At 36.7% G+C, this 69875-nt stretch overlaps 1 protein-coding gene across 9 annotated transcripts; it reads right to left on the reverse strand.

The window, feature by feature from the left end:
- Positions 1-20049: 20049 nt before the first annotated feature.
- Positions 20050-60216, reverse strand: YTHDF3 (YTH N6-methyladenosine RNA binding protein F3). Of its 9 annotated transcripts, XM_072734653.1 has the most exons (7): positions 59487-59538; positions 59264-59288; positions 57787-57854; positions 55751-55896; positions 53294-53379; positions 43113-44711; positions 20050-23159 (listed from the first exon to the last, which is right to left on the reverse strand). In XM_072734653.1, the coding sequence occupies exons 4-7, from the start codon at positions 55806-55808 to the stop codon at positions 23136-23138; spliced, it is 1767 nt and encodes a 588-aa protein (XP_072590754.1). In that variant the 5' UTR covers positions 55809-55896; positions 57787-57854; positions 59264-59288; positions 59487-59538; the 3' UTR covers positions 20050-23135. The 9 variants fall into 9 exon arrangements, with proteins under 9 accessions (XP_072590754.1, XP_072590750.1, XP_025867740.1 ...); XM_072734649.1 differs by lacking the exons at positions 57787-57854; positions 59487-59538 and adding an exon at positions 59920-60142; XM_026011955.2 differs by lacking the exons at positions 57787-57854; positions 59487-59538 and adding an exon at positions 59818-60102.
- Between the last annotated feature and the right edge of the window lie 9659 nt (positions 60217-69875).

The following is a 69875-nucleotide window of genomic DNA, read 5'->3' on the forward strand; positions in this document are numbered from 1 at the left end:
TAATAAATCAGTTTCTAGAGATAAATCTAGGGTTAGAGAGGTAAACACTGAAAAAGCTAAAAACAAAAGAAATTAAAGTGGTTAATTCAGGGGTGCTTGCTTCTCCCTCTGCCTCCCTGCCCCGTTTATGTTCTTTCTTTCTCTCTCTCTCAAATAAATAAATAATAATAAAAAGAAACCCTCAAAAATAAAAGTGGTTAATTCAGGAAGTAGAAATGGAGAGACAGAGAATATAGGAAACTTTTACTTTTCATTTGTCACTCTCCTGAATAGCTTGAGGTGATTTTTTCCAATGTGTAGGAATTACTTGTATAACTTGTATTACTTGTATTTTGTCCTAAAGAAGGGTAAAAAATGACCAAAACATAAAGATAAGAAATACATGATCACTGTAGACCTTTCATAAGCTAATATAACATCAGTTTTGGGGTTTTTTGTTTTTTATTTTTTGGGATTTTTAAAAAAGATTTTATTTACTTATTCACAAGACACAGAAGAGAGAGGCAGAGACACAGGCAGAGGGAGAAGCAGGCTCCATGCAGGGAGCTTGATGGGGGACTCAATCCCAGGACTCCAGGATCACGCCCTAGGCCGAAGGCTGGTGCTAAACCGCTGAGCCACCCAGGGATCCCCCTGAGGTTTGTTTGTTTGTTTTTCAAAGATTTTATTTATTTCAGAGAGAGAGAGAGAGAGAGAGAAAGAAAGCATGAGCAGAGGGAGGGGCAAAGGGAGAAGCAGACTCCCCACTGAGCAGGAAGCCCGATGCGGGGCATGGGGGGGGGCGTCTATCCCAGGACCCCGAGACCATGACCTGAGCCGAAGACAGATGCTTATCCAACTGAGCCGCCCAGGCACCCCTATAATGTTGTTTTAAGTCAGGTTTACTGTGGTATACTTTATATAAAATTCATCTTTTTTGTATAAAATTTGTTGATTTTGACAAATATATAGTCATATAACTATCACCACAATCGAGGTATAGAATATTTTGATCAATCTCAACAATGGACCCTTCCCCAGCCCCAGATCCTAGGAATCAATCATCTTATTTCTGCTCTTAAAGTTTTGCCTTTTTCAGAATGTCATGTGAAATGAAATCTTCAGTATGCAGCCTTTTGGTATTTGGTTTTTTTCATTTAGATTAATGCTTTTGAGATTTATCCAGGATATTGCATATATCATAGGTTGTTCTTTTTATTGCTGAACATCTCATTACATAGCTGTGTAACAATTTATCTATTCTAGCTGATGGGCAGGTGGGTTGATTTTTGACAAAGGTTAAGAAAGTTGCTATAAATACTTGCATATAGGTCTTTTGGTGGATACATGTTTTCATTTCTCTCGGGTGGATATATATATGAGATTGCAGAGACATATGCTAAATTTGTGGTTACCTTTATAATAAACTTCCAAATTGTTTTCTATACTGATTTTGGCATTTTTGTATTCCCACCAAAAATGTATGAGAGTTCCAGTGGTATTATATCCTCATGGATACTTGGTATTGTCAATCTTTTTAAATTCAGCCATGCTGCTAAGTATAGAGTAAAATCATATGATTTTAACTTTTCACTTCCCATGACTAATGATGTTAAGCATATTTTCATGTGCTTCCTTGGCAGCTTTTCTTTAGTACAGTGTCAGTTCCCCTCCCCCTCCCATCTTCCCCCCACCCCCCCAAATTGTGCTTAGGCACTCTAAAATTTTGAAAAAAGAAAAGTTTTATAACTTTCAACACACAAATCTTTCACGTATTTTATTAGATAGATTTTTCCTTAAGCATTTGATGATTTTGGATGCTTTGACTGGAATATAAAAATACAATTGATTTTGTACTTGTATTGAAATTTTATCCTATAAACCTGTTAATACTCTTACTAGTTCTGGTACTTTTTCTATAAGTTCTTTAGAATATTCTACATAGATATTTACTTCATCTGCAAATAAATAGAATTTTGCTTTTTCTTTTTCAGTCTAGAAGGTTTCTAGATCTTTTTTTTTTTTCTTTTTTAACAATCACATCGGTTAAGAGTCAAGCAATGAGGAACAAGGAATGAGAGCAGTAGTCTCACCTTGCTCCCAATTTTAGTGGGAAAGCTTTTAGTCTTCCCCCAGTATCTGTATTATATAAAGGTTTATCCTAGATGCCTTTTCAGGAAGTTGACAAAGTTCTTAGTTTGGTAAGAGTTTTTAATAATCAGTAGGTGTTGGATTTTGTCAAGTGTTTTTTATGTATGTTTTGAGAGTATAATATGATTTTCCTCTATTACTGAATGTCATCAAATCTCACATTTCTTGGATAAACCTCACTAGTTCACAACCTATAATATCTATTTATTTATGTATATTATGAGCTCATAAATAAATAAAGAAATATTACCTCCTCCACAATTTGGTGAAAGGAGCTTGACTAAGTAAGACTGGTGTGGGGCATGTGTGTGTGTGTGTGTGTGTGTGTGTGTGTGTGTCTGTTTTATTGTAAATTTTGACAAAATTAACCAGGAAATCATAAGGCATAGTTTCACTGTGTGTGAATGCTTTGAATTATTAATCTAACTTACTTCATAAGTATAGGTCCCTTCATGCTTTCTATTCCTTCTTAATTCATTTTTCATAATTTTTGTCTTTCAAATAAGCCATCCATTCCATTCACATTGTCAAATTCATAAGCCTAAAGATGTTAACAATATTTCTTTCTTACCTACTGAATATTTCTAAGATCTGTTGTGATACCTGCTCTTTTTTTTCTGGCTCTGGTTATTTGGGCATTCTCTCTTTATTTCTTGATTAATCCAGCTATATGTTTATTAATTTTATTTAAGAACAACCAGTTCTTGGATTCTTTGATTTTCTCAACTGTTGTTACCTATTTCACTAATTTTTACTCTTCCTGTTATTATTTCCTTCCTTCTTTTTACCTAATACTGTCCCTTTTCCTAGTTTCCTAAGGTGGAGGTTCAGATAATGGACTTTAAAGCTATCTACTTTTTAAATATAAACATTTAAAACTATAAATTTTCCTCTAAAGCACTCTTCTAGCTGCATTCCATAAATGTTAGTAGATTTTATTTTTTTGTAGCATCAGTTCAAAGTGTTTTCTAGCTTTCTTTTTGACATCATCTTTGACCTATGGCTCATTAGAAGAGTAATACTTTCTAAATATTTGGGGATTTTTCCAGATGTTTTTTGTTCCCTATATGATTTAAATCCCTTCAAATTTGTTGAGATATTTTTATGGTCCAGTATGTGAACTATATTGGTTTCATGTGCATTTGAAAACAAAATGTATATTATACTGTTATTGAGTGTAGGGTTTTATAAATATAAATTAGATCAAGTTGGTTGATAGTGTTGTTCATATCTTCATATACTTACTGAGTTTTTTTATCTCCTTGTTCTTTCAGTTACTGAGACAAGAATATTGAAACTCCAACAATAATTATGCATTTGCTTATTTTTCTAGTTCTGTCAGTTATTGCTTTGTGTATTTTCAGGTCTCCATGAGCCAACATTTATTTTTATCATCTAAAAATATCTGTCTTGGGAACACCTGGGTGGCTCAGTTGGTAAGCATTCAACTTTGATCTCAGCTGCGGGCTTGATCTCAGAGTTGCAAGTTCAAGCTCTGCATAATATAGGCTCCACACTGGGCATGGATCTTACATTGAAAAAAAAAAAGTAAATAAATAAAATACTTTTAAAAAATATCTCTTTATCTCTGGTACGATTTCTTTCTTGAGTCTACTTTGTCTGATTTTAATATAGGCACTTGATTTTAATATAGGCACTTGAGATTTCTTACAATTAGCTTTTTCATGGTATATTTTCCCCATCCTTTTCATTTAATCTGTCTTGAAATATAGTGTTAAACTAGCTCTAGAATTAAGATTACTCTTGATGTGCCCTAATAAAGCTTAATAACAAACCTCCAAGAAATCAAGCTAACCCCAAAGTAACATATCCAACCTGTTAAAACAAAATTCAAAAAAAATTTTTAAAGAAGACAATATAATCCAGGAACTTAACCACTCGAGATTGCAATGTCAGTCAAAAATCATACCAGATATGCCAAGTAGCAGGAAAATGTGACCTATAACTGAATACAAGTCAGTCAGTAAAAACAGTTCCCCAAGATGGCAGTGATAATGAAATGAGCATGTAAGGACATGATGCTGCCTGCCTAGGCTGTGCAGGCCTGATCAGCCACATCATTTAACTGGGTCTTATCTCTGTACAGACTCTTCCCAAGAATGTTCATATGAGATACATAAATGTCTTATCTGGCTTCAGCTATGGCTTTCCAGCCCACAGCCTCATAGAGATATGTCTTTAATATACCCAGTCAGACATCACTCAGGTGCCCAATCAGATAGTTATGTTGTTAGTCATGGCTCAAGAGTCAATAAAAATAAAACATGGCCCTTTGGAGTATCGTCAATAGCAACAGAGGGTGCTTTCAATTTAGGTCATTGTGCTCACCTGCCCTTATTACAATCAGTCTTCCAAAGTTGTCTTCGGTTTAGCCAGCTGCTGTCACCCAGTAGACACAATTAGCTTTACATTTGGCTCAGCCCTCAGAAAGCCAGCTGCTCTTTTCCAGAGGCTCCAATCAGCCTCTGTTAACAGTACCAGGTACCTCTACTGCAAGAACATCCTGGGGCTCGTGGGCCCCAAGGGTAGGACTGCTGAAAAAACCTGTTGCACTGCCTCTATTTCTGCTTGCTGCTCTCCATCCAGCTAAATTTGGCATCTTTCATGTTGTCTTAGATATTGGGCTCAACAAAATGCCTAAGTGAGACAACATTCTCTCCCACCCAAAAACATCAAATAAGGAACTGGGCTCCCATTTTGGTAGTGGGGGCCAGACGGTAGATAACTTTTTCTTTACTGTCTCAGGGATCACACTTTGAGCCTCATAACACATTGCTCCCAAGAATTTGGTTGTTTTTTTGTATTTTATCAGAATTAACAATCCACTTCTGTACTATCATATAAGTTAGTATGTACTCTAAAGTCACTGCCACCTGTTCTCTATGGAGTCTGTGGTATGTAAACTCTAAGATGGCCTCCAACAAACCTCACCTCCTGGCATTCACAGCCTTCTATGATCCTGCTTTTGAGTAACTTGCTTCTAAATCAATAGAATACCTCAGGATTGAGGGGATGTCAATTTGTAATTAAATTAAATAACCTTATGTGATGTCCATCTTTCTAGCAGACTCCTTTGTTGGCTTCAAGAAGCAAGCTGCTCTTTGGAGAAGCCCACATGACAAGAGCTAAGGTGGCTTCCAGCAAACAACCAGCAAGGAATTGAGGCCCTCTGTCCAATAACCCTTGAGGAACTAAATTCAGCCAACAACTCTGTGAATCTGGAAGCAGACACTTCCCCAGTAGATGCTCTAGATGAGAGCCTAGTTTGGGTCAACACCTTGATTGTAGCCTCATCACAGATTCTGAGGCAGAGGATCCAGGTAAGCGTTGCCAGATTATCAATACAAAGAAACTAAATACTTAATGTCTGTTATTTTAAGCTATTAAATTTGTAGCAATTTGTTACCTAGAAATAGGTCATTAATATAGGGCTTGTCCTCATGACATCATCAATGCAGTGTAACTAAGCCTTTTGAATGGAGAGAGATTTACTTCATGTTTCAGCCCATCCATTGGTGGCAAATAACAGGAGAATTCACATACTCCTGTTGCAGTACCATAAATGTGTATTGAGGCCCCAGCCACATAGAGGCAATGTTCAAGGTGAAATTCCAGGTGCCACCAGATTTTTATATACAATACCTGGAACAGTCAGGGCTGTAATAACTGAATTCAGTGGCAATAATCCACTAGAAGTATCCAGCTTCCACTGGCCTTTTCAATGGACACACTGTACTGTTGTAAAAAAATTGCATCCTCAGTACCCCTGCTGCCTTTTAAGTCCTTATTCATGGCTTTGAATGCTTTGCTTCTATAATATAATTCCATATTGCTTTTGCTGCATAACATGGAACTAGAAGCCAGCCAGTGCCTTCTTCCCACTGCCATCTCCAGACAAACAACTCCTTTCAACTGGGAAAACCCTCTTGTTATTTATAAGCTTTTACAGTACAAGCATATAAAACATCAATACAGACTATGCATTCATCAATGAGAGCAACACTACCAGTGCTTAACAGAGGTTTCAACAGCCCCATCCAGATGACTACAGTTACTTCTCTCCCATGTTTCACTCCTTCAAACCTAATCAATTGAATATGTGGCTCCCACCTCTCAAAAGAATCTGATAAAAGGTTAGCTTCCACCATGGCATCCCCTGCCAGGGCCAAAATGTGCAGAAGGTGATGGTACAGCTCATAAACCTCATCTTCAGATATTTGCAAAATAAATCTTGGATTCAAGTGTGGCTTTATGAGCAGGTGAACACACAGATAGAGGGCTGTATCATTGGTTTTGATGAGTATGTGAACTTTGTATTAGATGATGCCAAAGAGATTCATTCTAAAACTAAGTCAAGAAAACAGCTGGGCTGGATCATGCTAAAGGGAGATAATATTACCCTGCTCCAAATTGTCTCCAACTAGAAGTGATCAATGAAGTGAGAAGTTCTTGAGAAGACTTGACTAAAAACAAGACTAGCTTGTTTTTTTAGATGCCCGTTTTGGGGAATGTAGTTCTAAAACAATTGTTCATATCGCTTTGATTACTTTATGTCATTACCAGATGACAATAAATGCTGTGGGATTATTTTCACCAAAAAAAAAGAAGAAAAGAAGAAGACGAAGAAGACGAAGAAGACGAAGAAGATGAAGACGAAGACGAAGAAGAAGAAGAAGAAGAAGAAGAAGAAGAAGAAGAAGAAGAAGAAGAAGAACCTGATAAGATAGTCCTGTGAACAATGGTATCCAAAAAAGTCATAAAAATTTGTTTCCCCAACCCTTCCAACCTTTGCCATTGTACCCTCAATGGAGTGTAAGATCTTTAGTTCTTGCTGGGGTCAGAGAGTTTCTTCTTCTAGGCACAGTTCCTTTCTGGTCCCACTCTTAATCTGTCTTTTTCTCCTAGGCTGTCAAATCTGGACATAAGAATGGAAGGTAAGAAAGCTTCCCTCTAGTAGCTGGAGGTCAATCACTACAGAGGAATCTGGTTTTAAAGAGGCACTTTCTGTTTCACTTAGGTGGACAACTGCGTCTTGGATTCCACCTCCCCCAGTTGATATATAAGCCAAATTTCCCCAGCACTCACTCCATCCATCTCTTCTTTGGGAAATCCTTTTTAATCTATATCCAAGTGGCCTTATTGCTGGGTTCCTTTTGAAGGGTATTGTTTTTATTTCCATTCTTGGTTTTGTTTCAGATTGCAGAGACACTTATTTTGGAAGGGGATGGGAAAGTATCTATCCTGGGCAATCATCACAGTCTCCTGCACAGGGACTCCAGGTACCATAAACAAAATTCATAAAGTTCCCCAAATTGAAGGTCAGATTTTAAGAACTCATCAATCATTCTCTGGGTATGGGACTCATTGTTGGGCTTGCCAATTTTTCCATTGTTCTAACCAGTTTGAAAAGCTAGCTACACTCTCCTTCTTTGAATAGCTTTATTAGCCTTGAAAAAGTCTCCATGAGTTGGCCATATTGTAATCACTGAAACAGAAATCCCATGACTTTCTATGGAGCATGATTCCATCCCAAGTGAATAACTTGCATAACGGCTTCAGGCATTGTGTGACCTGTGAAACAGCCTAGCCCAGTCACCCTCTAACAACAGAACCTTTGCTGTGTTCTCATCAAATAGACTTACCTGCTGAGTCTCTAAGAGTCCCTGCTGGAAAACGTTTCCTTTAGATTCTGCTAAAAAATTCAATAATTTCTTCTCTAGTTCATCTCTATCTATTGATACTTTTTCATATTTAGCTGAAAGAAAACCATTGATACCTTTTACTCTGCCTGGCAATCCCAGGCACTTTTAACTGTGTTAAAAGTATGACCCTGCTATTTACCAGCTGTATGATATTGAGACAAGATGAATTTCTCTAGTTTGAATTTCCTCACCCCGGTAATAGGGGTATCAAGCACAAAGCTCTAGCCACAAGTTCATTAGATATATTTGCTATTTTCCGTACTATCAATTTTCTGCCAAGCCTCTGGTCATCAGTAACATGGTTCTTCTTTTCTCTGACCTCCAATGACAATTTCCACTCCATCCTTCCAGGCCTCTTATAGTCTCCTTGAGTCCTTTCCAGCTTCTACCCCAAGGCCAAAGCCAAACTCACATGTTACAAGGTTTTGTGATAGAGCTCTCACGAGGTTATAATTAGGAGGGGGATGAGACTGAATCATTTCGAGGCTCCCCTCAGACATGGGCATGGATCCATCTTTCTCTCTACATAGTGTCATGTGGTCTCTCCAGTAGGGCAGCCAGATTTTTTTATATGGGCCATCAGGGCTCACAAAAATGAAAAACCAGAAGGTTCTAGACCTCCTCCAGGCTTACACCCACTTAGGCAAGTGTCATTTAACACTGCCTCTTGTTGGTTAGGTAGTCACAGAGCAGGGAAGATCCTTAGGGAACATAAAGCCTATCTCCCAATCAGGGGTATGATAAAGGAATTGTGACCAATTTTTGTGACATTCATGACTTTTTTAGGCTTGTTGGAGACATATTTTAAGCAGTGTTTCCTCCCAGGTATACATATAACTTGGCATACTGACTTGTTGGTAAAGGTTTTAGCTGTGGTGATCTAGGAGAATCATCTGACCTCCTTGCTCAGCTCTGGGCTCTTGCTAGAACAATGCATTTCATTAAGAACAGATTTTGCTACAGCTATTTTATGCAGACACATTTTCACTGACTCATTTCCTGGGATAACAATCTTAGCTATCAAGAAGAATAGACCTTTAATTTGTTCTTGGTGGTAGGGGGGAGGTTTAAAACAGAGATTAAAAACAGAAGATAAAACAACACATCTCTGGTTGCTGATATAAAAAACAAAGTGTCAAAAGAAACAGAAAGCTAAAACCAAGAACACTTCCAGCTTTTGTTGTTGGAAGGAGACAGGCAGCACTGAATTTTTATAGGGTCTATTTCTGACATGTATTTCGCTCACCTGGATGTATCACCTTATCACATGAATGCAGCACCAACTTACAGAAGCATCTTCTAAACAAGTGAACTCTGCCAGTAGCATTCAGATTTTTATGGAACAATCAAGTTGATCAGTGGTTCTTGCCATATCTGAATGTTTTTCAAGAAGCAGAAGAAAATGTTTGATTATACCTCATTAAACAAAATGACATAAATTTCGGTGCTTGGGAATATTATCAGACTTGGGCAAAAATCATGGATTAATTAATTCATTCAAAATTTTGTGTTGACAAGACTCTGCAATGGGACATATACTGCTTATGAATTTGGAATAAAACATAATAAAAAGCAGTATAGGAGAAGTGCCTCTAAAAAGATGAGCTCATAAGAGGGGGTGACACTATTAAAATTATAAAACCACCCCCTATCTCTGATGCAGACCGGTGATGGAGCAGCAGAACTCTGCTCTGTTATGGTCAGATAAAACTCACACCAACAATAGTTTAGAGACTACCTATGCAATTGGTCTAAGAATGCCATATCTTCGTCGTGAATTTTTTTTTTTCATCGTGAATTTTCTGCAACTGTGCTTTTCCTAATATAGTGTATTGGTGTCACCATTAGTCTCACCTTTTAGGGAAGTCATTAGAGGACAATGGGAAACATGACATCCATTGGTATTACAATCAAGACTGTTCATCCAAAGTGCTAGCTGAGAGCACAGCTTGAAGTGACTGAGACATAATGCAGGTACAATTTGATACTGAAGTCTAGAGAATGATGTCACGCCACAGAAAAACCTGGTGTAGAAAGCATTACTGCATTTATCCAGCAAAGTGTCAGGGCTTTAAGAATAGAGAAAACAATTTCCATCCTCGAGAAAATACTTGTTACCTCTTGTAGAGCATCTCCATCTACCTGTCATCATGCTATGAGCCATTGCGTAAGTTCAGTCTAGCCCAATAACAATCTTGCAATAAAGGCATCAACGTTCCCAATCTTTTGGTGAAGAAACTCAGGCTAAAGGAGGTTAAATATCTTATCTAATATCACATGTTTTTGCCCCAGGTATGCCTGACATCAAAGCCTCTACTCGTTCTACTATATGAAGCAGTCTCAAGTAGAGAAGAGGACTAACTAGTCAGTGGCCACAACAGGACACACATCTAAATCAGACCAAGGACTTATGAATGGTTTCAGGGAAACACTGATGCTGGGATCCAATCTTGGAACACCATAGATTTACTCATTTAAATTTAGTCTGTTAATTATAAGTATAAGCTCTTGGTAGGTGGTTCAAATTAAAGAAAGACATAAGACAAAGGGCAAGATCTCTCCCTTTTCCTCCCTCATATCCAGCAAGTCTAGCACCATAGTTCAGAATTAGCCATTGTTTTGAATGTCACGAATATATTTCTGGAAGCTTTATAAAATCCTTTTAAAAATTGCCTTACATTTAAATTATATATTAAAATCCAATGTAAATCTTCAATTGTGTGTTAGATTTTAAAACTAATGGTACAGATCATTCGAATCACATGTGACATTGAGTTTTTAATTTAAGAAAATACACCAACATCTCTCTGCATAAGCATTCATGGCTGTAGAGTGTTTCACTGTAAGGAATTCCACAGTTTGTTTTTTAGACAAACAGATTTGTTCCCACTTCCTAATTATTTGCTATCACAAATAGTACTACAAGGAGTATCCCCATATACCCACATATTTTATGGACTTCTGCACAGAGGGAGAAATTCAGAAAAGAAGAATTCAAAGTAGTATAGAAAGCATGAAGACGATGGGCTTGGAGTGGGGGGTACTCTGAGGCTGAGGATCCACATAGGAGGACCTGGAAAGCAGGTGGTTTAGGGAAGACAAAAGCATCAAGAGCAGAAGTAGATCATAAACATGGATGTGACCTAAAAAAGATTGTGGAGATAGCCTGAAACAAAACTTTTGCATGTCCATCTCTTCACCCCCACCCACCACATACCACACACATGCAACCACAAATGCATACGGCCGCTCTAGTCCGGGTGTAACTAACCCTCATTCTAATGAGGGTTTTTCATAAAACGCTGTGAATTTTAACCCTTCCACGTCTCAATGCCACCATATAACTGAAGCAAAGCAGAGCAATAGGGCTCATACGAAGCAATCCCTGGAAGACTTCTGAAACCCAAGAGGTCCCAGGAAGCCAGACAAGAACACAGTGTGGGACAATGGCCCGTTAAGCAGCTGACCCTCATGTCCCAGATTCACACGAAGAGAGCAGACTCATTTCTAAAATTATCTCTGTAAAATCATCATTATTTTTCTTATACCAACTACCTTTAGGGAATCCTGGGAATGATAAGGGAATTGAAGGCAGAGCACAAATAGAAAAAAGCTTCATTTTTTGCAATCCCCCCAACTGCATTACATCCTCCAATATGATAAGAGTTTTCCTGCATATTGATACTGAGATGAGAAAGCCTGAGTCAAAATATTATAGTTTAAAGAAAAACAAAACAAAAAAAAATCTCAACCAGGGAAATGGAAAAATGCAATCAAACCTCAATAGCTCCCTCTGCTGTCATCTTGGGTAATTTTTTACATGTTTTTGTTTTATCTTTATTTTGTAATTTTTCACTTTGCAACCACATTAGATTGGGTAGCAAAAGAGTCAGTTGATAAAATCCTTACCAATTTGTCTACAATAGAAAGCATCCCTCCTGAACCATGAATAATGATTGTTTTATGATCAAACCTTTTCTATATGGTAGAAGTGTCAGTGTCATTTAAAGAAGTGATTACACTTCTGAAGTGAAAAGTGATGTATATGCTTCAATCACACGGGAACATTAATCTCTAAAAATAAGACCAATTTTTAAAATTAAAATTTTTAAAAATAAAACGTCTTGGTAGCTCAGTAAGTTAAGTGCTTTCAGCTCAGGTCATGATCTCAGCATCGTGGGTGGAGCCCCGTGTCAGGCTCTCTGTTCAGAGGAGAGTCTGCTTCTCCCTCTCCCTCTCCCTCTGTGTGCACTCTCTCTCACAAATAAACAAAATATTTTTTAAAAATAATAAATAAAATGTTTAGTTTCACTTGTGTAGGCAATTTTTGGTCACGTGGAAGCCGATAAGCCCATGGCTTTGAAGACAATCTACAGTTAGAAGCAAAGAAGGAAAACAAACACTAGCCAAATTAGGAAAAGAACAAGATTTTCCACGTGAGGACAGTCGTCACTGCCACTGCTGGAGGGACAAGAGGGAGAGAGGAAGAAAAGCCTGACATACTGAGGGCTTCAAGAAGCCAAGCAGTGTGCCTCTTCATTTTCCTTCTCTGACAAATCTGTGTGAGACTATTTCTTATACTACAGGTAAGAAAACGGACAGGTGCATTTCATTGTTTGGTCTGTCAACAACTAAGTGAAAGGTTTGGGTCCAGATGTAGAAGTGTTTGGCTTTGAAGTGGAAACAAGAAATTCTGGGCTTGAAGTCCTAGTTCTCTCCCTCCCTGGGATCTTGGAAAAAGAGCATCCCAGCAAGTTCCTCCATCTGTAAACTGAGTCAACTCCCAGGGTCCCTCCCAGCAGTCTAAATGTCCTCAGGATAAATCACACTGGAGTCCCCATACCTTATCTGACCCCAGAGAAAACCCAATTTAAATTAGAATCAAAGGCAATTTTGAAAAAAAGGAAGGAGTTTTCGAAAGTAAAGAGAATACTCAAGGCAAATGGGGATGTTATTAGGCAGCAAACTTGCTCCCCCACTAAGGAAAATGAGTGTCACAGGGCTTCCTTTCAAGCAGTAATTAGCAGCACCAACTTTCTCCCTGTTCATAGACTGACATCTGGTTCCCAAGCAAATGAAGGTCACCACTGCAAGCAGTGATGGCAATGGTGGCCTTCCTCAATCTAAGAATTGGCCTGGAGGGAGTGAATGACTCACGCAGCCAGCAGCTACTGAGCACTTTCTGTGCCGGCCAGGGTTTACAAATGAAGGAGACAAAGTCCTTTAGCCTCGTGATTGTCACACTCGACAGGACAAAGACTACACAACAAACAATTTTAGATAAGTTCTATGAAGAAAATAGAAGGGAAGAGACTAGAGTGATAGACTAACTACTTCAGATACAGTGATCAGGGACTTACTCTCTGGAAGTTATTTTAGCAGAGAGCAAATATCCGATAGGGGCAGGGGACAGAAACCCTGGAGGTAGGAATGAACCTTGGGTTTGTGGGGGAGCAAAAAAGCCACTGTGGCTGGACAGTGACAAAGCAGGGGGGAACCCAGGCTGCCTAACAACAGGAATGAAAACAGGGCTGAGGAAAGTGGAGATGGGAATCACTGATTCTTAGGCGATTTCTCCTGCTCTGGTGGCCACCACTTTTGCGTGAAGTGTGGTCAGTTAAGTCAGTGACACCCAAAGAAGAGCAGAGGCCAACGGCAGTGAGACACTGCTCAGTGAACGGGAGGGCAGACAAATAAGGAAGACCTTGGACAGAACCACTTCCCTTCAGGTTCAAGCCTCCTCCTAAAAACTCCTGACATGTCTGTATCAAAACTAACATTGTGGCATAGATCAAAGCTAATTTTTAGTTAAAGCATTCCCGTTCTTCTGTTTATAGGCCATAAAATATCAGATAAGGTGAGGAAGTTAAAGAAAAAAGTTCAGCTATGACCAAAAGCTATGAATCAATAGATTCCTTGTAAAGACTATGCTGGGGGTTTCTGTTTTGGTTTTGGGTTTGTTTTTGTTTGTTTGTTTGTTTGTTTGTTTTTAACTTTATGTTCATAGATCAAGGAGGAAAAAGACGGGTGTGCGCCTGCAGGAAGGTAAGGGGGCCCAGGAATGTGTATGGTGGGGAGTTGCCAAGACAGAACTCGTCAAGAAGTGATTTGACCCATCTTGTGAAGGATACCCACTCACAAAGTGGAGTATGAACACTCCAGTCCATCAACAGAGTGTCCCAGAGGACAGGTGTCCCAAAGGGGTCTGCATGTCAAATGCATATTCATAATCATACTAAGGCTTTTCCTCTCTCAATCTCTCCAGTTTTCTGGAGGATTACATGAGAAGTGATATTGCAAAGATTGAACAGAAGATGAAAATCCAGCTGCTTTAAAATGTTGCAGTTCTAACTTCCAGGATGGTGAATATCAATAGATTATACCTACGTGAACAAACCTCTTTGAGTTCCTCAATAATTTGTGTGTAATGGGGCCCTGAGACTAAAATGTTTTTTTTTTTTTTTTTTGGTTTGTTTTTTTGTTTATTTATGAGAAACACAGAGAGGGAGAGAGAGAGAGAGAGGCAGAGACACAGGCAGAGGGAGAAGCAGGTTCCACACAGGGAGCTGGACGTGGGACTCGATCCCAGGTCTCCAGGATCAGGCCCTGGACTAAAGGCAGCGCTAAACCGCTGAGCCACATGGGCTGCCCCAACTAAAATGTTTTGAGTACTGCTGCCCCACCTGTTGATAAACTTGACATTATTATAGATTATGAATATTGTGTATTACAAATAGGACGTTTATTGGCGGTAGCTTTATTATTAACAAATTAGGAGAGTCCATTAAGTACTCGGAAGTAGATTCAGGTATCAAAATCATTCAAAAACCACTCTAAGGTAGTAAACAATCTGTGTGTCTACAGTGGGCCTGTGCAAAGCTTCCAAATGGTGTGAAAAACAGATACCCAATAATGAAACATCTGAGGTTTTCCTCCAGAATTTTTAAGACCTCACTGTGAATGTAAGAGTTTCCTCACCCAGCTATAAACACAAACTAAAGGAGAGAAGATGGGTACCTACATGTGAATAAAATTTGGTACTGATTTGTTTTTTAAAATTTTAACCTGAGGAAAAAAAAAATTTGAACCTGAGAACCCTGTTCAAAGGGTCTTCTGTAAAACCATTTTAATCTGGTTGAAAGCAATTACTAATGCAAATAAGTAGTTTATTCCTTCATTTATATACTATAGGAAAGCATTCCATTGGTTTTTTGGTTTTAATGCATGACCTTTCAAATATTGCCTGGACAGAAGTAAAGATTAACAAACAAAACCAAAATGAAAAAAGCCTATCTGGAAAGCCTGGGCTCTGTAATTCCAAAATAACTTTAATGGGTGACTTCCTCCTCTTTTTTTTTTTTTTTTCCTTTTTAAAAGCGAGTAATGAGGGGAAAACCATCAGTTTATATAAACTCTTAGAAATAAAACATGTGCCTTTCTTTCCAAAAGAGAAATGGTTTACTCAAGGCAATTCCCCAAGACTTGACAAAGTTTCACTGGCTGTATGTGTGGACACCAGTTATTGTTACTGATGTTCTTCTCTCCAACATTCCATACAGAAAACATTTCTTACACTTTAGATATTTGAAATAAATATGTAAGTGCTAGCACATTATATTTTCTAAGTGGTATGAATACTTCTTTCTCTTTATTACATTTATTTGCAAATATATCATAACAGCTTATCATCATACATGTACACATGCAGCCACATGCAGAAACTGGTTAACCTGTTTAATGCAGACGGAGAAAAGCTTTTGAACTTTAAGAATAATAATTTAGGTCAAAATCTTTAAAATGAACAGTGTTAAATAATGATATTGATGTTAATTAAGGAATAGATTCATAAGAAGAGATACAAACAAACTTTAAACATTATAATTTAAAACAGACGTATACTTTAGTTCACCAATTATTTGATATACGTCCAAGACCTTTTCTATGAATAGGAATCTGGTGATTCAAGTTTCCTGATGTCTTTCTTCTATGAATCATGCTTCACCTCTAATGCATCGCCCAAGATTTCCCACTGGAGTGAGAACTCAAAGTACACTTGTACACTATGTGCAAACTTCCACATTTTTCTGACTTTTCTGACAAGTGTTTACAGTTTTCTGATCTATACCTAATTAGACAACTCACCTCTATCAGGTATTGCCAAAGCCGTCAAATCAGTTTTCATAGAAACAACTCTTTCAGTCACATTTTATCAGTTTACATATTTATAAAAGAATCAAGTACAACTGGAATCAACGAGTTTAGAAAGCAGCAAAGATGACTCTTGGGAAGCATACACACAAGGACAAACTACAGAAGCCACGAGATGCGCGTACCAATGTGCTCCAAGCACCGGGCGCTTCACGGAGGAATGCAAAAGTCAGTTCATACAGCAAGCCCAAGCAGAAATAACACACGTAATATATTACTTGGAGATCATAGCTTCAATATTAGCATGCAATGATATTACGTTGAAGTTTTATTTGTAGACTTTTTACCTCAAGATATAATCTTTCTTTCAAATACATCCTAGAAGAGTTAAAACTGCCGTCTTGTTTCCTGGATGTCAAATACCTCTTGCTTCTAAATTGCACAATATCACTGATGAAATATGGAGGTAACACATCCACATGAGTGTTTTCATTCTGAATTACTATTCATAATAAAGCTCTTACTACTTACTAATGATAACGTTAATTTGTATACTGGCACCCACAAGATGGATGTGCCCCACTGGCCAGGCGGTCAGGAAACTGAACCCAAGTCAGCCTGCACTCATACCTGAAACACGTGTCAAGGAAACCTAACACACCAATCACAGTCCTCCAACTCAGCCTTAGCTAGTTCATCTTACCCATTGGAAAAAAGGACCTGCTAACCAGTCATGACCTGTTTCCCCATTGCCTCTTGTAGCACTCTTGCCCAAAATCCCTCAGGAAGCAAGCTCCACTGCTTGCAAGGTGCTGTACTCCCCCCCCCCCACACTCTGCTCCTCAATCCATGGATTTTCCCTTGAATAAAGGACATCAAAATCATTAATAAATTGTTTTAGCTTTGTCATTGGATTCTAATGTACTTAAATGGTATCAATATTAAGGAGAGTTTGTAACAAAGTAAAAAATTGCTTCTTAGGATCTAATTTTCATCTTTGGCTTCAATTTTCTTCTATGGTTTATAGGTTTTATGTTATTCCCCCATATTTGCTTTCCTTTTGGTCTAATTCACCATATTTGCTTTCCTTTTGGTCTAATTCACCTTTGGTTCTGCCATCTGCTCCACTCTACCAGATAAACTAGTTCAATGTTGTTACATTTTACTTATTTAGAAAGAGCATGGCTGATAGTTAAAACTCTGGACACCAAAAGCTGGCAAAACAAAGATAAATGATAATTTAAGCTTTATTCAGGAAGTGACAGTTCTCTAGGAACTCAATGATAGATTATGAATTAATCAGCTTTCTACAACCTCTAAACTGCATGTAAATAGTGAAGATTACCCTGAGAAATCTTCAATGGCAATCAAATAAATTCTAAATTCCCCTAAATCTCTAAATTTTAAATAAAAGAGGATAGAACAGTTAACATCCCTGCCACAGGTCCAGGGATTGGGTTAAATACTTTCTGAATGTTACCTCATTTAATCTTCCTGAAAAAGGATCTCTTTTCATTCCTTTATTTTTAACTTTGAATTGATGAAATCTAGGCTTGGATCTAGTTAGCGGACCCAGAATTCAAGGACAGGTCTGTAGGCCTCCAAAGTCCATGCTCTTTGCCAAAATATTATGCAGTAGCCTCAGTATTTCAAAAGATTCCAAACTATTTAAATCATTTTTTTTTAAAGGAAAGAACCACTGTAACCTGTTTTTAGCTCCTAACTCAGGGCTTTCAACCCAGCCAAATTTCAATTTGTTCAGATTTGAACATCTGTTCTTACCTATGCATATAAGATCAGATATTTTGCCATCATCTAAATCTCCTTTATTAATACATCTTCTCCAATCTGTTTGTTAAAATTCTCACTCTATACACATATGTAGAACTCGGAGAGTTGGTATGAGTCTCTGTTAGAATTCCTCCAATGCACAACTGTTCTGTTGAAAAAAGGAGAAAGGGGAAAAAGTTCTGAAAAGATACAAGCAAAAAGGAAAATATTGTCACAGCCTGCCGGGATGAGGCTAAGTAATAATAAGACATATTCTTATATTTCTCTTCAAAAATACAAGGATAAGGGGAGCACAACTGCCCATTCAAGTGTGGGCTGTGATTCTTTAGCACAGTACAGCAAGGAGGAAAAGAGTGGCTTTGCAATGGAGAAACCCAAGACTACCTGAGCCAGGTGACCAAGGTCAACATCAACAAGTGTATGCTGGGGCTATGCATATTTGATATGATATAATGGAAATTGTAATTTCCCTATTAGGTGCTCCTTCCCAAAACTCATAATCTCAGTCTAATCCTAAGAAAATCACAAGATAAAATTCCAGAGAAACATTCTACAAAATATCTCACCAGTACTTCATACTGTCAAGATCATCAAAAACAAGTCTGAAAAACCACCACAGCCAAGAGGACATGGCAATTAAAAAGTCATGTGCTATATGCTTGATAGCATCCTGGACTAGAAAATGGACATTACTCAAAAGTGTGATAATAATGTATCATCAAAACTGGTCTATTGATTGTAACAAATGTACCATACTAATGTAAGATTTTAATAGGAAAAGCTGGGTGCAAGGTATATGAGAGCTCTGTACCATCATCCCAATTTTTTGTGAAACTATTCTAGTGTATTAAAAAATCTATAAGGATAATGTAAAATGGCAGTATAATGAAAAAACAAAACTCTTGGATTTCTTTGGAACACATTCTCGTCTCTTTTTAACAATACTACGGCAAAGATGGGGGATTCCATACCGCTGAACTTTAAGATTCACAGAAGGGAAGCAGTGGTCATATTTCTATCAAACATCATGAATAAAATCTAATTTGGGGTGCTCATTACTTATATTCTGAAAATAAACAAAGGATGACTATCAAAAAATTATATTGGTTTCCAAACATTTTCAAAAGATCTAACACTCACCATTGCTAGAATTAAGTTATAGCCTACAAAGTTACTTAAATCATCAGTTATAAAACTTCAGAATTGCAAAGAACCTTGGATGCATTCTACACCAATCTCTTGGTAAGTGCACTAAAACAGAAAATTTGCTCAATCTACCACTTAGAAGTAACTCAAAGTCTGGTCTTTTAACTTTCAATTCAAAGAAGTTCCCCTATTCGATAATTCCATTCTGATTACATATAGGTCAGATAGAGCCAATAATGTTCTTAAATGACATTCAAGTATCTACATCCCTGTGTTCTATGTAAGGGGTATTCTTTTGACGAGCAAGGGGGTGGCAGGGATGAGGAAGCCATCAGTGTTATGAATTTCACACTTCTATCTTCCTTGCATCCTAAGTTTTACAAAAAGCTTTTCATTTACATTTAGTCCAATGTTCTACATGTAACTCAAATTACAGAACAAATTCTGAACTTAGTGCAGTATTTATAAACAAATATAAATATGCTGATGAGATGCAAACCCTCCCTTTAGGAAATGACCAGTAAAAAGGAGGTTTCTGATGCTGCCAGTGTGGGACACCTGGGGTGATTCTGTAAAACCGTGCCCTAACCACATGCCAACAATGCCGTATGCATCTGGAAAGTTTTGACAGCACAAAACTAAACTCTGATTTCCCATCAGAACAAGTACCTTAGATAAAGAGCCCAGCCAAGAATCAATGCACCAACCAGATTCATCACGATCTACATAAGCTCTATCTATCCCAAAGGATAAAATACAGACTGTTAGAAAAGCATTCCTTGGTACCAAGATCGGAGGATTAGGGTTATTAGACAGCTGGTACCACCACTTCCTCCTATTACATGAAAACAAATAGGCCTCTTTCTCTTTTGCTCTAAGTTTAGTATTAAGAGCATGTAATTCAATAAGCTCACTGGGGTGGGTAAAGATTAGGATAAACTCTCTTTAATTCCCCCCACTTAATTTAAATGGCCAACTAAAACAAGAAATACAATCTATTTGTATTCGAGAGAAACGTCAATCAGGAAATCCGTAATAGGACAGACAGAAATGTTAGGTTTTCTGGCAGGCAATACATATTTTTGAAGATAAAATGGAAAAAACACAGATATGAGTGAACAATTTTTATTGAAACCCTCAAAGATTAAAGAGGACCAAATGGTGAGTTTGGGTACCATAACAGAAAATCTCACCTAACTGTACCATCATTCACAGGAATGAACAAACCCAAACACGACAAAATTCAAATTCTCATGTAATTGCTACAAGTGAATGTAAATGAACTAATCATTTTATCATAACCTTTCTTTAATCATACGAAAAAGAAGGGAATTTACATGGCATAACAAAAGATATGCAAAACTTAATGAAAACACAATTCTCTTAAATTTTTCAAACTTATTTTTATAGGATGCAGAATGCACTTGAAATGATTAAATGACGTAAGCTGACTCTTTTTTATTGCAAACTGTTTTAACATCAGCTTAACCCCCATGCATGGTATTCAAAAAGAACACAGCTTTTGAATTAGAAAGATCACTCGAGTTAAAATGAGGAATTAAGTATTGAAATTAGGAAAAGGCTGGGGTTTCTTCTGAAAGAAATCTTCAAGTACCAATATGTATAGAGAAAGAATACTAATTTTGGTTACATTTTCCCCCTTACTGTTAAATATACAAACTATAATACCTTTCAAAATAAAATACCCACATAAGATAACTTTAATAAGAAACATTCAAACCAGATCTTGGAAAAATATTAAGCAAGAAATTTACTGGGCCAGTAATGTCTTAATTTGTGATTATTCCAACATGTGATGATATGTCTCCTGCTGCAGAGCCCAGGTTCTCTCCCTTTTGGTCCCAAAGTTAAGAAATATTTAGTTAGTTGTGCTATTGAGACAATCTGCAATAATTTCACTTAGAGAAAAAACTTTTTGCCATACATTTACAGACCAAAGAGGAAGAGAAGGTAGGTGCTCTGAAGAAAAATTAAACGAGAAAAAAATTACCAATTTTGAAAAGATAAAGGTTTTTGTGTTTTTTTCTTCCCAAAGGAATGCTGCACCCATTTCACTTAATAGAAATCCAGGTTAAAGGCACTGGGATGTACTCCTCACCATGAATAGACTACTAAATTACATCTAACATTGGAGTCTGCTACTGCAATCAGACTGCTTGCTGAGTGAGTGACACTTCTTACATAGAAACCTAATGTAAATTAAACAAGTTTGAATCCACTTATAGTGTAACTAGTTTTATAAAAATATTCAGAGTTGCTAATAAAGCACCAAGAAAAAGAGAACCTCAGAGAGAGGACTCAGACCCTTCCTACAAGGTCACCCCTTTACAGTTTTGTCTAATAGGACCTCCAGAGTGACAAGAGTCATCTTTGACATGTCCTACCTATATAATCTCAGGGATATAGAACATTGCGATGGTGACTATATACCCAAATGCCAATTTTCATTATAAATAGTTAAGAGACATGTTACAAGATTTCATGGCTTACTCGTAAAAAGGTAAAATAGGTGCAATTTTCCTTTAAGAAAATCTTTATTCTGTAATATACCATCAACATTTTGATGTTCCCTTCAGTAAACACTGATATAACTACACTGGGACTACCAAAGAACTGTGAAGTAGCTACGATTATCGACAAATACTGTACCTTTTTTTCCACTTGAATACAGTATTTGTACATTTAAGAAAACATTGTACAAAAAAAATTATATAAATGAAAGCCTCAAAGAAATATCTGTCACTAAATTTTTGAATTGAAGTGACCAAAGACCATAGTAAATGAAAACATTTCTAAACATGATGTAAACATAAATGGAGTAATGCAAAACATCAAGGTATTCACATCTACTATATTGCTATTTTCACCCTTAATGTATCTTTCTACATAGTCTTCTCCTTTTGGAACAGTAATATAAGGGGCAGTACATTATCTTCATAACCTTATGCCATCAAATCAGTTAATACAGATGCTTGACACATTTAATTATACAAAATCAATTTGTTTCAAGTTACAAAATTAATGTTGATATGTAATTAATGAAAAAAATAAGATGTTAAAAAGATAACTATAAGAATACCCAGATATATGCTGTATTCCCATTTATATAGATCTGATCAATAAAACATCAACACATTCACTTAGATACTGATTTAATCCATGGATCAAGGCCATATTTTCAAAGTATTTTAAGGATGCCAGGACACTGCAAAAGCTGGAGAAAAGAGTTGAGGAACAGTATATGCTTGCTAAACAAGAACTATGTTTATTTAGCTAGTGAATACCTAGAGTAATAAATTTTTACTTCATGATAGCAATCAGGCTCGCAAACACCCAGAAATAGGAATTAAGGGTTTTAAATGTAGTTATAAAGGTCATAAAAAGTCTGATTAGACTGAGGTACATTTACTCAAAATTTTGAGATTCATTAAGTGGTAGCAAACAAAATAATTCCTCAGACAAATGCACATTTTTCAGTATACATATTATTGGGGGAAGGAGGGGAGAAGAATGTGCATTAATTGGTGAAATCCACCAAGCTGCATATCAATATTCTGTTACACCAAACAGTTTGAAGACAAGGGAAATGTTCTAATATAATTTCAGATTATGTTTCATTTGGCTAAAATAGAGCTTAAGGTTGCTTTGCCATATTAAAAGTTTACTACAATAATTTTTCACATAAACATTTAGACTTGAACTCCAGGACTAAATATGGCATGATTATTTTGCTTTTAATCTGTCAAATAGCTAAAAATTGACAATTTAAAAACTACAACAAAGAAAAAGTTGAAGCAGTGTGACTCTTACATCATTGAACCACTTCTAATGGTTAACTGTTAGTATTTAACAAATTCAAAGAGTTAATGAATCCTTGCATTCATTCAGTCTTCTGTGCCTTAGCTAGGATGCATAATTACAAAAGACAGCAGATACTGGTAAAAGCTTCAGGACAGAAAGTGCTTGACGAAGTTACAGTTCTCAAGTGTGTTTGGTGAGAGTATAAGGGCAGATGCGCTGATGAAAACCATTACAAGAAGAGTCAATTCTGTGTTAGAGTTCAAAGATGTCACCTTAAGCAGAAAAAAAGCTTTAATAACGTCTTCTTTGACTTATTAGGCATTTCCAGAGTCTACATCATTAGTGTTGTAATTCTAACAGGACATCTTCATATGGTTATTGTTTGTTTCTATTTCTCTCCTGAAAGAAAAACACAAAGAATTTTTAATAAAATATCATCGTTATTTGAAAATTTAAATTTGTACTATAATGCAAACCGTCTTCATAAAAAGTTCTTCAAATACTAATTTGAGTAATTAAAAAAGATTTACTACTACCTGTAAACACCATAGAGGGATGATTACACAAAACATTTTAAAATAAAGAAATCCAAACACAAAGACCTGTTTCAGGAGAGTATGGCCCTCTCCAAAGCTCTACCTTCCCATGAGATTTTGTTTTAAGGTGAGAATATGAATGTCTCTTTAGTCCTTTCAATCAGTTTTTAATGATGAGGTATCAAATAGACGAAAAGGCCTCTGTAAGCAATTTGAAAACTACTGGCTAGGTAGGGTTAGGAGGAAAGGAAAAGAGTTGTACTAAATTGCATTAAAGTTGCATTACATTAAGATTCTAGTGTTAATTACAAAATACTTTGAATCACAAACTTCTATACCATATTCTCACATTCATATTATAACTTTTTCAATCCCTTGAACCAAAGTTAACCTGAGTGTTGTTTTCACCATGTTTATTAACCAAATATTCATCTATATTATTTCTGTCTGTGAAAAAATGATGAGCAGCATTGGGCATGCCTATCAAAGAAATACATCATGTGAGTTAGTTTGCAACATCTTATTTTAATTTGTAACTCAGTTCTCAAACTTTAGCAAGCATCAGAATCACAGGGAAAGCTTAACAGACCACCCGGCCCCAAAGGTTTCATGAAGCTGAACCTGTAAGTCTGTATTGCCAACAAGTTCACAGGTGATCCACACACTGCTAGCCCAGAGAATATACTTTGAAAACCATCTGTGTTTAAACAAATTATGAGGCTCTTTTTGTTTACACCACGCCTACTTTATTTTTCCATGAGTAATGCATGTTCTATAATAAATATGAATATACATTGTAAATGGTCAAATTAGTTTCCCATCCTGTGACAGCAGACAACTGTATTTTAAATTCCAAAGAGAACTTTTTAAGTTCTTTGTTGCTAAATTCCTGTCTTTTTTATTTTAATTTACTCCTAGAACTTGGAGAACAGTATTTTATACAGAAAGCTAATAAAACAAATGCTCTGCTACAAGATAGCTACAAATAAATAATACATATACACATCAGTGGGATACTCTAAAATTAAATAAAACAAAATGAAAGCAGACACAAAGCTAGCTAATTAATCACATTTCAAAAAGATAAACAAAAACAAAATTCAACAACATAAGAAAAACAAAAAACAAAAAGAGAATTTGGTATCAGGAAGCTGTACTCTAATTTCAAAAAGGCCCTAAAGCTTTTAAAAAAAACAGCCTAAACATAAAATTCAGTTCTAAACTGAAAGAAATAGTTCTAAACAAATAAACAATAGAGTTTAAACAAATAAACAATAGAGTTTAAACAAATAAAAATTCTGAAGCCTGATTTAATTAGCCAGATATAAAAAACTAGAGAAATTCATTAACTCCATGAAGAGCCCCAAAAGTACAAAAGAAAAAAAAAAAGGCTCTATTTAAGTTAAACAAAGAGAAATTTAACACAAGGGGAGATGATCAGCTGAATCAATGAGAATCATGTGTTATTTTAACAGAAGTTAGAGATGCTATTTCCGTTTGAATGGTGATCAACTATGCACTTTAACTGAATCAAATTCAAAATATATAAATTACACATGTATTATAATAAATCTATGTATGTAATGCATAACTTCTAACTCAGTGGATAGAAAAAGAGGAAAATAAAAAACATCAATCCAATAGAACAGATGGTGGGGGGATAGCTTGAATGATTTAGATTTAATTAGAAAATACAAAATAAAGACAGGAGAAATACACATTTATATCAAGCATCAAAAAATATATGTTCATCAATGAAAACATAACCGTTCAGATGCTTCAAAAATCCAGTTACACATGATTTGTAAGAAGACAACCTAAAACATAAGGACACAAAGTTAAAAGTAATGAAAAGACACAGGACAACACAAACCAAATAAAAGCTGATACAACTATATTAACACCAGACAAAAATGATGGCAAAAACCATTGTTGGGAGATAAAATGGTCACTACATACTAAGTAACAGACATTTTAAAAATAAGCTGTGACAATATTAAACTAAAAAAACTCTACATTATATTAGAAGTTGTCAGAATTTTATAAAGAAAATTTGACAGGCTTCTCATTATAGCAAAAGAATTTAACACATTTCTCTAATTGGTAAAGCAGATTATTAATAAAAATACAGACTAAATATATACATAATACAGAAAGCCGAGGCAATTATAGCATATACGCTGAATCACCACAAAAGTGGTGACTATACACCACAGCAGAAAGCAAATCTCAATAAATACCAAAGAGTCCATGTCATGCAACATCACATTTTCTGACATCAGTTTTTGAAGCAAAACATAAACAAAACGCTTTACTCTTATTTGGAAATTCTAAAAACACACTTCTAAAAGTCTTCCAAAAAATCATAATGGAAATTCAAAAATTTTACATCAGTACAATAATGAAAATGCTTAGTCTAAGCCCCATCGAACACTCAGAAATTCACATATGCAGAACTTAAAAAAAAGTTAATGAGTTCATTATCCAACTCAGTATGTTAGGAAATAAGTAATAAGTCCCCAAAAGTAGGAGGAATGAAATATGATAGCAGCAGAAAATAATGAAACAGAAAACAAGAATGAAGAGAACCAAAGAGAATAAAAATTGGTGTTTGGGCGGAAAAGCCAGTGTTTGGAGGAAAAAAAGCCTAACAATGAAAAAATCTCTGGGAAGACTGATTTAAAAATAAAATGCATTTAATATCATGAAGACTAAAAAATAATACTATTCATGTCAATATGCAAAAAAAACTTAAAACTTCCTAAAAATATAATTTACCTACATACAATTTACCAAACCAAACTCCAGAATAGAAAACCTGAAGAGATCTGTAATAACTAAAGAACATTAAACAACAATTAAAAATCTACCCCCTCCACAAAAATCCACCAGGCTCACTCACATGTTTGTTTATGTATGTATCTATGTATGCATGTATGTAATCTCTATACCCAATATGGGATTCAAACTCAAGACCCCAAGACCAAAAACCACATGCTCTTCCAATTAAGCCAGCCAAGAGCCCCCAGGCTCACATGGTTTTAGATGTATATTTAATTAACTGCCCTACAAATGATCACTCTAAACCTAACACCAACTATTCCAAAGACTAGAAAACAGGATAATATTTTCTGAGTATTTTGAGGTTAGCAATACTTTGATATTAACACTGTCAAGAATGAAAAAAATAACAGTCCAATCTCACATGTCATAAAAGGATCTCTTAGGGGCTGTTTCGCTGGTAACTAAGTGTAGAGGAGCAAAGGTGAGAATGGGAAGGCCAGTAAGGGCTAGCACAGTAATAATTCAGTATAATAATAATAATAGCCCTTAAATGGAGATAACAAATCCAGAGCTAGTGAAGAGCTTGGATTCGGGATACATTTTGAAAGCAGAACCAACAATACATACTTACGGATATATTAACTAATTAGATATAGAGTAAGAAAGAGAAGGTTCAAGACCGAGTCCCATAACTGGAAGGGCAGTGGTACTATGTACATAGAGAAGGTTCAGGGTAGGCAAAGAAACAGGGGAATTACATTAGATTTGAGATGCTTATTAGACAGCTGTGAGAAGATGTCAAATAGGCAATTGGATATAGACAGGAGTTTGGAGATAGAAGGAAAGACCCAGTGTGGGTATACAAATTTGGAAGTCCTCAGCATGGTAAATGTCCATGAACAAAACTCAGGTCTTCCTAAAAATGGTCAATACCTTGGCTTTAAGACAACTTATGTTAACCAGATCTAGAACTGCACCTGACACTATTAATCTTAAATAAATATTTAAATATAATGAGACATCTCTGGGCATGCTGTCAACTACAGACCACCAGAAATATGAGACTAAGCAATATGGAGCTATCCTAACTTTTTGTGCTATCTAAAAGGAGATACTCATTACACAGCTGACATCATAAATTACATGTACTGGTGTGTTGTTGGGAAGTTAACACAGGGAGAAAGGAAACTTGAATTATACAAACGGAGCCATGGTCCAGTAACCTGAAGGACTTAGTGATAGGTCAGAAGAAGGCACTTTAAACATATATACTAAAATATATATATATATATATTCTCTAGGGTACAAACTTTCCAAGTGGACTCAGAATTTTATAATAATTGGCAATTCAAATAGTGTACAGTGGGACCCCTCCTTCTCTCATTTTCCATTAACAGAGCTAGGCCTCAACCTGGCAGATTCAGAGATTTGAGGGCTTTTGAGTCTCTGGTATAGGGCTTCTTTCCCACTTTGAACTGAGCAGACACTGGAGACCAACAAACAATCCTAAGGCCCACACCCAGAACCTGGCCTATGGAGATGCGCTCCAGGAGGTAGTTTCTTGCCAACCCATGTCTTTTTGACAGAGTATAATGGATGAGCTAAGAGTTCTCTACCTAGAAAACAAAATTTTCTTCAGTGTCCTCAGAGGCGCCAACAGCTTGCCCTTAACATTACAAGTAAATTACTTACTTCCTTTTAATCACTGGTTGGTTTATTACTATTAGCAATATTTCAATAACCAGACCTGAGACCAAATAAGCCACAAGGGAAAAAGCAACTATGTATCTAAGAAGCCACACCATCCAAAAAGAAAATGAGAATAAGCACTAGGAATATAAGCACAATAAAACAGAAATGCTGAAGGAGATAATGAGTACCTAGCAGGGAGGAGGGGAGGGAGAGGGGGGAGGGGGGAGAGAGAAAGAGAGAGAGAGAGAAAAGGCAGGCAGTCACTTGGGACCCAAATGCAACAAACATCTTTTGTCTAGTTTAAAAATTTGACCTTTGAATTGAAAATTTCAGAACATGAATTAAAGGGGAAAATGGTCATTGTCTCACCTAAGGAGTAGAGTATTAAGTCCAAGAATTATCTCAAATTACAAAGCAGAAAAAAAGAGCTGGAAATCACAAATTAAAAAATAAGAGAACTGTAGGATAGATCTAAGACAAAAAGAATATTCTAGAAGTAGGAAAAAGAACAAATATAAGAGCTAAATATATTAACAAAAAAATTTCACAAATTCTTTAATATTCTTTCCTGCATAAGGTGGGGCTTGTTTTTCCTCATCTGAAGTGTGGGGCTGGACATACTGACTTGCTTCTAAGACAGTATGCAAAGAGAGAAAAGGGATATTTACATTAGAAAAACAGACACAACCTTAACGAAGTAATCAAAATTAATATCACAAGTAGTAAGTCACATATAATCAGATGAGGACACACCTCATCTTACGCAGTATTCTTCCCATAACACAATCTAATCATGAGAAAGCATTAGGCAAACTGACAATGAAAGACACCTTGTAAAATATCTGACCAACAGTCTTCAAAAATATTAAAGCCACGAGAGACAGAGAACTGTCAGAGCTTAAAGACTAGTAAGACATAAAAAGAAAATCTAAAACCTGTTTTCCAGATCTTGAACAGAAAAGGGCATTTGTGAGAAAAGAGGGAAAATCTGGAAAAATGTCTGAGGTTAACAGTACTGTACCAATGTTAATTTCTTAGTTTGGATAGACATACTATGATTATGTAACACAGCAATAATTAGGAAAAACTAGCTATACAGAGACATCCTGTATTATCTTTGCAACATTATTTAAATCTAAAAATGACTTCAAAATAAAGTTTAAAAAATAATAAAAAGCTATAAAAATACAACTTCCAAATATATTAAATAACATATTGCCACAGAAATACGAAATACATAGATGTTGTACAGGGTATTGTTGATTTAATGGCTGCCCAGCTTCTCTTTTTATTGTTTATAAGTGTTAAATTCTCCAAAGTTAAAACCAGTAAGTTATTTTTTTAAAAAAAGGGGAGATACACATTTCAAAAAAAGACAAAATTATAGATGAAGAATGACTACAGCTAAAATATATAATAGATTTAATTCTTCAGGAAAATTAATCACTTACCAGGAATAAAATCTACTCAGATTGGCTTACCCAACTGAAAAATTTCACACTAGAGAGTAGAACAAGGACAGTAACAGATGGATAAAACCCCCAGCTGTTCAAAAGCCTGTACATTTGTTCAGATCCATTAAAGTGCTTTAATACTGAGATAAGCTTCCGACCCTCACTGTCCCAAAAACATGACCAGTCATTTTGCATTAAGAAAGCAAAAAGATTTGCTTCAACGTGGATGGAACTGGAGGGTATTATGCTGAGTGAAATAAGTCAATCGGAGAAGGACAGTGTATGTTCTCATTCATTTGGGGAATATAAATAATAGTGAAAGGGAATATAAAGGAAGGGAAAAGAAATGTTGGGAAATATCAGGAAGGGAGACAGAACATAAAGACTCCTAACTCGGGGAAACGAACTAGGGGTGGTGGAAGGGGAGGAGGGCGGGTGTTGGAGGGGAATGGGTGACGGGCACTGAGGCGGACACTTGACAGGATGAGCACTGGGTGTTTTTCTGTATGTTGGTAAATTGAACACCAATAAAAATTAATTAAAAAAAAAAAAAGAAAGCAAAAAGAAAAACTATTTTACAGTGCAGATTTGGTGTTTCTTTTATATTCAAAATTTTTAAAAAATCATCAAGGGAAAGGACGATGATTATTTGGGAAATGAACTGTTCAATTTTTTTAAACTTACATTTCCATGTAAGTGAGACTTAACATTATTGTTCCTCTGCATGATCACACACACACACACACAAAAACAAAAACAAAAAACAAACTGGTTCAAAAGATTCCAGTCCCCAAGTTTGCATTTATAAAGTATTTCAGGCCTGAAAAAAAGTAGATGCAGTCTGATAATTTATAAATAATTCATCTGTACCAATCAAAGATCAAGTAATCTCAAAGTGTACTATTATACTTAGAACAGAATTAAGTTCAAAGAGTGAAAAATGGTGGAGAATAGTCATAATATATGTTAGTTTAGGCCCAAATAAGAGTAAGAACATGATTTTAAGAAGTCTTAGAATTTAGGATTAATTCATGTTTTGAGCTGTGATTTAATTTCAGCAAAATAACATCACTCATCACACTATAAACTTTTTTGTTTATGTGTACCCTTATTTTGGTTTTAGAGTTTCCACTTAATTTCACATCGAAGTCACACTATATTAAAAATAAAATCTTGCACAAAAATGAAACATAAAGATCAAAAAGAAAATGGTCTCAATTTTTAACAGACAATGCGACTATTAAGCAGAAAATCCTATCTGAACTACTAGAACAGATAAATTTACGAAAGTCACGGGATACAAGATATTTCTATAAGCTAGCAACAAACTGAAAAAACTTAAATTACATTTACAATAGCATTAAAGAATATAAAATACTAAAAAAGATAAAATAAAAAATACATATATTACATACTTAGAATTCAAGAGACATAAAGATCCCCAATAATGAAAAACATCTAACTTCACCAAGAGAAATTAAATGTCTGTCCAAGTAGATTGAGGTACACAAAGGAAAGGCTACGTATGTTTAGTGGCTCAATGGTAACCTTTAATATTTATCTGTTGACTGAATAAAGGAATCACACAGTTAAGTAACATATAGAATCTAAATTTATGGTAATATAGGTTGACCAGAATACAAGATACATGCTAGTTTTCTCACATAAAAAGGCTGATCTGAGGATCCAGGAACAGAGGCTCTTAAAGCCACACAAAGGAATCCATATGCAATTCTATTTTGGATCAATTTTGGTCTATTTACAGTAAAATGAAAATAATAAAATTACTACATTCAGACTTTTTTTTTTAAAAGATTTTATTTATTTATTCATGAGAGACACAGAGAAAGAGACAGAGACACAGGCAGAGGGAGAAGCAGGATCCCTGCAGGAAGTCTGACACAGGACTCGATTCCAGGTCTCCAGGATCACGCCCTGGGCTGAAGGCCATGCTAAACCACTGAGACCACTGAGACCACTGAGCCACGCGGGCTGCCCACAGACTTTCATTCACAAGTGGAATTGCTCACTAGTAGCTTTTTTACATCTTAGTTCTTTTATCATATATTCTATATTTTCTCATTTCCTTATTTCAAATGCAAAAACACACCAGCACTCAACGTATAATGTGTAAGAGTTGAAATATCTGTCAATAAGTTCACAAAGTTTTCTGCCAAGAAACAGTAAAATCAGTTACGCTCAGAAATTAGAGTACAATGTAAGTAAATTTCTAAATTAAGAAACAGCACATCAAAATTTTAAAATAAATTACTAAGTAAACAGGAAAGATAATTCAACAATTAAAGTTACTTCCTGAGGGGCAGCTCGAGTGGCTCAGTTTAGCACCGCCTTCAGCCCAGGACATGACCTGGAAGACCTGGGATTGAGTCCGGGATCGTGTCCCACATCCGGCTGCCTGCAGAAGCCTGCTTCTCCCTCTGCCTATGTCTCTGCCTCTCTTTCTCTCTGTGTCTCATGAATAAATAAATAAAATCTTTAAAAAAAAAAAAAAAAAAGAAAGAAAGAAAAAAAGTTACTTCCTGAAACGTAAAAAAGATTTCATATTAACACAAATACGTATGTTCCTGTAGTAATCGTTTATTTGCTGCTTAGGAAAAATAAGTAACTGAAATACCATTAAATTTAATGATGACTGTTCATACCATAACAGGTATGGATAAAGTATCTCTGAAAGTTCTGTAATTAATCCAGTAAACTATAGACAGTTCATTTATTAAACTTGTAAAATTCCTTATCATCATTGGAACAAAATACAGCCATTGTTTACTATGGGGCAACAATATTAAATTTAAATATAAATATTTAAATATTAAAAATATTAAATTTTTTTTCTGAGGAAAAAATAAAAACATATCAGTATTATAAAACATTAAAGCACCTCTTTTCCCACCTCTGGCTTACAAAGAATATTTACCAAGTTCAAAATAATCTTACTACAATTAAAACTGTATCATCTTTTCTTTAAATGGTTTCATCTGGGGATCCCTGGATGGCTCAGCGGTTTAGCGCCTGCCTTCAGCCCAGGGCATGACCCTGGAGACCTGGGATCGAGTCCCACATCAGGCTCCCTGCATGGAGCCTGCTTCTCCCTCTGCCTGTGTCTCTGCCAATAAAATCTTTAAAAAAATAAAAATAAAAAATAAATGGTTTCATCTTAAATATTTAAAATATCACTCAATGTTTTTTATCAGAAAACTTGTCACTTAAATACGCAATATAAAAGTTTATAGAATCAGCACACCTGGCTGGCTTAGTCAGTAGAACATGCAACTCTTACTCTGAGGGTCATGAATTCAAGTCCCATGGTGGGTGTGGAGCCTACTTAAAAAAGAGCTATACAGAGGCACCCCTCAAAATCTATCTTCCAAATAAATATTCTTCAAACTTTACAGTGAAGATCAAAGGAAAAGCAAGATTTTACATACTGAATTTGCTTCTGTTAATCATAATCAACTCACTCAGTAAAAAGTCTATCCATAAAAAAATTTACTGAAAGGTAGTAGTCAAGCACAGACTTTGACTCATTCCTGATTCTAAGAACTAATTATAACTTGATTAATGGGAACGCATAAAACCAAATGCTCTACTTGAAAAAAAGAAATATAGGAAGAACTGTTAGGGAAATGCTTACTGTTATCACAGGTATAGTTATTGTTAAAGTGACTTCTTGTATATTAACAAAAACCTGGTTACTCAGAGACAGACTTATCATCTCACCTCAGAATCAAAATTATTCCAATTAGAAAAATACTGTATGAGGCACTGAAATTTACTTTCAAAATACCTCTAATAATATAAAATAGTATATGACTAAAATGCATAGAAGATTATAGAAATTAAAGCTGTTTAATGCAGGCTTTATTATAATTATGCCTTAATTCTACATAAAATGCAGGTTTTCATCTCTTTCTGAGAGAATAGGTAAATCCCATATTTCAGAAATTCATTTCAATGTTATAGGCAATTAAAAACTCTTATTTTTATGGGGAAATAAAAGTTATTAAACAAAAAATTTCACTTGAGATTATATTCCCTGATCACTAAAGACTTACAAGAATGAAAGAAACAGTAGGATCTAAATGACTCACATTCAAATACAACAAAAGTAAAATTTCAATGAAAGGATTACCTAAATAGTCAAAAGTAAATTTTGCTGTGTAGGTTACTTGAATTTATCTGTACACATATACTCAGAACATTAGTTCTTTTCTTTCCTTTATTTTCCAATTAAACTAGCTTTATCATTAGTAGTAGTATATACAGGGACACCTGGGTGGCTCAGGGTTTGAGCACCTGCCTTTGGCCCAGGGTGTGATCCTGGAGGCCTGGGATGGAGTCCCATATCAGGCTCCCTGCATGGGACCTGCTTCTCTCTCTGCCTATGTCTCCGCCTCTCTGTGTGTCTCTCATGAATAAATAAAATCTTTAAAAAAAAAAAAAGTAGTATATACAAATAGCAGGTTGAAGTACAAAGTAAGCTCTAATATCTACCACTAGCCCTTTCTAAGTTCCTCCTAATGGGTTGCCACAATAATGGTAAGTAGCAAACTAATATATAAATTCCTTGTTTTTTCAATGGAGACACTATCGATACCCATTGTATGAGTAACTTATCACAGTGGATGGGTATGTTATATTCTCCTTCTCTTCTCTCTCCTAAGGCTAGAAGCCACACTATTTCTAGTTTTAGTGACTGACTTTATAACTTTAAATAATATGCTAAGATATATCAACTCCTTGATATATAATTTTTAGCAATTAATTAATTATGTTACCTTATGTTACTTCATAATTATGAGAAAAATACATTTGTTTATCCTTCCTCAAATCTTTCCTTCCCAGTCCATCTCATAACATTTTAACTATTCATTAAATCTCTTACATACTACTGTCCATTTCTACAGATGAAAAAACCAAAAGGCAGCATTATGTAACTTGAATGATCAAGTACATATATCCTAATTTTGGTACAGCAATAAAATAAATATTTTAAACCAATAAATATTCAATGGCATTCAAACTTTCCAAAAGAAAGAGATTCATCAAAGCATTTACTCATTTAACAAATATTTAATCTCCTACTATGTGCCAATCATTTAAGCGCTAGAGATTCAGCACAGAACAAAGCAAGCCCTGCTCTCACAGAGCTCACGTTCCAATGAGAACGTGATCAGCCAAAAATTTTATTTTCTTTTAGCTTCCTTCAATTCTCCAAGGTCAGTGTTTCTGGTCAGCCTTTCCTATGGCTTCAAAGACCATAGTGCCAATTTAGAAGACTAAGTGGAGATGCTTTTAGTCCTGAGATATACCACGTAAAATGAAGACCTATCTGATGCAGAGTCCCTGTTAAAAGATATTTGTTCCAGTATAACCAGTTACCAGGTGTTACCCTTTTTCATTCTCCTGAAAAACTTCTTCAGGTTACTTTCTTCATGAAGGATATGCAGCTACTCTTGCACACCTGAAATCTTTATTTTGCATTCCCCCTTCAATAATAATATAATGTGACACTTACCTTTAAGAATATAATTCTATATACCCTACTCCCCTCCACTCTGAAATAAGATTTTCCATGTGAGTATCCAGAATTGTAGATGGAAAAATTCTGAGGATAACCTGATTATCCTTTGTCTGTAGTAGGTAATTTGTCTTTTGCTCAGGAAACTTAAGATTTTCTCTTTATCCTGCCTTCAGTTCAATTTGAAATAATCCTACTAGTCACTCGGCTTGAGCCTATTCCTTCTGAAAACATGTATCTTTTGGCCCTAGCCAGTTTTCTCTAATCATTCTTCCCTTTGATTTTTTTCCTATACTCTTCCCTCTTTCCATTGCTTCCTTCAAAACCTTTTATATATATTTTTCATCTCTATCACTTTACATTTGGAAATTTCTTTGACTTGATATTCCAGATAAACCAGATTTAAAACATCAACATTTGATTATCTGCTTGTTCAATGATTTTTTTTTTATATTCTGGCACTCATGTTTCGCATTTCCAAGAACATTTTCTTGTGTTCTTTTGTTTTTACATACGAATCTTCCCTAACAACAAATTAAATTTTGTTTTATATTTTAAATTATCTTCTCCCTAAATTCTTCTAGTGAGTATGTCTTGGCTCTTGTCATTAAGTTTGATTTAATCAAATATATCAAAAGTATGTGTTCAAATCTAAGAATGACCAACTAGGCAAATACTATGATTTTTTAAAAGAGTTTATTTATTTATTAGAGACAGAGAGAGACAGAGAGGCAGAGACATAGAGGGAGAAGCAGGCATGGGAACCCAAGGTAGGACTCAATCCCGGGATCATGCCCTGAACTAAAGGCAAATGCTCAACCGCTGAGCCACCCAGGCATCCCAGCAAATACTATGAACTATGATTACTAGCATGGATGTGTCTTCCAGTTTTAAATCTCACCAATATCTCTTAATCTAAAAGAGACAGCATGACTCTCTAGATATTATATAACCCGATAGGATGTCTAGCACTTTTCCATCCATTGGGTGTTTTCCTAGCAAGGTAACCTGGGGACTTCCTCCATTGTCAAAATAACCAGAAGAAGGAAAAAAAAAAAAAAAAAAAGTCAAAGACCCAGTGATGAGAAGCTGGAATTAGCTTCTTGGCATCCTTGTCTTCTATCACAAACAGGCCTAAGAATTTAAAGAAAATCATGAACAAAAAAAAAAAGAAAGAAAATCATGAACACACTAAGAGAAATGAAAGTTACAGTAACCAGAGACTCAACTATAAAATTTAAAACTAAAAACTCCATGAAAAAACCATAGGAAAAAAAATCTTCCCAAACCAGAGAAAGGCAAGGATTTGCAGTCAGATCAGTATAAGCCTTCTAAAATTGTTCTTACTATTTAAAAACGTTAAAAAAAAAAAAATTAAACAAATAGTAAAGAAAAGAACTATGATATATGGAACTTCCTCTCAATTGTTCAAAAAAACATACACCGAACAGGAAAGAATGTTAATAAGGTAAATTTGTATAAAAGGCATATAAATGTTTCACATATTTCTTATTCTTCCAAATAAATTAATAATTATTTCCAAATAAAAACATGAAGGAAGTAAAGATTCATGTATATTGTTGCATGCTGAATCATTCCACTATATTACTAAGGCACCAATGTATCTTGGCTATTTTCCTTGCTGATGAACATTTACATTACCCCCAGTCTTTCTAACATTATCTTCGTTCTTGTGTATCTTCTGGGGCATTTGGGAAGTTTCTCTTAGGTATATATCCAGAAAAACTAATGAATTATAAGGCATATGAAATGTATGGCTTTATAAAAGAATGCAAAACTACTTCCTACTCCTATCTGCAATTGCAGAAGAGATTTTGCTGATCTACAGTTGCTCCAATACCTGATACCATCAACTTTCTTAATTTTGCCAAATGAATGGATATAAAATATTTTCTCATTATAGTCCTGATTTGCATTTCCCTAATTATTGTGACTATCTTTTTAAATGTTTATTAGCCATATTTATTTCCTCTCCCATGAAAGGACTATCCATCTTTTGCCCATCTTTCAATTGGGCTCATCTTTCTCTTAAACTGATTTACAGTAGTTCTTTATATATTCTTGATACTAATTTTTGGTCAGTTATATCCAACATTCTCCCAGTGCCTAACATGTCTTTCTACTTTCTTTAAAGCATCTTTTGATGAACAGATTTTTTTTTTTTTTTAAATAGACTCCATGTCCAACGTAGGGCTTGAATTCACAACCCAAGAGTTGAATGCTCTACTGACTGAGCCAACCAGGTGCCCCTTGATGAACAGATTTTAATCTGGTCAAATTTTATCAATCTTTTCTTTTATAATTAGTGCCACTGTATGTCTTAAGAAACTCTACCCAAAAACTGAAAAGTATGCACCTAAGAAAATGTGACCTCCACATATCAGAAGGTTTGAAGAATTTCAGCAAAATATAAGACAGATGGAGTCAAGTTAGAAGAGAACACTGAACAATTACTTGCAAATCCTTTTACTTAAAAAAGAAAAAAGGAATAATAAGTTAAAAAAAAATCTACCAAAACACCACTAGTTTGTTCTTTTTTGATGGAACCAAGGAGAACCTATGACAGACAGACATCCTTCATCATGGGACGCCAAGAATATTTAAAAGCAGTTATGCTGGAAAGCTAAAGTGCAATCACAAGCTTATCTAAGAGAAAATCTACACATAAAAGTCTACACATTCCTCCTGGACAGGGGATAACAGCACCAGGAAGAAAACAGGGCAAGTATACATAAGACTTCAAATGCTAAACAGTTAACAAACAGGGAAAACTGTTTCTTGACTTGGTGGTCTCAAACTCAAAGCAAAGTTAAATTATACATCTGCTAGCACTATGCATTGTATTGATTCTCCCTTCTTATTTACTCCTCACAGGCTGATAAAATCACTCGACTGGTGAAGTCAACAATCAACATGATTCTCTTCCGCCCACATGTATAGCAGGAAGAGAATGTGCAACTAACACTAAGCATTAAAAGGAAGAAAGAAAAAAAATGACAACCCTGTTTTGGAGCAAATACCTGACCTGGATGATCCTCTTCCTGGTTCAGTGATGATAGAAAAAAAAAAAAAAAAGTCAAAACAAGTCGTAAAATACTATTTCACAACAAAGAATACTAATAAAACTATAATGAATCAAAGCCGCTGTATAATGAATGAAACCATCAACACAACTAAAAGGCAGCCTACTGAATGGGAAAAGATACTTACAAATACCAATGACATATCATCCAAATAAGGGGTTAAAGATCTGAATGGATGTTTTCCCAAAGACAGACAGACAGATGGTCAACAGACACAAGAAAAGATGCTAAACATCACTAATCATTAGGGAAATGCAAACACAATGAAATCTCACTTCACACTTCTCAGAATGGCTAGTATCAAAATGACAAGAAATACCAAGTATTGGTGAGGATGTGGAGAAAAGAGAACTATCTCATGCAGAGTTTGTGGGAATGTAAATTGGTACAGCCACTGTGGAAAACAGAATGAATGTGCTTCAAAAAATTAAAAACATAAATATCATACAATCCAGTAATTCTACTTCTGGGTATATTTATCCAAGGAAAACAAAACACTATTTCAAAAAAAAAAAAAAAGATATATATCCCTATGTTTATTATTGCAATATTTTTAACAGCCAAGATGTGCAAGCAACCCAAGTGTCCATTAATATATAAATGACTAAAAATAGATGTGGCATATGTATACACACACACACACACCATAGAACATTACTCAGCCATAAAAAAGAAACCCGAAATCTTGCCAAATGTTACAACATGATGAACCTAGAAGGTACTATGCTAAGTGAAGTAAGTCAGAGAAAGACAAATACCATATGATTTCACTCACTTATACGTGGAATCTAAAACACAACAAAACAGAAACAGACTCATAAATACAAGGAGTAGGAGAGTGGGGGGGATGGGTGAACCAATGAAGAGAATTAAGAGGTACAAATTTCCAGTTATAAAATAAATATATTACTGAGTACAAAACAGGAAATAGTCAATAATACTGTAATAACTTTGTATGGTGACAGTAACTACACTTATTGTGAATACTTTGTAATGATATGTATCAAATCACTAAGTTGTACACCTGAAACACTGTATGTCAACGATAATTTAAAAAAAAAAAAAAAAAAAAACTATTTTGAGTCTAAATCACGGCTGCCAGAAGTTAGACATGGAGGAAGAATGTAAATACAAAGGGACAGTAAAGACAGTTTGCCGGGGGTTGATGAAACTACTCTGTATCCTGATAGTGGTAGTGGTTACACATATCTACAAATATGTTAAGATTCATTAATTGTCCACCCAAAAAAAGTGAATTATACTGCATGATTTAAAAAAAAAAAAAAAAAAACTTTTTAAAAAGATGTGTACATGAATTTGTAGGAGCTTCATTTTATTTACATTCTCCAAAAACTGGAAACAACCCAGAAGTTCTTCAAAGGATGGACGGGTAAACAAACTGTGGTAAATCCACACAGTGGAATGATGCTTAGTAATTAAAAGGAACAAAGAATTAATATATAAAACAACACTGATACACTGCAAAGATACATACTAAGTGAAAGAAGCCAGTCTTAAAAGATTACACACTGTGTAATTTTGTTTATGTGACAGTATGGAAAATACCTTACAGAGACAGAGAACAGATTAATCAAAGGGGGAAGAAAGCACTTAACTACAAAAAGCACCAAAAGGGAATTTACAGTTTTACTGTATGTAAATTTTTTTAAAAAAAGAAACAAGTTAAAAAGCATATGAGAGGAAGGAGGAAGAAGTTTCTAAAAAAATTATATGAAGCAGAAATAAGCTTTAAACCATCAGCTTTGTGCTCAAATTTCAAAATGGACTCTGAATCAAGTAAAAAAAAAAAAAAACAATCAACATGTAGGCAGGAGCTAGATGTAACAATGTAAACAAACTAATACTATCACTGAACAATTCACAACTTCATAAATCACAAAATCAACACAAAGTAAACCAAATTAATGACATGGAAATTAAAATTTGAAAGTCTCCAAATTCAGAGAAAAATGATGAACCAATGGCACTCAGAGACAAAGTTCCAACACATTTTTTGAATAACCAGAAAAAAGAAAATATAAGTAAAAACTTGGCTTATAGACAAAGATTAAGGAAAGTTACAATAGAGGTCCATATTAAATTCTACATACATGTTCATAGTCCAAGAATAATCTTTTGTGTACACAAACAGAAATAGCTATCTCCAAAGAAAGAAAATTTAGGCTGGCCTCAGACTTCTCCATAATATAAAGCTATAAATAATGTAATATAAATATAAAACTATAAATCTAAGCCTGAATAAAAAGTTTGTGACCTAAGAATTTTATATCCAGGTAAACTGTTGTTCACATATCATGGCCAAAGACATTTACTTAATCTAGAAGGACTTAATAAATATATTTATGTTATCCATAAACAAAACATACACACCAAATTATTCTTCCTAAAAAAATTGTTATATAAGATTTTTTAAAAATTCTTAAACATCATCAAAAAACGGGCAGTAGGGCAGCCCGAGTGGCTCAGCGGTTTAGCGCTGCCTTCAGTTCAGGGTGTGATCCTGGAGACCCGGGATCAAGTCCACATCAGGCTTCCTGCATGGAGCCTGCTTCTCCCTCTGCTTGTGTCTCTGCCTCTCTCTGTGTCTCATGAATAAAAAAAATTTTTTTAAATCTTTAAAAAAAAGGGGGGGGGGGATGCAGTAAACCATGAAATGATTTATATATAATTAATGTATAATTTCAAAGTTTAAAAATTATTAATTTGGGATCCCTAGGTGGCGCAGCGGTTTGGCGCCTGCCTTTGGCCCAGGGCGAGATCCTGGAGACCCGGGATCGAATCCCACATCAGGCTCCCGGCGCATGGAGCCTGCTTCTCCCTCTGCCTGTGTCTCTGCCTCTCTCTTTCTCTCTGTATGACTATCATAAATAAATAAAATTTAAAAAAAAAAAATTTAAAAAAAAATAAATAAATTTAAAAAAAATAAAAAAATAAAAAAAATAAAAATTATTAATTTTAAATCACTGTTGTATATGTAATTGCAAAACAATATTTAACTGTCAAATAATTCCTGAGTCAATTATGTAATAAAAAATAATAAAACTGGGACCAAATTTTTAGACTGGGTAGGGAAGAAATGTAGAAGACATCTAAGGGTGACCTCTCCTTAGTGGTGGGAGAGAAAAGAAAGTTGAGAAATAATTCCTTGCCAGGCATCTTTTTCCCTGAGCAATCTCATCCCACTTTTGTAGAATCAACTATTTAAGAAGAGAAAGCTCCCAAATCCAACTCCTACATCTAACTGCTTAATCAGAGATTTCAGTCTGTATTTCTCAAAGGCACTTTAGAATCAGCACATCCTAAAAGGAAAACCTGCACCCTACTTTTCATAGCCCAAATCCAATTCTCCTGATCCACCATTTATAATGGCAGCTACAATATGACCATTTACTCAACTGCTGAGCTCAAAAATTCAGAAGCCACTTTTGATCCTTTTTCCCTCATTCTCCCACATTTAACTGGAATCACTAGCACCAGAATCACCTAAGGTGCTCTCATTAAAAATGTACACCACCAGATCCCTTATCAAATACAGTTGATCCTTGAACAACATGTGTGTGAACTGTGTGGGTCCACCTGTATGCGATTTTTTTCTGCTAAATACAGTATGATAAATGTATCATACTGTTCTCTTCCTGATGATTCTCTTAATACCACTTTTTCTCTACCTTATTTTATTGTAAAACTAAAGTATACAATTCATGTAACATACAGAATGTGTTAATCAATTATTTGTGGTATCAGCAAGACTTCCTGTACACAGTATGCTCTAAGTGGTTACGTTTTGGGTAAGTAAAGTTATACACAAATTTCCAACTGCGTGGGCAAGTCTGGCATGCTCAACGTGCACATTCTTCAAGGGCCACCTATATATCAGATTTTCCTGCAGTGGTCTCAAGAACCTGCATTTCCAAGAAGCACCCCACTAACTTAAGTGCCCTACGGTCGGCAAAACTACTGCTCTGGAATCATTCTTTCAATTCACCAGTGAGGAATGTTCCCTTGTCTGCAAAGACCAAGAAGCTCCAAGATATGTAAGATTACACAAAGAAACAAATTATTGATATTTTTCTAAACTTCCTACTTTATCTTTTTTTTCTTTTTTAAGATTTTATTTATTCATGAGACACAGAGAGAGAGAGAGAGAGAGAGAGAGGCAGAGACACAGGCAGAGGAAGAAACCGGCTCCGTGCAGGGAGCTCGACGCGGGACTCGATCCCGGATCTCCAGGATCAGGCCCTGGACTGAAGGCAGTGCTAAACTGCTGAGCCACCCAGGCTGCCCTTCCTACTTTATCTTAATTTCTACATAAGAGCTTTCCATAGTAACCAATAATAATTTATTTAAAAAGCTTCTAACTCTATCCCTGCTGCATTTGAAAAGAAATTTAAATGTACTGTCAATGGAAAAATCTCCTAGTTAGGTCTACTCCGTCCATTCTCTCTTTTCATCCTAAAAATAGGACCCCAATTTTTTTCTGTGCTTGGAACAGAAAACCTTCCCCAGCCTGGCTTGCTCTGTATGCCCTATGATCAAATTCTGGTCTATATGGTGCAAGCAAAAACAGTGCATAAGCTCAGGAAAGTCTTCCTTAAGAGTCCCACAGAGGGTCAACGACAGAATAAGAAATCAAATTCTGCAGTCAAAATCTAAAAGCTCATGCCTTCACAACTCTAAGCTGCCTTCCTAAGGTCAAATTCCTACTGTATTTTGTACAAGTGCTTCAAGTGTACAAATTATAAAAATGGTTTAGGAAGGAGTTTCAAGGGAAAAGTCTACTTTACTTCTCATAAATACAAATATTCAAACACTTAAAAGCTGTTTGTTTCACACTCCTAACACATTTTCACATAAAACTAATGTTTAAAATTAGTGATTAGAATCCCTCACCAGTTCGTGAGTCTGCTTAGTTATAAATGCAGAACTCTGATGACCACCACTCAATGACCTTTATCACCCGAGTATGAAGAACAGGCAAAGTCAGATGAGAATGACCCTTGGGAAGAGAAAATGATGGCCACGTGCCATCAGAGGCCCTAAAGGGAGGTTACAGGGTTCTGTTTCTTAAGCTAAGTTTCCCTCAGAGGAAAGCTCCTAAACCCAGAATGTAGCATTAAAAGGCATTAAAGAATACCCATCCAAAAAAAAAAAAAAAAGAATACCCATCCATACATACCACCCCAATAAAAAGACCCTGCGGAAAAAAATTACTGTACTCTTACCCTACGCATGGCTTCCTCCTCTTCTTGACGCTTTTCATAATGTGCAAAGTCATCAAAGATTGAGGTGGTATGCTTGAAAGTAGCAATTATTTTAAGCACTTGCTTAGCTTTTTCTAGGGGTACCTCTTGAGTGTCCCTTGAATTGGTAACTGGTTTGTTGTCATTATTTTCTAAGCGAATATGCCGTAATTGGTTATTGGGAACATCTTTGACAAAGATCCATTTAACTTCAAATTTGCCCTTCCACTTATCCTGAGACCAGACACCAGCATATGCATTATAGTCCACAACAGACTTCATTTCAGCCACTCCACAAAAATGTCCACTGCCATTCACACTGAAGAGTAAATAGAGTGGGCCTTTCCCATTCAGGGAACGGTAAGCTGCATCCAAACGCTTATTACCATGCTCAGTACTACACCAGATAGAGTACTTAATTGAACGGTGTATGTCATCCTCAGAATAGCTTTTAATTATAAACACACGTCCATTCTTCAGGTTCCAGTCAAAGTCTTTGGGATTATAATTGTTTATGGCCTTTAGCTTTTCCAGCACTGGATGCACTTCCACATTAGAAGGTGAAGCACTGACAGGAACAACACCTAAACCAAAGTTTTCACCGCCCACTCCATTGTTCTGGTTGAATCCAGCTCCCCTATTCCGAGGGGCTACCCAGCGATTCTGCAGCTGCTGCTGTTGAGGCTGCACTTGGTGAGGCTGGGCCTGTGGCTGAGGTCCTTGTTGCTGCTGTGGTTGCGGTGGCTGAGGCTGCTGTTGAGGCAGTTGGCTTTGCACCAATGGTGGTGGTTGAATTAATGGCTGAGGCTGCTGGATTATAGTTTGAGGAGGCAGAACTGGTTGGGTTGGTGGAGCCTTTACCACTGACCCCTTTTCATCCCAAGTTCCAATATTCATGTTGTGTTTTATAGGAGGTGGTGGCACAGCAGAACCCCCAATTCCCACATTGCCCTTGGGTTTAAGTTTCGGTTGAGGTTTGGCAGGCTTTCTGGCAATGGCAGCCCAGGAGGTTGGTTTAGGCGCTGCACTACTAACTGGGGGCACACTATTAGTTGCAATGCTAGTCATACCACTGCTGCTCAAGGCTGTTCCTACAGTTTTTGTCACTGCAGCTGTCAGGTCACCACCAATTTTCAGTCCGGTCATGCCTTGCTCAATACTGCTAATGCCGGGCACCTTACTCAAAGTATCATTGCCAAATCCAGCCTGTCCATCTGTAATAGCTCTCCCAAGAGAACTAGGTGGATAGCCATAACTGCTACTATAAGCAGAACTTTGTGTTGATTGTCCCTGAGATCCACTTGTCCCCCATGTAGAGAAATCAGCATTACCAGGAAAAAAGTTAAATCCATGTTGACCAAGAAATGGAGGGGTATTTCCTAATGCCCCAGGTTGACTAAACACACCATCTGGTATATAATGATGTTCTCCATTACTCATTTGTCCATAGGTTGTCAGATATGGCATAGGTTGGTCTCCAGCCGTGGACCATGCTGCTTCCCCAAGAGAATATGGAAATCCAATGGATGGAGCATAGTAACTAGGCATGTATGGATCTGACATTGGTGGATAGCTGTTACTCTGGAAAACAAAAGATCATAATCAGGAGCGAAATATCCTCTGAAGAGTAAGGGTGAAAAAGACTGAAAGATTAAAATAGTTTTAAATAAATAAAAAATAGATGCATCTGTCCACATAAAATTAAAATTTCAAATCCAATTGTATCAAGATAAAATTTTGCTGGTATTTCTGTTTTAAAATATTTGTTGTAAAACTGTTTTTTTAGAGGGGGTGAGGAGAGGAGATGGGTAGGATGGGATTATTTTTAAGAGTCAGATCCTCCAGCACAATTTAAAAATACCATCATTTGTACAAAAGTCTGAATTATAAACTTTGCAGACACAAATTGATCTTTTACAGCCAACTTTATTTTAAGCAGCTGATGTATCCAAAAATTTATGCAAAGATTAAACAAATCTGGAAGCTATGCCAATACAGGAATTATAGTATACCTATCTATATAATAGAATCCAATTCAGCAATTACATTTTATATTTTTATTAAGACAAAATAAAAGAAATGCTCACACTCTGAGAAGAAAATCATGATTCAAGATTATACCCAGGGCATGATCTGCTTCTTGTTTTGCCTTGCTCGTTTTGATAAACAATCAAAATCAAATCCTTACTATGATTTCTTAATGGTGGGACAACCAGTACCTTTTTTCTTTGTACTCTAATTTCCAAATTTTCCCCAATTAACTTATCACCTTCTCGCTCAGAATTTTAATTTAGAAAGAGTTCCTGTAATTTTTTTCCCAGAATTACTACAATTAAATCATTTGTTTTGGGATAGTAATTAATCATTCATTTAGTAATTTGCCAAAAATGAAAGCACCAAATTCTATTAATGAAAAAAAAAAAGAAAAAAACCTCAACTTTGTTATTAGCCAATGTAAAAAACAAATTATTTTAAGCATTTATTTTGAAATGGGTTCCTTAGGCCCAATACATATATGAAATAGATTTTCTCACTCTGGTTTAGCTCTGATTTTTAAAGCACTGGACAAACCTTTATAATGTACAGAATTAAGCAAAATTTAAAAATTAAACTAGTATCTAGTCAGGACAACTAGTACTCTCCCTGGAAGAGTGAATGCCATTCTGAAGGCTGATTACTCAATTTATATAAGTTCCCTGGAATAAAGTATTTAACTTTTTTTTTTTCCTGTTACTCTCTTAGAACTATGCTGCCCACTACCTTTCCATCCAAAAAATGTGGCAATATAAATGTGTGACAGTAACATCATAGACACTACCTGGAATTCATTAGAAATTTCTTTTAAAGGCCTATCATTCAATATTGAGATGTTATTACTATTAAGTTACTTTGCCACACCTCACAACTGTTGAAATTGTCCACTATGAGAAATTTAATATTTTGTCTTTTGAAACGATTCCAATAAAACTGATAAAAAAAATAAGACAATCAAAGTTTGCATTTAAATTAATAATTGTAGGGATGCCTGGGTGGCTCAGCGGTTGAGCTTCTGCCTTCGACCCAGGGTATCATCCTGGGGTCCCGGGATCAAGTCCTGCATTGGGCTCCCTGTATGAAGCCTGCTTCTCTCTCTGCCTCTCTCTGTGTCTCTCATGAATAAATAAAATCTTTTTTAAAAAATTAATAATTGTGACATAGATTTACTATTTCCAGCAAAGCTTGGACTTAAAAAATAACTCTGCCACTTCATACTATTTTTTAAGAAAATGACTTTTTAAATATACTCTATATATTTTACTACATTCAAAATGGGAAATAGATGGGTTACTGCTTACTAATTGAACATATTCTTTAACTATATTAGATACTATATTTGAAAATATATTCCAAAAAATGTTCACAATATTAGTATGAAGGAAATAACGAAAATCTGACATCATCTCACAGACCAACACTGGAAATACTGCTATATTTAATACAAGAGAAACCTGAGGAAAGTTCACAACCAACAATGGTTTTCAAAGAAAAAAATTCTTTTTTTTTCAAAGAAAAAAATTTTTTTTTCAAAGAAAAAAATTCTTTTTTTTTTTTTCAAAGAAAAAATTTCTTAAAGAAATTAGTAAAGATTAAACTTTACTAGTCATGAAGATCTCACACATACACACAGAGATTGTGGTAATCTGATCACAAAATTATTGGCTAAAAATAAAGGTACTTGTAGGGTTTCACACTGACAAGGAGGTCCTTGTGATATAAAACTCTAAAAAGCTTAATAAAAATGAACAGGCCAGCCAGTATAACATATATATTAGAGTAAAATATCTTTTAAATTATTTTCTAAGTTGCTAAAAATATCCTTTTATTTATTATTTCAACCAAACACTTACTGAATGTCTACACTGTGAAAAACACTGATACATTCATTCTAAAAGAAAGCCTACAGTTAAAGAGACACAAAACACAGGGAAGTGAATAAATTCCACATGGGGAAAGAGCAAGAGAGCTGTGTTGAATAAGAAGGTAATCAGTTTCAAAGTTTTAATTTAGAATGTTGGCACTGAAATCTGGACTCAGTAAGTCCATACCTGGATGTGAAAGTGGAAAATCAGACCAGGTAGAAAGTTTTTAAAGTTCATTCCTCATAATCAGGTTTTTGCAAAATAACACTCCTAACTCATGTTGAATATTTTTATTTTACCATCACAAATGCTAAATTTTGCAGTTACCTACTAAGTTCCTAACTTACCTGTACCACAATAATTCAGAGGTTAGCAAACTAAAGGCCAAAGAGTAAACAACTCAAGCTTTGCAAGCCAAACAGTATCGAGTCGTTGTCACTCATCTTTTTTTTTTTTTTAAAACAACTCTTTAAAAAGCTATTAGTTTATAGGTTCTTTCAAAGAAAACAGGGCATAAACTGGATATGATCTCTGGGCTACAGTACGTCCACCTTGTTTTAACTGATTATCTAATCTGTACTAAATTCCTAAAAAAAGAAAGCCAATTTTCTCTGGGGAATGGGAAAACAAATCCTGCCAACTCTGTTACCTATGGGGCTGGACCAGGCCCAAACTCTTTTCGGTGGGAGACTTTTATTAGGTGTCTTTTCAATTATTTTTTTAAATCGTAAATTTTACTACTTCACATCTGTATTACTGATTTTGTCAAAGTAAGTTTAAATTACTTTAAAATGTGTTCCATTAGTCACAACTGCTATCAAACAGACAGCTTTGGCTAATAAGCAGAGATCTTACTAAAGAGCTGTCCACTGTTACTGCTACCACCTGTACTTCTTAAATATATTGGATAAGTGGCCAGCTTTCTGCAGTTTATCAAAGGGTAACCACTTATTTTTCCAGCAGTTTTAGCTGAATGTTTTTTTCCTTAGCTCCATGAAAGTACTTTAAGCAGCTTCTAAAGGCAAGGCTTCATTTTGGGTCCTAGTAAAAAGAAAGCTATAGGAAACTTTCAGAGTTTCAAAGTAAGATAAGGTCAACACATTTCAAACTAGTAGAGCTTTGATTGTAACTGGAAATATTTAGAAATATGTTCTGCTAAATTTAAGATAGATTCTTAACTGCTAGCTATGTGGAATACCAATCAGAGCAATCTACCTTGGTAGGGAAGAGGAACCAAAGTTCCACTTACTGATGATGGAAAATAACAACTGAAAACTTACTTTCACATTTTACTTCAAACTGGCTATAATGAGACATAATCTCTTATAACAGTTTATGTTCAAATAATCGCTTTAACAGTTTATTTATAATTTAGAAACTGGTCAGGTATATAGTGAAATTTTACTATATTCTTTAAAGATATGCAACCTTTAAAACAAATGATGTGAAATGTTTAATGTTTCCCTCATAGTCAAAGAACTTTTTGGAAAGGGAAAAAAATAACATCAATATGTAAATATGTAAAGTGATTTAAAAAAAATCAATGAATATAATGAAACATACTCTTAACAACAGATCTACAGACTTTTTACCCACAGCATTAACTTAGAAACACAATCTGGGGAGGCCATTTAACATAAGGTTGAAGTGAACCCATGAGGTATCTAAACTTTAATCCCAGCCCAGGCACTTATCAGCTATGTGAAAGTAGCCAAATTACTTATACTCTGAATTGTTTTCTTATCTACTAAAAGGAAATAAAGATACAGTGCCTAAAACACATGAAGTATTCAATCAATGATAGTTACATTAGTCAATACAACTTAACCTGCCTCTTTAAAATGTAAATTAATCACCAAACACATGATATAATTTCAAACCTACCTCAAATCTTAAGAATATAAACTCATCTTTAATGTCTTACTTTGTCAGTGACCTCATGAGATCATGTAATTTCTTTAACCCTGACTCTCTTGGTAAAATGGGGATAATACCTGCTGGTCTTTATCAATTGTCAAGATTTTTTAAAATCTACCAAGTTAATTACAAAGTGCTATGAGGAAGTATAGGAATAAAGCCTTTTATCTTTAGTTCTCTTTTTTTACTTGAAAACTAAAACACAGAAATAATTTAAAAGGCCTTCCTTAGAATTTTAAAATCACTTGTTATTTCTCAGCCTTATGATATAGATCAATTGCTTTTCTAGTACCTCATAGAAAATCTGAACAAGAAATTCATGACTACTACTCTGACTTGAGACATTTTAATACAACCCAATTATAGCCAGTGTTTCACAAAGAAACTTAAGATCCATTTTTACTTTCTTTCAAAGGAAGACTCTATAAATATCCCAGAAGTCCAATTAGAAAGGAAAAGGCATAATTCACCAATAAAAGCACTTTCATACAAAGAAAAACAAAAACTGTTTTCCATTAAGAACCTGAGGTACCTCAAACTCCAGAGCTCACTTCTGTATTAAAAAGTCTTTAATGCTTACGTATATTTTCTTCAAATAACTTCAAAAATATTATCGTACTTTTCAAAAAGTATACCCTACACGTATCTAACCACAAGGGTGTCACAAAATAATATAAGTGGTACCCAGTTAACCTAATTATTTCATCAAATGTAATTCTTTGTTCCCTAATTCTAGCAGATAACCCAATCCATTAATTCAGTACTTGCAGGTAACCCAATCCACTAATTCAATACTTAATAAATGCCTACTATGTGCCAGATACAGTGCCAGTCACTGGAGACAAAAAGATGAAGAACATGGACTCTGACCTGGAACACTTCCCAGGTCTAGTGGGGAAGACACATATACCCTACCATTTGATAGGTACTGTAATGGAAGTCCAAACAAAGCAAAACAAGCACTCTAGCACAAAGAGCAAGCAGGGAAGCCAGTAACTGGGGGAATCAGAAGAGACTTCACGAAGGGACAGATAGATCCATCTGTGTGTATATATATATGTGTGTCTGTAGATTATACATACAAAGACTGAGATCATGAAAGAAAATATTCAGAAAATATTTATATTCTTAGAAAACAGTGAGTTCTATTTCCTTCCTCAAATTAGGTGGAGAAAGTTGACCAAACAGGAGGCAGGGAAGGAAATGGAGCAATTTTTAAGGGCACTGATATAACAAATGTACCCACTGTTGTGAAGCTGCGCTAATAACGCTTAACATGACAGTGGCACAGACTTGAACTTTAAGAAGACTGCTGAGTGGCAATATAGAATTACTGGTTAGAAAATCATTCCAATAGGAAGAGATAATGAAAACCTTAACGAGGGCAATGATGGCAGGGACAGAAAATAAAATTCAAAATATTTTTTACTTTCCTGGTTCTCTATTACACTTCTCTAATAAACATGGTTAAAAATTTATTTCCCTATATATACAAGCAGACAAACTCAAACTTCATTTTTCCAATTTATTTTTCAAATTTATATGCACAAATTACATGGCATCTTTAACAGTACCATTTAAACCTGAATTTTCCAATCAACTTAATCATATTACTCTAAGGAACTTTAGAGAACTAATTTTAATACCTAGAGGATGAACATTTACTTCTCAAACTACTATAAAAATTATCCCTTAAGAAACAGAGCACTAGAAAATAGAATATACTACTACAGAAGGCCAACAACCTGTTTTAAAGTATCCTCAGATTTTACTCGAATTAGATTTAAGTATACAAAACAATTTAAATCATTAGCCAAAAAATTAAACACTTTACCAGACGAAAGATTCATTTTTGCTATTTTATATTAAAGTCAGATGGAGGAATTTAATTTTAAAAATATATTATACAATTAATTAAAAACTTTTTAATTAAACAATTATTTCGGCTAGGTCAGTACACGTAACTATAAATGCTTACATAACTTTAACTAATTACTTCAGATACTTCACCAATAATTCTAGTTTTCATTAACCTGCTTTAAAAGGTCAATTTTTAAAAATTTTGTCTCCTACCTAGGTTCATGTGATCATGAGTAATTCAAATTCTTGTACAACTCATCTCTAAGATTTCTGATAATTTTCAATTTTTCTCTCCAATAAACCCAGTTTTCAACATTCCATAGTGTTAGCACTCTTCAAAAGGTAAATATGTGCTCTGGCTACAGATAATTATTTTTAATATTATAGAAAAATAATTGGTAAAAATCTACTCATTAGTACTAACAAGGAGGAGGAGGAGGATATAGCCTTACTGGCATCCAATTTAAAACTTCTCCTTAAATAGCACATGAATATACATTTAAATATAACAACTTAATACAAAGCATAAGACTTTCTATTCAAACATCACATTAAAATGAATCTTTTATATTTTTGTCCCAACATAAGGAAACTTTTATGATACAATTTAAACACTGGGTTCAATAAATGTTTTTTTAAAAAATAATGGTTTTCTGACACTCTCAAAGTTATGTTTTGTTTTTTACAAGTTCAATCTTATGCAGAATTCCAATATATAAAACAGATAAAAAGCACAGCACAGCTCTGGTTGCTGCAGGGGAGGGATCAAGAGTACCCTCCCCTGGTTTTCCCTAGCACCTCTGTGGAATGCCAAAAAAACAATCTTCTAAGCCCCTGTGACAAATAATTATAAAATATCTGTTAACCAAGTAGAACAAGAGGATTCTTACTGGTTGCAATTCTCAAACATTTACATTCCATTAAAATTCCTTGAAAACAGAGGATGAACAAATTAAGTCAGAGAATCTTCATAACTACATCCTTGTCTTAGGAAGTCATTTTACATTATAATACATGAAATATGAAATCGAGTAGCAAAAAAATTCAATTACTTAAAATTTAAAAGAATTTCCCAAGCTTATCTGATCATGAAGACCTTTCTGGGAAAAGATCTACTATACTTCATAATATCAGAATTCCTAAAAAAAAAAAAAAAAAAATGGAAAACTCAAAAAAAGTTGGAAACACTGCCATAAGAGATGTTAACCAAGATTACTGTAAGGGCCCAAATATAACACAATACTATACATTTCTTTTAAAACTTGCACTGCAATTCAAAACAATGATCTTCCTCTATTTTCCATTTACATGTTCTTTCACAACCTTTAGGTGGAAAGTAAACTTGTTACTAAGATCATAAAGTTAGATTATATAAGTATGAAATGAATTTTTTCATTCTTTTATGAGTAGCCAAACATTCATAGATTTTATCACCTGTTTTTATTCTTTCTCATTTATTTATTCCCTCCCAACACAAGCTAGGAATGTAGATCAACAGATAGAGGGGGTGGGTAAGGAGAAATGACCAAGGGGTAGTTCAGGTTGAACATAACCGTGGCTCTCCACACTCCCAAAAACAATTCTGCATACCACAAATTGGGAACTACTTCTCAAATTTTCCCTACAACTCTAAGGCCTACAATAATATTTGGTTCCTTGCTATTTTACAGTTTAAAAAAAAACCTAGAGGTTAAGATTTTATGGTACATTTTTCATATACTTTTTTTAAAGCAAAACAAAAGCAGTTTCATTGCAGAATATTCTCTCTCAAGAAACTGGTTAAGAACAAAAGTTCATTTTTTAAAAATGTATAGTAATTTACAGTAATTTATTTATTACTATAATAAATAAATGGATGCAGAAATGGTATATAGAGACCAAAGAATACTTTTGTTTTTCAATGTTTAAATCTAAATTATACCTGTATACAAATTCACAAGATAATCCATGAAGAATCCAAACACAAAAGAACCCAAAAGTCACCCCTAACCGTATTTGGTGACATTCTCCAAGCCTACAATATAGAAGGCAAGCAGATTTATAAATCTTCTATTCCCTACGTTACCTGATTATATTAAAACTTTAATTATCAGTGAAATTCAAATTGGAATACACTGTAAAAGAGAAAACACTACATTTAGCCAAAAATTTCAGGCATAAACTAGTCCTCTCCCACAAATGTGTAGCTAATTACACTTGTCATTTGCTTTGGCTATGAAGATACGGCAGCGACATTACAAGATAATCTAACCATGCCACAAACAATGTTCATCTTCAAATCTTTGTATTTCACAATCTAGTTTCAGCCACCTAGAATTTCTAAAGAATTCTCCTGTACCACAAACCTGCAACCGTTACTCACTACTATGCAGGCACACTAGATTAATACATGTTATGGTTAGCCTTATTCAATTAAAATATCTATTTGAAAAACCAATTAATACTAATGTAAGTTTAAGTTCCTAAATATGGGACTGTCAGACTTACCTGATTTGTCTGGCTACTTAAGTATGGCTCAAAATCATCATCATTTACAGCATCTTTTTGATGAATCGAACCGTTTTGTACTGAAACTAAAAAATATGTTTATATTAGATGTGTGGTAATTATCTTTATGAAACTGACAGAATAACCTAACATTTTCAATATTTTTCAACCAACTCAGAAAAAGTTATCCTGAGTTGTTGTTCTCATTTAAAAAATCCTCTTAAAAATTTAACTTAATTTAGATACAAATATTTATGTGCCACCAAAAACTTACAAATCTTGTATATACCCAAAAATACATAACCTATATATACACTTTCCATTACCAAAAACATAATGTAAATATCTCAATTTCAACATTGTAGTAAGCAGTTAAATTGTTGGAAGGGTTCCCTAATGCTATATTTGAATCTAAAATAACCACTTCAAATAGTCTTGTAGATAACAGATTGCTGAATGTTCTCTACCTTTGTTAAATCTCTATTATTTAGCACCAGAAAGGTAAATAAAGAATGAAATAACTTTCCTTGGTAACTAAAGTTGGAGTAAATGTCTTAAATGTTTCCAGTTAAAGAAAGTAACTAAGATTCATTGAAGCAGTTGTCACAATGAATAAAGTACAAAAAATCTAAATAAAAAGACCCTATACTGTAAACCAAAAAATTATGAAGACTTTCGCTTGAAAGTACAAACGAAATTAAGACACTAAAGATAACCATGATTATTCTTCCAACACATAAGACCAGAGAATAATTTATAGTGCCATATTTTGTTCAGAGATCATTTCCAAAAATGCCTTATAAAATTGTTTTTCTCTGAATGCTATCTCAGAGTGCTTTTGAGCATAGACAGACTAGCAGTAAGGTCCTGAGTTTGAAACCCAAGTCTACACTGAGAAGCTGGGTGATCTCTAATTAGTGACTTAGCCTCTCTAACTCTACTTCTCTGTTCAAGGAGATTATTAACAGTACCTGCCTCATTTCATCTGAGGATCCAAAGACAGTATTCAATAATCTTGGCTACTATTATTACATAAAATATTATAAGATCCAAAAAAGACTAAAAATTACTTTAGGACCACATAAACAGAAGTTTTACAAGGCTAAAACTTGATATGATGACACTGTCTAAATACGCTATTCTACATTTGAAACACATGTGAGATGAAAAAAGCTTGAGAGTTTCTTATCGATGTTGACTAATCCCTGAGGGGGCGAAACAACAACAACAACAAAAAACCCTTTCAGTATCTGAAAATTTATTGCTTAAAAATACAGTATCACAAAGTTACTATAAATTAAGGCTGGAAACAATGGATTTAAGTTGTGTGTTCCTCTATAGCATCGTTACACTTTTATTTTCCCAAATTTTCCAAGAGTTTAGATCACCAAAAATGTAACCTTATAAGCTGACAATGGCATGGGAGCAAAGATATGTGAAATCCCTTAGTTCTTTGCCACCTACTGAGTAGCAACCATCACTCAAAGAAATACTACTACTCTGTGAAGCCTTCAAAGTAGACCTCTTACGATACTATATTGCCCTCAAATATCACTGGGAGGAACATGAAGGTCACCTTGATCTTGGCTCCACTGAGATGGTTTAACTGTATCTGGTAAGGATTGAAAGAGTCAGGGTTGAGCTAAACTAAATGTGCTTGCTACAAATTTAAATATGTAGCACCCACTCGCAACAAAAATAAAGAGGAGGACACCTTAGGTTATTTCTGGTGGGCTAATTAATCATTTCCGCCTAGGAGATTCTAACATACCTGTTGTCCTTTACCACTGGCTTTACCACCCCTTTATCAAAGGTGGTTATGCATGGTCTATACCTCTTGAAAAAAATCTTCACTACATTACTAGACTATGACACTAGTACATATTATTACTAGAAAACAGCTCTCTATTTCAAAATTATAACTAGCTATTTCTTGTATTCATTAGATTCTCAGAAACTTAGTCCATGCTGCTAATACAGTAAAAAGTACCCACTTAAAATCTATCTAGATCTACATTACAGTGCTATTCTTACTCATTTCCTCTGTTCTATTTTCTCTTCTATTTCTAAGATGCCGAGACTAAGAACAAAATATTCTCATGCACTAAGTAAATATACAGTCTACAGTCTGTGCATAAGTGATGCATAAATATGTCTAAAAAGTCCTAAAAGATTATTCAAGGAGTATGTCAATCTAAGGAAAAAATATTTAATTAAAAGTATTTCATGAATACTGACAAGCAATTTGCATTAAATTAGAATGTAAGAAGCTAGCCCTTGAGTTTCAGAATCATACCTTTCCTTAAGAAATTCAACTGTCTAAAGACTTCAGTTTTTGAACATTACTTAATGACAATCTAATGTTTTGGATACTGAACGCTATTAAATAGTAAAGAAATCCAAGCCAGTTCCATAGTCTGTATAAGTTCTTCAGGGAAAAAAGAACAGATGACTTACATGATTCTTCGCCTGTTTCCTCTGCTCTATGAAGCAGAGTCAAATCAAGATAGAACATGGGCCTTAGGAGCCAGGTGATTCTTTGCTCTGGTCCTGACTACATCAAGTTAGGAAAGTCAACAGATCTGTGCATCATGTTTTCCCACCTATAAAAACAGCGACAATACCATATACCCTCTATCTCCTTATAGGAATGTTTTGAGGATTAATAATAAAATGAAGCCTAAAATGACAATAAAGTGCTTTGCAATCATTTCCAGAGGGAGTGTGGGGAGAGGATACAAAACTACATTTTTCCACTACTTTTCTAAAACACTAAAATAGAGCCAAATTCAACCTAATTCTTTAAACTGAAGTTTTACCAAACAATTCTGTCCCTCTGTTGGGAAAGGATGGGGGAAGGGGGAGGGGAAAGACAAATTCCTTTCCATATATTTGTCTATTTATACACTTAAGGCACAGGAGGAAGCTGGTAGCAAGGCTGCTAGGAGTACAGGATCTGACACTTTTATCTGTGGTGCCTGCAGGGAAAGGAGAGGTACCCTTTTATTCCAGCAAGCAAAAATTCTACTTATTAATAAGTAACTGATATAAAGTCAGTTTTAAATTATGAACCAATAAAAACAAATAATTAACTAATAGTTAAATAATTATCCTTAAATTCCTACTATCCTTCTACTACCCTAGCCAAGATAATAAAGAGTTCTGATATTTAACATAAGGAATATTAATTAAAAAGAACTCAAACTTACAAAGAAAGTAAACCTAGAATTACTACTTATACTATGAAAGCATTTTTGTCTTACAAAGAGATTGATATAGAATCCCTTTCAAATTTTGGCTCTGTTAGTGAACTTAAATCCTTAAGTATATATACAGAAAAAAACTTAGAAAATCAAAGACACTAAGACAGGTGTTAGGCTCACTGTCAAATGAAGATAATTCAGAAAAGAAATCCAGCACCTCTGAAATTAAGTCAGCTGAGAAGGATTATGCTTTCAGAACTTTGACAACTCCTCAGCGCCATGTATTTTTCATGTTTGAGAAGTTGAATTCAAGTTTAATACTCATTCTTAGAATACTCAGGATGTAGTTCAGGAAAAATAACTTCGCTTTCTGCTTCACAAAAGTAAACAGTAACTGTAAAACAATTTTACTAGCTTGAAAACCAAGTCAGCTAAGGCACAGTAGTTTTTCTCAAAGACACACATAGCTACTGGTATCAGTTCACTGGAGGTGCTGCCTTCGCCTTGTAATTCTCCCTGCAGGGGCATAAAAATACAAGTGATGTATATGTGTATTTGTGCAGCATCTACCATTTTAAAGCATCTTAAATGATTACCAATACTTTTAGGCCAGCAGAGTTTTTCCCTCCTGCAACAGTCTCCCTGTACCTTAAAAATAGATAAGGTGAGGAAGGTGAAAATAAATCCAGCAAATAAAATGGCAACTAGAGCAGTGGACTACTATAATTGTAATTCCTCATAACATACAATAGGATTTACAGCTAGAATTATCACTTTTATTTTATAGATAGAGGGGAAATTCTGACCAAAAGGTGCAATGTGTTCAAGCTCACTTGGCAAGTCAGTAGCCACAGAAGTATTAGAACACGGGTCTCCTAGGAATCCCAGTCCTTCGTTCTATCCATGGATAAAACTATGAATGGAACAATAAGGGTGAAATAAAGAAAATCTCTTGGAATAAAGAGCTATCCAAATAAATACTTTGTGTGTGTCCAAATACATCTAAAAGAGGTTACACTGAGGGTTCAACGAAATTTTAATAACCAAAAAAAAAAAAAAAAATACTTATTTACATCAATATGCAATACTGTCACAGATAATTTGTATCTATGATATGCAATACTGTCATAGATAATTTATATCTATAATATCAAAAATATTGCTAGGACATACCTTCATGAAATGACTATATTGCAATCAAACTTACAGTAATGGCTTACAATGCTGTAGATGCTTTATTTTTTTTGTTTTGTCAAACAAGTAAGTACTTCACTGAACTTGCATACTTACCTTAAAGCAGGTAACACAAAACACTTAGCATTTCAAATAGCCTTGCAAAGTGCCACCTCCCCACAGATCTAGGATAAAATAATTTATGCTAGGCAATAATGACCACAGATTTCATATATCTCCAAGTCTATATACTTCCTCATGAGCAAACTAGCAAAAAAAAAAAAAATTAATGGATCATTCTTTTCGAATTTACAAATATTTAACGCATTTAAATAAACAATATCAAATACTGAAGTTTATGCTTACAACAGAAAAAGAATTCTAAAATTAAACTCTAAAAATTAAAATTCTAAATGTGTATATACTCCGCAAAAATACATCTTTAATCAAAACAAACGAAGTAAATTCACGCTACCTGATGCAGTGCCATCTATCTGGTATGTACAAATTCTCAAACTGTACTACAACTCAAAGAAAATTAACTGAGTTGAGTACTCAGAATCTATTCTTTTCAAATTTGCAACAGCAAATAAAAGCCCTAAGAATATAAAGAGCACCAATAAAGACCTTGAACTTACATCTAAAAAGCTACTGTACATCTTATTTTCTAGGTAATACTTTACTACTGAAATAAAAAACAGGAAGCATAATTCCATTTAGTCTAATTTCAAGCCCTATTACAAAATGTTATAAATATATAATTCACTGTAATGTTAACTGGCACTATCCCAAGAAAGCAGTTATTGTTCTATACTTACTAATGTCACATGATTAATGCCAACGTTTCAGTCAGTTGACTGTATTGTTCCATGTTAACATAGACACAAAATACACTATTTTTTTAAAAAATACATTGCTTTCAATAGTTGTGTGTTTTTAAAGAGTAAAACACATAACCAGAGCAGAAACCTCACAAATTATTTCCTTCCCAGTCCTTTCTAAAATACCAGACTGAGTCACACCTTGCCATCAGGACTACACAGCAAGATGACATGCCTGTTCGTTTTTGATCTCTCTCGTGTTCCTGCCTCATCCTAACTGACTTCACTACGGGATTTAACAGTACAATTTCCACTAATGTGACATGGAACACAACTGGAGTTGTATTTCCCAACGTAACCCAGCAATGTCGAACAAAATGTCCACTTATCTGCAGGCATTTGTAGAAATTTTTGTGGTAGAAGTTACATAATACAGATCAATTGCAAAATTAAAGAAATGTCACCACATTCGTAATACCTCCTCGACTGAAACACACAAACTAACCAAATTGTTTCTTGTACCACTTTGGTTTCTATTAAAAAAAAAAAAAAAAAAAAAAAGTGCCTTCAAAAGCAAGAAACCACCGAAGTTTAAGATAGCATTCGGCTGCTCTGTCCACGATGGAGATTTCTCTAAACATACATCTCAAAACAAATAAAAAAAAAAAAAAGAAAAGAAAACTGGAGCAAAAACAAACAAAAAAACCCCTGGCAAAGTTTAAAACTGACATCAAACGAACATTGGGAAATAAGATTAAAATATTCAAACTCACCTTTATTTCCTTGCCCTTTAGGTCTCTGCGCAGCAAGACGAAAGGTGTGGTAATGAGAAGAGGAAAAAAAAAAAAAAAAGGAGGGGGGGAGGAGAGAGAAAGTGTGTTAATCAAAGACATTATCAAAGGCAAGTTATTTTCAACAACCCGCGTAGGAGTGAAACCCCCCGCATCCTCCACCGCCTCCCGTTTCCCAACCGCCCCCGGCCTTTAAACCTCCTACCCGCCCCCCGAAATCCGTCTGCCGGGGCTCGCCGGGCCTCAGCCCCGCGCCCGCGCCCGCGCCCGCGCCCGCAGATGCGCCCCAAGGCCCCCAGGAGCGGCCGCCCCCCCCCTCCGCGGCCCCGCGGCCGCCCGGCTCGGCCGCCCGGCTCGGCCGCAGGCTCGGGGGCAGGGCGCTCGCCCCGGCCCGGGCGGCAGGACCGCAGCAACTCGCGCCCAGGGCACCGTTATGGGGCCGGCGGCGGCGGCGACGGGGAGGAGCCGAAGCCCCACGCGAGGGTGGAGCTCCAGGGCCCGGGCCTTCGCCGAGCCCGAGGCCGCTGCTCCCTCACCTGATCCACGCTAGTGGCTGACATTCTTCACCGCAACCCGAGAGCCGCCGCCGCCGCCGCCGCCGCCGCCGCCGCCGCCTGGGCCTCTCCCCGAGCACTCACAGCAGTTGGCTGCCGCCCTCCGCCGAGTGACCGATCCCGCCGCCGCCGCCGCCGCCGCCCGCTGAGAAGCCAGAAAGAGGGCCTCGCGCTCGGGCGTCCGCGGAACGGGCCCTCCCGCCGGCGTGCAGGCTCCTCGCCCCCTCGCTCTCCGCTCCCCGGGTCCACAATGGCGGACAGACTCCCTGGTCTCACTTCCGCTCCGAGCCTCCCTGACCTTCCGCTCTCCACTCTGACGTCCCCGCTCACCTCGCGCTTCCTCCCCCGCCCGCCCGCCCGCTACCGACCTGGGCTCCGCCTGCGCATCGCCACGTCACCGGAGACGGGGACCGCGGCCGCCCCTGCGCGCATGCGCCGGCGGGGGAGCGCGCCTGGGCCGCGGCGGGCGCCACCTCCCAGGGACGCCTCCGGCGCGGCTCCTTCTGCGCCGCTCGCTGGAGGCCGGGCGCGCGGCGGGCGGGGGCGGGGGCGGGGGCGGCGGGAAGCGGGAAGCGGGCGGGGGCGGGGGCCGCCCGGGGGCAGAGCGGAGCCGAAGGCGCCCTCCTGCCGGCGCAGCGGACGCTGAGCCCCTTTGCAGCGTCTGAGCAGCCGCCGCCGCCGCCGCCCGGGGAGAGCGAGCCGCGGGGGCCGGGCCTCCGCCAGCGCCTGCGGGGCCGTCCCGGGAGGGCCACGTGGGCGGCTGGGTGAGTCAGGCGCCCTGGGGACAGTTGCTGGGCCTTCCGCACGAGCCAGCACGTGCCCCGAAGGAGGCTGCCTGGGAGCCCTGGCACCGGGTGGGGGGGGACAGCAGGTGCGCCCGCAGGTGTTCGCGCCAAACCCCAGGCACGTGGTCGGATCTCCTCAGCCCGCCTCCGCCCCCTCCGGGGTCCGGGGTCCGGGGGTCCGGGGGTCGAGTCCGGGGTCGCCCAGCTCCCGCACGTGTGTTCAGTTTGGTGAATCAAGTTCTCCCGAGAAGGATGCACATCGTCACAGGACGCTTTTCAGTCGTAGAAGTTAGTTCCAAAAGCGCTGGCAAAGTGACCGTCTTGCGCGTTGGCAGAGACAAAGCGGCCGATTTGCGACGTTTTGAGAGTTTTGTGGAAATCACATGCTTGCAATAAAGGCGAAGGTTCCTTGCCTAACAGGTGTGACGTGGTCTCTAAATAATTCAGGAGGCTAAATGCTGGGGGAGCCCTGGGTGGCGCAGCGGTTTGGCGCCTGCCTTTGGCCCAGGGCGCGATCCTGGAGACCCGGGATCGAATCCCACGTCGGGCTCCCGGTGCATGGAGCCTGCTTCTCCCTCTGCCTGTGTCTCCGCCTCTCTCTCTGTATGACTATCATTTAAAAAAAAAAAAAAAAAAAAAAAAAAAGACTAAATGGGTAAAGCCATTAAATAAGGGAAAATTGAGAAAGTATAAAATTGTTGAATTATGGGCTTCATTTTGTAGTTCACGATGCCGTGATCATTTAGAAGGGCCGAGAAATAGAACTGAGGCTTATGGTGAGAGTCCACTGCTTTGTATCAATCCCCGATAAGCATCTTTCAGATCAGGTCAGCTTCAGACCTGTCATTCCGCCAGTCTCGGGCTCAGCCGGCTTCTCGGCTCAGACTGGGCCCTCTTGCCGCTTGCCGAGACCTCTCCCACCCTCCCAGTTCTTGTTCTGGGTCTCTCCATTCTGCGCATCCTCCAGGCGAGGACAGAACTTTATGCTGTGAGGGAGGCTGGTGCTACAGGCTGTGAGTGGGGAAGCAGCAAACAGGAGGAAGCTTGTGAAATCTTGCAGGCCTTGTCCTTCATTATCTCTGTTAAAAACCGCGGCTTTGGAATCCCAGCCTGAGTCTGAATTCTGGCTGGGCTGGGATTAGTTGCATAACCTTGGGAAAGTTACCGAACTTTTCTAAGCCTTAGTTTCCTGATAACTAAAGGTGAGGTCGGATATGTACAATTCCTGGCAACAACCAAAAAAAAAAAAAAAAAAAAAAAAGCTTTCAACAAGCGTGGCTAGTTTCGGGTTTCTTTGCTAAATAATTACCAGAATGGTGGTAATATCTTACGTTCACTGAGTGTTCATTATGTGTCAGACACTGTAATAATTTTTTTAAATGCTCACAGCATCCTTGTATGTTAGTGCTGTTGCAAAAACTGGCACACAGTGAGATTAAGAAACACGCCCAAAATAACACAGCTAGTCGCTGGGAGCCAGGATTTAAACACAGGCATTTTGGCTTCAGAGCTTGTACTCTAGCCACCATAAAACTGCCTAATGACACGATGTTTGATGAGCTTCTGTTCTCTTTCACTCTTGCCCCGTCACCAGTCTCCTCCTTTGCTTATGTAATAATACCCTTCCTAGCACTGAGGTCTGAAGTTGCAGAATGCAGTGGTGACAATCATGAAATATCAATGCACTTAATCTAGTATTAAATGTTATTTTTTAAAGTACATCAAGGGAACTACCTAAAAATCATTTTTAATGCCTCCAAGAGCATGCGGACGAAATTTTGGAAGAGGCTGCTCTAGAGTTTAGATTCTGAAGCAAAATTTCACTTTTCTTCAGGGCCACGGGTATATCAGGCTCTTGGTAAACAAAACACTGTTCAAAGCTTGGAAAGGAGTAGGTGGGTTGGCTGTCAGCCCCCATCTACCCACCCCCCATCTTAGTGCCTTATCCGGTGGACTTCTACCCTGTACAACTCTAAGTGATGGCCCTGCACTTCTGCATGACTTTTTGTATCGGTTCAAATTAGGTTCAGCTGCTGGTGACATCAAGTCCAAAATAACAAGAACTTAAGCTAGAGAGGTCTGTTTTTCTCTCATATAAAGGAAGTCTAGGGCAGCCCCGGTGGCTCAGCGTTTGAACGCGGCCTTCGCCCAGAGCCTGATCCTGAAGACCCTGGATCGAGTCCCACATCGGGCTCCCTGCATGGAGCCTGCTTCTCCCCCTGCCTGTGTCTCTGCCTCCCTCTCTCTGTGTGTCTCTTGTGAATACAAAAACTTTTTAAAATAATAATAATAAATAATAAAAATAAAAAGAAGTCTAGAGGTGGTCAGTCCAGGGCTTGGGCTGTCGTCATGGTGTTAGGTACCCAGACTCCTAGCCTGCCGGTTCCACCATCCTCATGATAACTCTTCCCCTTGTGATCCAAGGTGGTTGCTCAACTTCCTAATCACATTCCTACCAGCAGAGGTGAAGGAAGTCCTGTCTCTTTCCTTCACGGACATTTTGAGAAATGGCATTTCCTACTTCTACCCACCTACTACTAACTAGAGCACAATCTTATCAAAATACCTGGTTGAAGGAAACTTGGAAACATTCTAGGTGGCCATGTGTCAGAAAGTTTACTACTAGGGAAGAAGGGGATGGCATCGTGAGGGATAACTAGTTAGTACTGAACTGTGTATGCATAATTACACAGATTTCACTTCTTAGCACTAGAGTATTGATTTGGGGGTTACAAGTAAATTTTAACTGAGTAGGCATTTGCAAATACAGAATCTAGGAATAAAAGGAAGCAACTAAGAATAGTGATTGAGGGCAGCCCGGTAACTCCACGGTTTCCCGCCGCCTTCAGCCCAGGGCATGATCCTGGAGTCCTGGGATCGAGTCCCACGTCGGGCTCCCTGCGTGGAGCCTGCTTCTCCCTCTGCCTGTGTCTCTGCCTCTCTCTCTCTCTCTGTGTCTCTCAGGAATAAATAAATAAAATCTTGAAAAAAAAAAAAGAATAGTGATTGACACAATGTAAGTAATAATTAAGAGTTCTTTTCTTGTAGATACATACTATGGTACTGAATTATCAAACAAAATTTTATATAAGTACCGTGATTCTCTGAGGTAAATGTATTAGAAAGTCATGTGCAGATTAAACAAATATGTCATCTGTAGTTGATTAAATGTGATGGTTGGGATCCCTGGGTGGCTCAGTGGTTTAGCACCTGCGTTCTGCCTGGGGTGTGATCCTGGAGTCCCAGGATCGAGTCCCACATTGGGTTCCCTGCATGGAGCCTGCTTCTCCCTCTGCCTGTGTCTCTGCCTCTCTCTCTGTGTCTCTCAGGAATAAATAAAATCTTAAAAAAAAAAATACTCATAAAAAAAAGTGATGGCGAAGTCATAAAGTGTCATGAGAAAATGAGATTCAGCTTACATGTCTTAAAGTGACAACCTTTTTCCCAAAAAACAAACAATTCAATTAAAATATGGCCAGAGGACCTGAATAGACATTTTTCCAAAGGAGATAAGGAGATGTCCAACAGACATTAAAAGATGCTCAACATCACTCATCAGGGAATGCCAATCAAAATCACCATGAGCTGTCACCTTACACCTGTCAGAATGGCTAAAATAGAAAAGAGAAGAAATAACAGTTGGCAAGGATATGGAGAAAAAGGAACCCTCGTACACTGTTGATGAAAATATAAATTGGTGCAGCCACTGTTGAAAACAATATGGAGGCTCCTCAAAAAATTAAAAACAGAAATACTGTATGATCGACTACTGGGCATTCACCACCACCCCCACCACCCCCAATGAAAACAGTTATTTTTTTTTATTTTTATTTATTTATGATAGTCACAGAGAGAGAGAGAGAGAGAGGCAGAGACATAGGCAGAGGGAGAAGCAGGCTCCATGCACCGGGAGCTCGACGTGGGATTCGATCCCGGGTCTCCAGGATCGCGCCCTGGGCCAAAGGCAGGCGCTAAACCGCTGCACCACCCAGGGATCCCGAAAACAGTTATTCAAAAATATATACACATCCCTATATTTATTTTAACATAATTTACAATAAGCAAGATATGGAACTAACCTAAGCATCCATGGATAGATGAATGGGTAAGGAAGATGTGATACACATACACCCACAGGAATATTACATAACTATAAAAAATGATGAGATCATGCCATTTGCAACAATATGGATGGATCTAGAGAGTACTGTGTTAATAATAAGTCAGACCGAGAAAGACAAATATGAGTTCACTCACATGTGGAATCTGAAAAATGAGTAAACAAAAAGCAGAACCAGACTTATAAACACAGGGAAAAGGCTGGTGGTTGCCAGAGGGCAGGGGGTGGAGGAATGGGGAAAATAGGTGAAGGGGAGTAGGAGATACAAGCTTCAAGTTATGGAATGAATTAGTCACAGGAAAAGAAAAAAAAAAAGGCACAGCATAAGGAATATAGTCAATGATACTGTAGAAATGTAGTATGATGACAGATGGTAGCTATGCTTGTGGTGAGCATAGCATAATGTATAAACCTGTTAAATCACTATGTTGTACACCCAAAACTAATGTATCATTGCATGTTAACCATGCTCAAAAATTTTTAAATATATAAAAATACATTTTGCCAATACTAAATCCACCACAATCTCAAAGACTGGATATATCTTATTAAATGGAATTTGTACTTACCTGAATTTCACATACATGTCAAATAAAAGATTTTAGAAGGAAAAATATTTATTTTTAACGTGAAAATGTTGAAGAATTCCAGTTTTATTCTGTTTTACAAATTTTTTTTTTGAAATCAGAAATTTCAAATAGAAAATGTTGATATTTCTGATACATCTAGCAGAAGCAGTAAAATAGGATTTGAATTATAAAAGAGTATGAAAAGACAATACTTATAAATGTCTTTCAAAATTCAGAAAAATCCCTGGATTTTTAAAACATTGAATGAATATGTTAAATAAATGTTGTTTAATAATAGAGTGTACAGGGCAGCCCGGGTGGCACAGCAGTTTAGTGCCGCCTTCAGCCCAGGGCCTGATCCTGGAGACCTGGGATCGAGTCCCACATCCGGCTCCCTGTGTGGAACCTGCCTCTCCCTCTGCCTGTGTCTCTGCCTCTCTCTCTGTGTGTCTCTCATGAATAAATAAATAAAATCTTTAAAATAACAACAACAACAATAATAATAAACTCCCGAAACTGACCAAAAGACCTCTTCTTTAGTAAAAATAATACTATTTCTTATTAATCAATGAATACTGAATGCTTTCTGTGAGTGTAGCACATCATGAAGCATTTTGAGGGAAATGCAAAAAAGATCCTTATACTCAAAAGAACTTATCTAGTTATGGAGATAAAATATACCATATTAATCTCAGTTGGACAGTAATTTACAGTTTGTAACTTATGTCCTCATATAAGCATCACCTAGGTCCTCTGAGGTAGGATAAGTGGTATATAGTTCATTTGCAAAAGAAAAAATGTAGACTTAGATCATAATAGTAGGTGATAGAATGCTAGAGCTGGAATTAGAACATAGTATTTCAGATGGTTAGGCCAGTTTTCTGAACAAATTTTAGGCACCATTTTGCAAAGGCCTCTGCTTTTTCCAAAATAATAAAATTAATATGCTCAGTGCCATGGAAGTTTTACAAGATCAGTAGATGTTAGGAAGTGGGCCTTGAAAAGTGGGTAACATTTGCATGGGCGGTGAAAGAGGAAAAAATAGATGGAAGGGAAGTATAAAATCTAGCATGGTGAACAGGAGCATGAAAGCAATAAATAAGCAGGAGTATAATGGAGGAGAGGGAGCAAGAATCCTGGAATTGTGGACTTATAAAAAAAGTGCCAATTCTCTCCAAGTGACCTTAATAGAAATAGCACTCTTACTCCCTCCCCTACCTCACCCTCAATAGTGCAATGGGACTAGACAAGAGCATTCTCTCCCAGGTCAATGAGAAATGAGTTACCACTGATTTCAGCCCAGCAGGGTACAATTCCCAACCAAAGTGCTTCCTCTCCCTTCTGGGTATGGTGACTCACTGGTCTCAGGCTGCAGCTGTGACTGTTTGGAGAAGAAAGGAATCAGGCACCTCAGGCTGAAGATACAGAGGGCCAGAGGGACCAGTGCACTGACTGCATCTATTTCTGTCACTACAAAGTGACATAAGTAACTGGCAGTGATCCACACGTGTCAATACAAAAGTATAAACTGTTGATAGTTGTGGAAGGAATGAGTTGGGTTTTTTATTTTGTTTTTATTTTTTATTTTTTTGGATTTTATGTATTTATTCTTGGGAGACACAGAGAGAGGCAGAGACATAGGCAGAGGGAGAAACAGCCTCCCCACAGGGTATCCAATATGGGACTTGATCCCAGACCAGGATCATTCCCTGAGCCAAAGGCAAATACTCAACCACTGAGCCACCCAGGGGTCCCACGGAAGGGATTTTTTTTTTAATTTTTATTTATTTATTCATGAGGGAGAGAGAAAGGCAGAGACACAGGCAGAGGAAGAAGCAGGCTCCATGCAGGGAGCCAGCCAGACGCGGAACTCGATCCCGGGTCTCCAGGATCAGGCCCTGGGCTGAAGACGGCACTAGACCGCTGAGCCACCCGGCCTGCCCAGTAAGGGATGTTTTTTGAATTACTCATCAGCCCTGGTGGAATGAATAGATTTGGGGTCACAGTTCCCATAACGTCGTAGGGAAGTAATCAATATTGTGATTGCCGTTGTTCTTCCAGGCAGGGGCAGCTTACAGGATCATCTTTTTATTTCCAGAGTATTCTGAGTTCCTTCAGGCTGCTTTAACAAAATGCCACAGACTGAGTAGTTTATAGGCAGAAATTTATTCCTCTCAATTCTGGAATCTAGGAAGTCAATCAAGGCTCCAGTTTTGTCACATTCTAGTAAGGGCCCTCTTTCTGCACAAAGCCAGCACATTCTTGCTGTGGCCTCACTAGCAGAAGGGTTGGGGAATCTCTGGGAGTGGGGACGGGGGTGTTATCTTTTATAACAACACTAATCTCTTTCATGAGACCTCTGACCTCATGACTTAACTACTTCCAAAGGCCTCAGATTTCCTCATACCATCACATTAGGCATGAGGGTTTCAACATAGGAATTTTGGGAGACATGAACATTCAAACCATAGCATGCCCTTCCTCACCTGCTAACATTTTTCCATTCTTCAAGATCCAACTGTTACTTTTCCTGTAACACCTTTTATATTACCAGTCAGAATCAATCCCCCCCACCAAAACCCCAGAGTACCTTTTAAACAATCAACTACCATATGTCTGACTCGTAAATTCAATTAATTGAGTGCCTATTACGTAGCCGATGTGTACAGGTCATTTACATATATGATTTAATTTATTTTTTTATATGATTTAATTTAGCTTCCCAGGGATCCCTGGGTGGCGCAGCGGTTTGGCGCCTGCCTTTGGCCCAGGGCGCGATCCTGGAGACCCGGGATTGAATCCCACGTCAGGCTCCCGGTGCATGGAGCCTGCTTCTCCCTCAGCCTATGTCTCTGCCTCTCTCTCTTTCTCTCTCTGTCACTATCATAAATAAATAAAAATTTAAAAAAAAAAAGATAATTGAGCTTCGCAGTAGTGTACTCCATTTCACACTTGAGACAACTGGCATTTGAAGAAATTAAGTAACTTGCTTAAAGTCATTTGGGTGTGGTCATACATTGATTTGTAATGTGCCAATAAACCCTCTTAAGTTGGTTTGTAATGGTGTAACAAAAGCCCGAGTGACGAGATCTTTGAAACAGAGACTGTGTAGGAAGGTTTCACAAGGTCAAGGAGGTCACAGAGAAGTGGTTAAGAGGGTAGATGCTGGAGTAGGACCTTTGAGTTTGTACCCTGATGTTAGCATTGAGTAGCTTTGTAGCCTTGGGCTATTTTCCTCCATTTCTGTGCTTTGGTGTTGTTCCTGCCTCTTTGAGTTCTTAAAAAGATTAAATGAAAAAAAAAAGATTAAATGAGAGATGATTGTGTGCAGTGTTTACCACTGTCCTTCAAAGTTAGTAAACATTCAGTAAGCATTAGCAATCATCATTATTGCCATTTTCTTTATCACCGTTGTTAAATAATTATAATGTACCAAGCAAGATGTGTTCTGCCTCTTCAGAAGGCATGTCTTAGACAAGTATTTAATACTCTCAATGCCAATTTCTTTCTTTATGATAGTCACACACAGAGAGAGAGAGAGAGGCAGAGAGAGAAGCAGGCTCCATGCAGGGAGCCCGACGTGGGATTCGATCCCCGGTCTCCAGGATCGCGCCCTGGGCCAAAGGCAGGCGCTAAACCACTGCGCCACCCTGGGATCCCCCAATTTCTTAATTTCTAAAATGGGGGAAATATATTAGGGTTGTTTAGAGTATTAAGTAAGAAATCATGTCCAAAAATATCTTGTGAAACTGTTGTTTTTGCAACAGCAGTATTTATTAGGAACTGATCTCAGCATTTTATACACTGCTTGCACACTTAAATTTTTAAAAATTGAGAAATTCAAAAGTGTGGCTAATGGTGAAAGATTTGAGATATTTACATATTCACTATTACCTGTTTTTCTTCTCCTCACTTTATGAGATGTTAATGACCAGGTGATTAATACGCTGTATGTAAAATGGTGACTATGTTGCTTAAACTGTGACAATCCGGTTTTTGTTTTTTTTTTTTTTAAAGTAAACTCTAGGTCCAACCTAGGGCTTGAACTCACAACCCTGGGATCAAGAGTCATACACTCCACTGACTAAGCAGCCATGTGCCCTGTCATGGCTCAATCTTAAAGTACTTAGAACATACTTATTGTAGATCGAATCGTGTTCCTCAAAAGGATATGTTGAAGGCTTAACCCCCAGTATCTTATCCAAATAGGGCCATTATAGGTTTAATTGGTTAAGATGAGGTAGGAGTAGGGTGGACCTTTAAATCCAATATAATTGGTATCCTTATAAGAGAAACACAGTAACACAGGCACACACAAGGGTAGAAGGCAATGTGATGACAGAGACAGCAATTAAGGTGCTGCAGCTGCAAGCCAAAGAGTGACAAGGGTTTTCAGCAAACCACCAAAAGCTAAGAAAAGGCAAAGCGATTCCTTCTTACAGATTTCAGAGGGACCACGAACCTGCTGACACCTTGTTTTTTACTTCTAGCCTCCAGAACTTTTAAGACAATACATTTCTGTTGTTTTAAAGCCACTCAGATTGTGGTACTTTGTGATAGTAGCCC

Source organism: Vulpes vulpes, chromosome 13 (genome assembly GCF_048418805.1).
Source record: "Vulpes vulpes isolate BD-2025 chromosome 13, VulVul3, whole genome shotgun sequence".
NCBI classification, from domain to species: Eukaryota; Metazoa; Chordata; class Mammalia; order Carnivora; family Canidae; genus Vulpes; species Vulpes vulpes.

Bases quoted from the DNA above. Each gene is read 5' to 3' on its own strand.
- YTHDF3 (XM_072734649.1), bottom strand. From the start codon at position 55,808: ATGTTCTATCTTGATTTGACTCTGCTTCATAGAGCAGAGGAAACAGGC. The intron at 53,380-55,750 runs GTAAGTCATCTG...CATATTTTTTAG, and splicing joins GGAAACAGGCGAAGAATCAT to TTTCAGTACAAAACGGTTCG. The intron at 44,712-53,293 runs GTAAGTCTGACA...TTTGTTTTCCAG, and splicing joins TAAGTAGCCAGACAAATCAG to AGTAACAGCTATCCACCAAT.